Raw genomic sequence first — 72,089 nt, forward strand, 5'->3', positions numbered from 1 at the left:
GGTTTGCATATTTTTTCTTCGAGTGAAATTAGGATTTCTTAGGCCTTTGGCCAATGTTAGGTTTATTTTTATGCATTTTTAGAGTTCATTTTAGTGTGTTTTTAGTTTTTTTATTACTTTATTATGCAAATTTATGCTTGGTTTTTGCTATTGTATATTAGGAGAAATTTTTGGAGATCTTCAATTTTGGTGTTCTGCAAGCCTCTATAAGCAAAAATGAGAAATTATAATAAAGAAAGGAAGCTTCTTTTAGCTTGGACTGATTCACTATTGCCTAAAATTGGTCAAAGATTGTATTTTTAAGCTCCAAAATTTGTGGTCCAGAGTCAAGAGTGATCACTTTCCAAAAATAAATTAAAAAATTCTAAGTTTTGAATGCTGATGCTGAACGAGCTCCGTTTGTGATTGAAAATAAAATCTAGAGCCTCAAGCTAAATTTTAACTATGATCCATTCAATTTTAGAAAAACATTTCTGAATGAAAGTTCTATATCGTTCTTTTGTCTTTTCAAAACATATTGAATCATCCAATTATGAGTTATATTGAGAGAGTTATGGCCAAAATATTATCGGTCATTGCAGTAGGAAACTGAAAACGGGAAACTACAAAAATCAACGAAGAAAAGAGGAAATCACTTGTAGTACCGCGACCTTGGTTTTTTTTTTTTTTTTGGAAACTTGGATTTTTGCATTATAAGAGGAGGGTTGATGACAAAGCTTGGACACTATTCGAACTTGGAGGTAAATTTGGAGCATAGGAGGACGACTAGGAGCAGAAGACACCATTGCAGGACTCCAAATAGTGTTCTTTCTCATCTATCATTATCTTTTATATTTTTAATTGAATTTTTATTGTTTTAGAATGACTCTTATGAGCTGATTTTCTTTTAAGGATTATTATGTGAACTGCTTGAGTTTATTTTATGAATTATATAATTATACAATTTTTTCTTCTTCTCTTTATGCAATTCCAAACAATCTATTTTAATTTTGTAATTATTAACTGATCATCCTTAATTGTTATTTATGAATTTAAATCAAAATTCTAAAAAAGTGATATTTAAATATGTTATGATTGTTATATATGTAAATTGATTTAGAACGAAAGTACCTAGGTTGTTTGTATGATTTTACTAGTTGCTATGTGTAATGCTAATACCTAGGCTATTTGTATGATTTTACTAGTTGTTATGTTTAATGCTATCTTTGTGATTAAACTTACTATAGAAATATAAGAAGTTTTCATATAGATTGGATTTATAAGTCTTAACCAGATTATAAACTTCTTAACTCAATTTATCAATTGAATAGGAAGAAGAGACGTTGGGTAATTACATTATGAAGTAAAATAAAGAATAGTTGGAGATCATAATAATCTTTGTCTTTAATTATGATCACCGACCTAGAGGGTGAAAGCTCCACTTTAAAGGGACGTCTTCAAGAGTAGGAGGCTTGACATGTAAAGGCTTTGGTGCAAGCCTTTGTCCATTCAATATATACCCTCTAGTAGCATAAGGAAGCCATGATAGATCTCCTGGATGCTGAAGATAGGGAGGAGCTTTTGCCCCAGCTACTGGCACTGGAAGGCGGACAAGTCAAGGAGCGCACCTCAGGGATCGAGAGTAGTCAATCCTGGAACCACCATCCCTGCATGTGAGCACATGGACAACTCTGCTCCTCCGACCTCTGAGGTTCCTATTTCAACTGAGTTTGCGATCCCGGAGGGCCAAACTCAAGATGCTCTATGTTGTGAAAATTATGTACGCAAGTATACGTAGTCACAATAGTAATAAAATGATAAGTAAGATCGTCTCCACAGGGATTGCAAACAAAAATATGATGTAAAACCAACTAATTACAACTTAAAGCAAAAAGAAAAATATGAGAATGGTTGAACAATGATTCAAAATTAAAATGACTGTAATTAAACTTGCTAAAATTAATGCTATTGTTACTAGAAAATTGCTTGCAAGAAATGTAATATGGTAATAAAAATGGCTTGAATAACTAATCCCCCCTAGTCAGGTTTTTCCCAGTTGCTATAGCATTACTTCAGCATTCCTGCACAGTGATAACATAATTTTTTATGCGTTTATGAGAATTTTCCAAAACTCACAATTTAAGTTCTACCATCTAGATTCACATATTCCTATATCAAACCGGATTGCAAAACACTAATTAAGCATCAATTCTTAAGTTATGCAAGGTAAATGAAATATTCCTATTCCACTTACAAAGAAAAACCTAAATCTAGGATTTCTCTTGCTTCATTCAAGTTTAACTACTAGATCTAGCCCTTCCAGAACAAGATCTAGCTTAACAAATTGTTACTCATGGCCAAGAAATAACAATCAAATAAAATGACAAGCTCACTTGAATGAACAAAGGAAAGATGCTAAAATATGCTTAAAAATTAATCATACCCAACATAGGAGTTCATAGCCACTCAAGCCTTAAGAAAATTAGCTCACGTTCAAATCAAAAAATACAATCCAAACTCGAAATTGTTCATCCATGGCTGCTGCCTTTTTTTTTTTTACAACTATCAAGTTTCTAGTATTTAAAGACAAGAAAGAAAAGAAAAAGAATATAGAAGAAAAAGGCAAAGAAATGCAAACACAAAAGCTTGTATCCTTCTTTTTTTCTTGCACTTGGGTCCCCCTCTCTTTCCTTTCTCTCTGTACTTTCTGCAATTAAATTCCCTTTAAAAATGGCAGATGCCATCATCCTCATGAAGAAGGTGTGTTTAGATGTGTTTTTGTTGTTGGGTAAATAGGGTTCAAAAATGGCACCCTAAAAATAGAAACCTAATCCTTTCTAATTTTAGCCCACTAGGTTTAGTCTTCTTCCTTCCACAGCAGCCAGCTGGCATACTTTGAGTGGTTGGTACATAATTGCTGATGTAAATAAGTGGAATTTGTTTTTAAGACTTTTTCCACGTCACTGCCCAGAATGCTATAGCATTGCTTTAGCATTTCCTTCCAGTTTTCAGCTTTTGTTCCAACTTTTCTTTTGCATCATTTCTTTCTTCCTAACAAGTTAATTCTTCTTTCCCACAACAAACAAGCAACATTTAATTAAAAAAATACAATTAAAATAATAATTTTTACAAGACTCAAAAGTTAGCTTATTAAATAGAAATTAAACTAAAACTACTTAAAATTAAGTAACCAAACACATTTTCACTACTCTCCTCACAATAATTTCAGTTTAAAAGCATAAGAAATAACTCTATACCATAAAGTTATCACTCCAACACTAGACGACTCTGCTCAGCCTTAACTGCTCTAAACTTGTCCTTACTTTATTTTTGTTTTATTTGGAGAACAAGGGTTCCCCTTTTTGAATGTACAGAGACAATTTATACCCTTGTCGCGGGGCTTTCTTAGTACTTGGTACCACTTGCTAACTCATTAGATATTGCATTTTATATCGTAGAAATTACTAAGTCTTCTGTGCTTCCAGCCTCATGAGGTTCTGGTTCCAAAGGCCTGAACCTTTAATTTTTTCGACTAGATACTTAGACTTAAATATATATGTTTTGTGAAAAAATGCTTTTGTAGAAGGGTTTATTTGAAATTCTGAATAATTAATTAATCTGAACTAATTAATTTTCTGAGAATTTATCCTTTCTTGACATTCATAACTTATCTCCAGGGTTTCTTCAAATTCAGCTCTTTAATTGACCTAAATCAATCTATTTAAGTAACCTGAATGTTGTGGTATCGTTAACGTGAATTAACCATTAGGCCTGAACTTTTATTTTAAGTTAACCTAGGTTAGCCATTTTAATTCCAAATAAGCTAAAGCGATAACTTACTTTTGGTTCCCTGAGGCTCTAATTTTTAAGTCATATTCCCTTTTCTCACATTTGATTAAGTTTTAAATAATCTTCAAATATAATAAGGCAGTGGCTTACTTTCAGTTTCTTGAGGCTCTGATTTCAAGTAGAGCTTCATACTCTTATATTTGAGCATTTAACTTAGCTATTTTCTAGTAGAAAGAGAATATAAATATTTTGCATGGAGTGATTAATAGTCGAGAATTTTGATCACTTGTTATATGATAGAGCTTTTAAAGACCAAATATAAAACGAAAATCTTCTTTTTATTTAAATGGTTATTGTCCTAAGGTGTACATAGAAATTAATAAAAAGGCAAAGCAAAAATTAAAAAGGAACTTGACCACCCCCAGTTTACTGATAGTATTGCTATAGGTGGTCAACGTTCCAGGCTCTTGGAATTCTTGTTCCATCTAGTCTCTTCATGTGATAAGTTCCATCTTCAATTTTGTTAGTTACTTCATACGGGCCTTCCCAATTTGGACCTAAGACCCCCACTCTGGCCTCCTGCGAAGCAGGGAAAACTCTTCTCAAAACAAGGTCACCAATTTAAATTTTCTACTCTTGATCTTTGAGTTAAAATTCCTGGCAATTTTGTTTTGGTACATCTGGAGTTGCACCTGTGATTGTTTTCAGAGTTCCTCAATTAAATATAAGGATTCTTAGAGTAGATCATGATTTCGAGTTGGGTCACATGTATCCCTCCTATGTGTAGACACAATGGATTCGATTGGTATTACGACCTCACATCCATAGGTCATGGAATATGGAGTGTGGTCTGTTTCTCTCGGTTGTTCTGTAGGCTCGAAAAACCCTGGAAAGTTCTTTCGGCTAGTGTGCTTTACAAGCCTGAAGCATCTTTTTTAAAGTAGTCTTCTGGATTTTATTGATGGCTTCAACCTATCTGTGTGCTTGAGGTCTAGCCACAGCAGAAAAGCTTTTGATTATTCCGTGCTTGACACAAAAATTGATGAACTGGTCACTATCAAACTGTTTTCTGTTGTTAGACACTATTTGAGTGAAAGTCCATATCTGCACACTATATTTTTGATATCGAAGTCCAGGGCCTTCTTGGAAGTTACTATATTCATGAGCTCGGCTTCCACCCACTTAGTAAAGTACTCAACAACGACAATAGAAAATTTGACTCCTCCCTTGCCGGTTGGAAGTGATCCCACTAAATCTATTCCCCAAACTCCAATAGGCCAAGGACTACTCATGAGGGTTATTTCTATTGGCAGAGCCCTAGGAACTTTTGAATAACGTTGGCACTGTTCACATATGCGGACATATTCAATGTAATCCTTTTTCATGGTAGGCTAAAAGTAACCTTGACGAATGATCTTTTTAGAAAGGTTGGGTCCGGATGTGTGATCTCCACAAAATCCTTCGTGGAATTTATGCATGACAATGCTTATTTCTTTCCTAGCTATGCATCGAAGGTACGACATCAGTAACCCTCTTTGGTATAACCTTCCATCCATGATTACATATCTAGGGGCCTGGTACCAGACTTTCCTTGAGGCAACTTTGTTTTCTAGGAGTGTACCTATTTCTGGGTACTGGACTATTGGTACTATCCAGGAGGTTGAATGGTCAATGGCAAAGACCCCCAGTCCTTCCGTGCTTGGAGTTATCAAATGTGCAATGAGGACGAGTCTGTATTTTTCTATTTCTGGGTATGTTGTTAACTTTTCCAGCATATCAACAAAAGCATTCTTGTCCCTAGAGATTTGCTTTATAGAGTAATGTTTTGAAGTGTTGCAACAGTTCTCAAGTTTTGGCTACGTAACTGGCCATCTTCTCTCCTTTTGTCTAGTACTCTCCAGCCACCTGATTGACCATAAGCTGTGAGTCACTGTAGAGTTCGATGTACTTAGCACCAACTTCATTTGCTAATAGTAAACCAGCAATCATGGCTTCGTGCTCATCTTTGTTGTTGGAGGCCTCGAATTCAAAATGAAGTGCACTCTGATGCTGGAGGTGTTGTGGGGATATTAGTATGATCCTGGCACCAACACCTTTCTCATTTGATGATCCATCAACATATATCCTCCAAACTTCTCTTTCCGGGGTCGAAGTTTTAGGGTCATCATTTATCCCAGTGCATTCTACTATGAAGTTAGCTAGAGCCTGACCTTTAATTGAAATTCTGAGTTGGTATTGTATGTCGAACTGACTCAATTCTATTACCCATTTTAGGAGTCTCCCTGATGACTCCAATTTTTGTAACACTTGACAAAGGGGGTGGTTGGTTAGTATCTTAATAGCGTGGGCCTAAAAGTATAGTCTTAACTTCTAGGAAGCAATTAGTAGGCAGTAGGAAAGCTTTTGAAGCATTGGATATTTAGACTCTATGCCCAACAGTCTCTTGCTTACATAATATACTGGAAGTGGTACTTTTTTTTTCTTCTCGCACGAGTGTGGCGCTTAGGGCATGAATAGACACTGCTAGGTACCAAAACAACGGTTCTCCGTCAACTGGTTTGGATAGTATAAGGGCCTTCACTAAATATCTTTTAGTTACTGGAAGGCTGTCTCGCATTCTAGTGTCCACTTAAACTTGTTATTTCCTCGAAGTACATTGAAGAAGGGTATGCACTTGTCTATGGATTTGGAAATGAATCCACTAAGTGCTGCTATTCTTCTTGTCAATTTTTGAACATCCTTATGTTTCCTGGGTGAAGGCATATCTATAAAGGCTTTGATTTTCTCCGGGTTCGCTTTGATTCTTTAAGAGTTGACTATAAAACCTAGAAATTTCCCTAAAGAAACTCCGAAGGTGCACTTCTTTAAGTTTAATTTCATTTCGTACTCCCGGATGATGGCAAAGGCCTCTTTTAGATCTTGATAATAACTTTCAAATGTCTTAGACTTTACCAACATGTCATCGACATAAACCTCCATGTTTTCACCCAGGACATTTTAGAACATCTTGTTCACCATTTGTTGATATGTGGCTCCGACATTCTTCAAACCAAATGCATGACCTTATAGCAATAGTTTCTTTTGTCAGTCTAGAAACTAGTATGCTCCTTGTTAGCCACATGCATTTTTATTTGATTGTAGCCGAAGTATGCATCCATAAAGGTCAACAACATAAATCCCGAAGTAGCTCTAATATTGAAAAAAATGGAATTCTTAGTCTTAATTAGTCCTCTCTAGAAATGAAAATTGAGTTCAAATAACACGCAAATGCAAATGGAATACAATTCATTTTGGATCTCTAAATATTAAAAAATAGTAAATATTATATGTATAATAGAAAATTTACTTACAAAGTTGAAACTTACAAATATTAAAGTTGAAACTTTGTAAGTAAATTTTGAATTGGGACATCTACACTTTGGGACAATAATACCATCATGCATTTATTTTAAAAATATTATAAAACAAAAAATCGAAACTTACATGTAGTTCTTTGCATGTCTCGCTAATCCAAGTGTCTTTCGTTCCTTTTCTAAGGTGGCCTTTTTTCCAAGTATGAATTGCATAGTCTTTAGGGACGTCCTGTTCAAAAATAGGGTTAGTTTGTGTTATTAGTAAAAGAAATTGCTAACAGAAAGTTAATAATTTTACTTACAAATTCATCACGAGACGCTGGCATCGACTTTGTGCCTTGCGTGGACAAATACTTCATTTCCCCTCTATTTTTCTTGTTTAGATTTGATCGCGCAATAAACTTTGGGCTCAAAAATAAGTCAATGATTTGCTTCCAGCTCTCTGTAGTGTAGTGATCAGGTACAACTTCGATAACACTTGCCAAACCATTTGGATCCCCAGAATAATGTTCCTTAAATCACGAGTGCATGATATTCTTTCTCTTAGAATATCTTCTCTTCATCTCATGATAAAGAGTTCGCATCACTCTTTCAGGCTCAGGATGACTATCAATATTGTACAAATACTACAAACAAATAGAATTTGTTAATGAATTATGTATTAATTGAAATTAAATATTTACAACATTAAACTTGTTAATGTGTTTTACCTTCATTTTTTGTACAATTTGGTCTTTAAAGTGTTGAGGTACATCATTAAAATTCAAGTTTCAATTTTGTGTGCTCCTCTTCTCATCTCTACTATTTTGGTGCTCCTCTTCTCATCTCGTTTTGTATCCATAAATCGAACTCCATTCACAATACAACCTTCATAGTAAGTACCTAAGTGATCAGACCCGGATGCTAAAACTTGCAACTCTTCGCCATTCTCTAATGATCCAAACTTGTGCAAGTCATATATCTATAAAAATAAATACCTCATTAGAGAATGACAAACACCACTTAAGATAATAAACATTTACAACACATGTATATTCATCTTCTTGTGAAACCACAGACGAAAATGTTTTTTGTGTAGAACATTATGATCTCCATTCGGGTAATTTTGTCGGATCACTTCCAAGTGTTTACTATAAAATCAAATAGATTTGAATTGATTGATTAAAATTTTAGGTGCAAAAGAAAAAAAAGAAAAAATTAAAAAAAAAAAAAGAAATCACTCTAAGTAAGCTTAAATTTCAGGTGAATTGTTGAATATATACCACTCTACTTGTTCACGAGTAGCACGATCAAGAGGCCGGAGATTGGCTTTTGTAATGGGTCGACATTGAGATTGAAACACAAAAAGCTTTCGTGGGACAACCTCATCTTCATTGCGATCAAGACGGTTAAACCTTGTTTCAACCCCCTTAAAATACATTGAACAAAATGTCAAAGCCTCATCTACAACGTACCTTTCCGCTATCGACCCTTCAGTTAGTGCTTTATTTCCTACGTAGTTCTTCAATTTTTTCATGTACCTTTCAAATGGATGCATCCACCTCATAAAAAGAAGTCCACCCAAAATTGCTTCTTCAGGCAAATGAAGGACCAAATGAATCATTATGTCAAAAAATACTGGAGGAAATATCGACTCCATTTTACACAAGATTAAAATAAGGTCTTGTTGAGAAACCTCCATGTCTTTAACATTTATAGTCCTTGAACAAATTTGCCTGAAAAAGTTGCACAGTTCAGAAATGGTGGTCGATATAGCGTTCGGGAGAAACTTGCGAACACTAACAGAAAGTAATTGCATTATTACATGGCAGTCGTGTGACTTCAATCCGATGACATTTGTTAAATTTTCGTTTACTTTCTTTTTCAAATTCGAACAAAGCCATAGGGAAATTTCACATCTTTAATAAATTTACAAAATTGGAGCCTATCATCAGGTTTAAGAACGTAAGGTGCATGCGGTTTCAACAGCTTCCCCCTCTCATCTTCATAAATCCACAACCATTCTCTGACTCCTAACTTCTTCAAATCGTGTCTTGCATTGGTAGTGTCATTAGATTTATCATTGTCTAAGATTGTGCCCAATAAACTATCTCAAATATTCTTCTCAACATGCATGACATCAATATTGTGTTTTAGAATGTTTGAACACCAATAGTCAAGCTCGTAGAAGATGCTTTTTTTTCCTCCAATTTTGATTTTCTGCAACTCGCCTACGCTTCACACCACTAAATAGCTCATGATTTCCCAAGAGATGGGGTGGGAGTTTGTTTACTTGTTCTAATACTTCCTCACAAGTGAAACGTCTAGGAGGAGGTCTTCTCTCAATGTGTCCGTCGAATTGAGTATCCTTCTCATTCGATGGTTATTTGGTAAAAATCTTCTATGACCTGCGTAAGATGTCTTGCCAATTACCCGATTGGAAGAGGTATCTTCATTACAAGTGGGAAAAGCTTTGTATCCCTGACCACTCCAACTAGACAAATAACTACGAGCTGGAAAATCATTAACTGTCCACAGAAGAGCTGCGCGCAACTTGAACATACTGTTGGTTCGATTATCTCTCGTATCAACTCCGTTAACCCACAACTCCTTCAACTCATCCACCAAGGGTCTTAAAAAGACATCTATGTCCATTCTCGGTGATTTTTCTCCAGGAATAAGAATGGTCAACATATTATCTTTCATACATAACCAAGGTGGAAGATTATAGTTCGCCAAAACTACAGGCCACATACTGTAAGCTTGGCTCATGTTGCCAAATGGATTAAAGCCATCGACAGCTAAACCGAGACAAACATTTCGAGGTTCACTAGCAAGATTAAGATGTTTGGCATCAAAGTCCCTCCACGCTGCACCATCCACAGGGTGTCGCATCACACCGTCATCTTTTGATTTATCAGTGTGGTGCCATACCATGTATTTTGCCGTATGCCTTGAAGTATACAGTCTCTTCAGTCGCGGAGTTAACGAAAAGTAACGCATCACCTTATGAGGCACCTTTTTTGCTCCTGAATTTTCTGAAGTTATCCATCTACTAGTGCCACAAACTGGACATCAATTTTTATTTGCATATTCATTGTAAAATAAACAGCAATTATGCTTGGACACATGAATTGACTCATACCCCAGTCCCAATTTCTTCAATCTTTTCTTGGCATCATAGTAGTTTGATGGAATTTTATTTTTCTTTGGAAAAACTAATTTTAATAACTTCAGTAATTCATCAAATATGTTGTTAGGAATCTTTCCCCTAACTTTCAAATGCAATAACTTTGCGGAAAAGTTAAGAGAAGATATCCAATCAAAACTAGGATACAACTCAGCCTCTATCTCTTCAAATAATTCGTTGTGCCATTGATTTGCACTAGGATTATCATCCACTTCAAATGACGGCTGAAGGAAGTCATCCACTATGGGAATCATCTCGTCAATTTCAAGGTCATCATCAGCGCCATCATGGTCACTCATTACATTAGTGGCGCTAGATTCTGCTTTCTCGTGGTAAGTCCACTTCTCGTAACCAGTAAAAAAATCCCAATCAAATATGTGGGCTTTTACAATAGGTAAAGTTTGAAGCCTATTGTTCACACATCTTACACAATGGCACCTAATTCTACCACCCAATATTTACGTTTCGAGGTCATCTCTAAAAATGCATTTAGACCATTCCAATATTGTGGACATCTACGATGTCGCAATGTGGTCCAAGACTTGTCGATTATCATCTAAAATTTATAAAGGCATATAAGATTTCATGTTAATGACACAATTTTATAATATCTTAAGTTAAAATATTTTATATCATTTTATGAAATTAAAAAAAAATCATGTACTATTGTTTATTTTTAAAAATAAATGTTCATCATTTAAAAGTTATCATATTATTTATTAATTATATTTAATTTTTAAGTTATTATTACTTTACTTTTTTTATATTTATTAAATTTTATTATTCAAAAAACGAATTACTTAATTATTTATAAATTTTTATTTTATTAATAAATTAAGTTTATTTTTTTTATTATTATTAATTATTACTTCAAATTTATGATATATTAAATTTTTCTTATTTTAAAAAAACTAAATTATTATTTATAAATTATTATATTATTACTTAATTAAGTTTTTTTTTTAATATATTTTTAAGTAATTATTACTTTTTTTATATATATATTAAATTTTTAATATTCTAAAAATTAATAGCTAATTTAGTTTATTTTTTATTTTATTTTTAAAAGTTTATTACTTCAAATTTGTTATATATATTAATTTTTTTATTTTTTAAAAAATATATTATTATTTTTAATATTAATTAATTAATTATTTATGATTTTTTATATTACTAATTAATTATATTTTTTCATATTTACTTTTCAAACACTTTGGATTTATAATTTTTAAAGTTAAAATTTCTATTATTTAAATACTGCAATATTACATAATTATTTTAAAATATTATTTTTATTATAATTAACTTTTTGAGCAATTAATATATTCTTATTCTAATATTTTCAGAGAAATTTTAAAAAATATTACATAATTAATTATTTAACAGACTTATAATGTTGTAACTATTCAAAAGTTGTAAAAAATTTAAAAGCTTAATATTTTTAACAAATTAGAAAAATTATAATCCTATAAAATACATTTATTACTACATAAATTTAAAATCTAAACTTTTACAAATTTATACATTTTAAAATTTTAAGCATTATATTATAGCAATATATTATACAAAAAATACATAACTATACAAAAAAAAAATAGAAATAATAGGGAGAAATGAAAAAAAAAATAGTGAAAAAACATTACATGTGAAAGAAAATGGTGGTGTAATGGCGGTTGACGGTGGTGCAATGGGCGGAGGTGGAGGAGGAGAAGAGAAATGGGTGGAGAAGAGGAGGGTCGGAGAAGATGGTCGGGGGTGAATTTTGTGGCGGAAAAAATGGAAAAGGTTTTTTGAGTTAGGGGTTGGTATTATATAGTGTTTTATTACCAACGGGACCCGCCGGTATTAATAGGGGTTCCGCCGGTAATACAAAAATGGTCAGAATTCTTGACTAATACCGGCGGAACCCGCCTCTAATAATCTACCAGTATTAGCCATTTCAAATTTTGGGTGGTCAAAATCCCGCCCAAAGTATTAGAGGCGGATTTTCTGCTAGTAATACTCTAAAACTACTGGTATTAATATTATTTATTAAATATTTTTTTAATTATTAAAAAGTAATACCGGCGGATTACCATTTTCACCGGTAATAACCCCAATAATATCGACAGTTTGTCTCCGCCGGTATTGAAGCAAATTCTTGTAGTGATATTATTTAGTTTGAGAAAATACAAAAGAACAAACTATAAGAAAATCTCACCTAAGCGATGCGTAATAATTAAAAAAAATAAAACTTACAAAGTTACGTATAATTAAAAAAAATTGAAAATGATAATTAAAGTGAATATTAAGAACATCTTTAATGTAGAGTATTTTTTTTTTTTTGAATGAAATATCAACTTCATTAAATCAAGAGCATTCAGAAAACAAGATATCCCTCAAATCGGACCGGATATCTTACTCTGGAATGCAACCACCAGAGATAAATCGAGACTGCCTTGCAATAACATGGGCAACTCGATTAGCTGATCGTTTTACAAAACGTAACTTAACATCCTTTAAAAGAGATAATAACAAACGACAATCATCTATAACAATACCAAAAGTAGAAGACATTTTTTGGTTGCTTCTTATTACTTGCACAGATAAAAGACTATCGGTCTCAAGCTCAACATTCTTCCAAGACTTGTTCTTTATCCAACTTAGAGCTTCCTTGATCCCCAAAGCTTCAATCACTTCGGCAGGGTAGGTGCCATTACAATGGCATGTTTTGGCCTCTAAGAACCTACCTAGGTGATCCCTCGCCACTACTCCATAGCCATAAGAGTTGTCTTGTTGATAAAGGGCCGCATCTACATTTATCTTGAGGTTGTTTGTTGCAGGTGGTGTCCATAGCTCAGCCCCTTCATCACTATTACTAAACGGTAGTGTTAAAAGAGCGCTTTTATCTTGAGCTTTCCTCCAATGTTCAAGAGTAATTGAAGAATTGACCATAACTTCTTTAACATTAGGCTTGTGTTTTTTCCAGACAACTTGATTTCGGGCTTTCCACAAGGCCCAACAAAGAGTTGTTGCACGACAGATAAAATCAGTATCGCAAGTGTGCAGCAGCTGCTCAAACGAGTAGCCAAACGAGGAAGATAAGTCAATCAGCACAGGCCGTCCAAAACTATTCCAACAAGCTTCAGCAAAATCGCAAGACAGCAGTGCATGGGCTATTGTTTGACAGACGGGACAATTTGAAGAAATTGGGACATGTTTAGTGACAAGATTCGCACAGGTTGGGAGAGAACCTGCTATAGCTCGCCACAAAAATTCAGAACTTTGGGAGGTATCTTCAAATGCCAAAATTTACGCCAAAAACCAGAGTTGTTTGGCCTTGGACTGACTGGTTTTTGACTCTGCAGAAGATTATAAGCACTTCTCACAGTAAACTTTCCATTATGTTCTGCTGTCCAAGACCAGCAGTCAGGTCTAGCAGTAGAGCTTAGTGGAATGTTGAGAATTAGATCAGCTTCTTGGGAAGAAAACAAGTCACAGACTACTTCAGCATCCCAACATAACATGTTTGTTGCAAATAGTGAACTAACAGTATGTGTGCTAAGCCCAGGATGGGTAGAAGATACATATCTGTTACTTGTTGATGGTAGCCAAGGAGAACCGAGGATTTTAGTACTTGTACCATCACCAATAACACGGGCAGCCCCAAGCCGAACCAAGTTCTTAGCACCCCAAATACTACGCCACACAAAGCTTGGGTTATGTCCGAGATCAGATGAAATGAAATCAGAATTTGGAAAGTACTTTGCTTTGTAGACTCTACCAACAAGAGCGTCGGGCTTGCACAATAATCGCCAACCTTGTTTGGCAAGCATGGCGAGATTAAAATCATGGAGATGCCTAAACCCCATTCCACCTTCTTCTTTAGGAGTTGCTAAGCGATCCCACGACATCTAGATAATGCCTCACCCTTTACTAGAGTTAGTCTTCCACCAGAAACTAGCCATCAATTTTTCTATCTCATTACAAGTACCAATCGGAATAAGAAAAACATTCATAGCATATGTTGGCAAAGATTGGATGACTGTTTTGAGTAAGATTTCTTTTCCAGCACGAGAAAGAAACTTTCCATCCTAGCTGTCAATTCGAGCAATGACTTTATTTTTAATAAAGCCAAGCACAACATTCTTGTTGCGGCCTATAATATTTGGAAGACCTAGATAGAGACTGCCTTCAAGAGCTTCAGGCATATGGAGTGTATCACAAACCATATTACGAATGGTAGTCTCAGTATTGGGACTGAAGAAGATCGAAGACTTTGTGTAATTGAATTTCTGGCCGGGGGCTTAACAAAACAAGTAGCTGTCATCCGCGAAAAACATGTGTGTTATAGAAGGTGCCCGTTGAGCAACACGACATCCTTGAATAAGTCTATTAGCTTCAAATTTCTGAATGAGAGCGAAGAGGCCTTCAGCACATATGATGAAAAGATAAGTAGAAAGCAGATCTCCCTGACGGATACCTCTGGATGGGGAGATAGAGTCAATCACATGGCCGTTATGAACGACTGTGTAGTGAACCGTAGATACACAACCCATAATGAGTTAAACCCATTTGCTAGCAAAGCCTATACGAGTCATAAAAGTGATGTATATGTATATTTTAGTCCAAATTCATAAAAGTGAATTCTAATGTTGAGTATAAAAATTTAGTACATATTAAAAATTGTGCTAAATTTGGCACAAAATATAGCATCAGCCAATTTTACACATAATAAATATTATATTTTTATTTACTCGTTTGCCACTTATTAATATAATTAATTATTTTTTACATTTTATTTATATATTTAATAAATTTTATATATACTTTTAATAAAAATTTAATACTTTTATTGATTTTTTTACACTTATCTATAAAAAAATAATTAATTTTACCCTAAAATGATTAATATAAATGTATTGGAGCAATATTATAAAATTTTAGCCAAATATAATATTGACTCACTTTTTTAGCTCAAATATTATACATCATCTATTAGAAATGATAAGAAAAATACCAAGGGAGGTACTTAATTAACACCATAAATAGTGGCATACCATTATTGGCGGCATACTATTATTGGTGCATTTCAATATTGAGTCTCACAAATTTTGATTTAATGAATAATATAAGATCACTGCTAAGCAATTATTAGGTGTCATATTTATATAGTGTTGGACATCTTAAGATGACAAATAATATTGTTCAATTAATAATAATAAAATAATTCATCAAAAAAATTATGATACATAAAAAAACACACAAGAGTTGTTGTAAAAAAAATATACAAAAAAAAAAAATTGTAAAAAAAATAACAATAATTCATAATAAAAGAAAAACAAAAAAAATTACATCAAGTTTTTTAATATGTGCATTGGAGCATAATACTAAAAATTAATATAAATATATATCACAAAGTTTTCTTTCACCAAATATAATACAATTTTTTATATCACATTGGAGATGTTCTTACAAATTTATTTATAATAATATAAAAAAAAATTAAAATTTTAATCGAAGTTAATAAACATATGTGCATATTAATTATAAAAATGTTAAAGGACACATTAAATTGTCAAGCACCACAAAAAGTATCATACTGTTATTAGTTCATTTCAATATCAACTCCTATAAATTTTAATTTAATAAATGATTTAGAAAACTGCTAACTAATTAGTTTGGTATATGAATTATAAAAAAAAAAAACAAATAAAAAAAAACACAAAAGATAAAAAAAAATTATTAATCATTTATTGTGGATATGAATTAGTTTGGCATTGAATATTTTAGGATGCCATATAACAAGAATAGTACAAAAAATTATATAAAAAATATTACAAAGATCATTTATAAGAAAAAAAAAACACAAAAGATAAAAAAAATATTACTAATCAATTATTGGATACCATATCATATCAGGTATAATATTGAGCACCATAAAATGTTAATAGTTGTAAAAAAAAAAAAAACTGAAAAAAATAATATATAAAAATAATAAAAACAAAAAAAAAAATTAAGAAATTTTTACACCAAAAATCTATTTTGCACATTTTATTACATTTTTACCCCTACACGCCTACATCAACTTTTTTACTTACCATCTTTGTTTTATTACAAAAATACCACTTACTCATCATTCCATGCACAGACACGTGTGCCATCCCCATCACACATCAATCAAATCCCACTCTCTTCCCTCTCTTTTTTCCTTTTCTTTCAATTTCATTTTCGATTTTCCTTCATTTTTTTTGTTGTTTAGAAGATCAATAACCTCCATTGATAAGCTTAACCACCCATTATTCATCACGTTTTTTCCCTCTCGTTTTTTGTTGATCCAAAAAATTTCAACTCCCACTCAACCCATGATTTCTCAACTGTTTTTCCCTCTCAGTTTCATCTTGTTTCAAATTTATTTATAAAATAGCCATCACTCGTTCATCATTATCACCTTCTCCAGTTCAGAAACAAAAATAAAAAATGGGCAAGAAAACTTTGGCTAACAAATCAAAGGGTAAACGCCCGATCGTTGAAGAGTATGATTTTGATTTTGATGCTCCTCTGACCAAGTGTGGGAGACCACATACTTCGAAGAAAACGAAGCTCAATGTGGAAGAGCAAACGGTTCAAGAAATTTCTGGGAAAAAAACTAGTGCCTCTGCCGAAGTTCGAACAGAGGTTGGTTTTCAGTTTCATTCTCGTTTCCCCCTTTTTCAACATTTAGAGTTTTCCCAGATTTTTGCATTTTTTTGTTCATTCTGCTTTGTGTAATTTTAGGGTTTCATTTTGAACATTTCGTTTTATGTTGTTTAATTTTTTAGGTCTTTATTGTTGGTTTTGAGCAATTTATTTTGTTCTTTTCTGGGTTTGGTTTTTAAATTTGATTTTGTTTTCTTTATTTTCAGTGTTTGTTTGTGCTTTAGGTTCTGTAATTTGTTTTCGTTTTTAGTGTGTACAATCAGTCGTATGTAGTTTCTTATTAGTTTTTTTTTATAGTTTAATGTTGTTATGTTTGATGTGTTTTTCGATTTTCATTAGGTCTAGTTGTTTGCTGTTAGTTTTTAGGTTTCAAAACGATTTCAGATCTTTGCTGTTTATTTTTGTATAGTTGTGTCTGTTTGGTAGTTTGTTTTTGGTTTGTTTATAGTTTTATTGTAGTTGTCATACTGTAGTATTCACGATTAATAATTTATTGTGGCCATTTTGGTTATTTTGCAGGTTTGGGACTACAAATTTAGTCCTTCTGATTACTATAGATCTAAGTGTGTTTGCACTAGTCTTTTTTCTGTCATAGATAATATTAAGAAAACTTTGTCTGTTAATATGCTGTCTATGTTTCGTGAAACTCAGTTTGGCCATTTTCTAGATATGCCTGAGTTTGTTTTTCATACGCAAGTTGTCCATAGTTTATTACTGAGGGAAGTTTTCCAGCCCAATCCTAAAGAGTTTTGGGCTAAGGTTGCTGGCCGTTGCATACGGTTTAGTGCTGATGAATTTTATTTGATTTCTGGAATTGATTGTTTCGGTGATTGCAACAAGTTGTTGTTTTCACAGGAAACAAATCAGTTGGTAGAAATCTGTTTTCGTGGTGTAAAAACCATTGACCACAAAGCCATTGAGAATGCTTTCTTGGGTAGTAGGTGGGGTTTGGATGAATCCCTTGGTTTGAAAATGGTTGTTTTGTATTTTATTCAGTGTTTTCTTCTTAGTAATACTCCTGATAAAGAAGTATCTAGGTTTGATCTAGATGTTGTGGATAGCGGTCGGTGGGACGAGTATTGTTGGGGCAGGGAATCCTTTGAATTGACAATTGATTCATTCAAAGGTAGAATTCAGCATGGGATTTTAATGAAAAATAAGAAGGCAGAGAAGGGAGGCCAGTATGATGGTTGGTATAGGGCTTTGGGATGTCTATGGGTTTTTACGGTTTGGTTTTATGAATGCTATCCTGCTATGGTGAACTCTTTCTGTAAAAGAGTTTCATCTTCTATTCCAAGGATTCTGAACTGGAGCAACACCGTTGTCACCAAAAATCCAACTCTTCGAGACTTGAAGGGCAAGATTTTTGATTTGCCGTTGAACAAGGTAAATTACAGTTTCTTTACTGTTTCTTTTCAGTTTTATTTATGTTGTTAATTTTTAGTTTTTTAAATTGTTTTTACATTTTCATATTCTGTTTGATTATGCTGTTTAGTTGAAGATCAAAAACATGTGTTCTACTGATGAAGAGAGGCAGAAGCTTCAACTTGACGGTTTATTTCTTGATGAGTCTATTGATGACCGTGGTGTAGCGAAGCAATCATTTGAGAGTGGGTCATCTTCAAAGAAATTTGATTCAGCGGATATTGATTTGATGAAATCTAAGTTGGAGATGGTCATTTCGAATCAAGCATCATTGGCCGAAGACTTCATATACTTGAGGTGTTTTGTTGATCTTAATTTCAAGTCCGTAATGACTGTAATTAAGGATATTCAGGAGAAGGTTAATACCATTCATCGTCGTCCTTCTGATGAGGTATTTAATCATAGTTTATTGTTTATGTTTTTTCATATTTTTTTTTAGTTTCTTTACTGTTTCATTTAAGTTGCATTTATGTTGTTTGATTCAGGGAAAGTCATCTGATGAATTAGTAACTCAAGATTCTGATGATGATGGTGATGATGATGATGATGATGATGATGATGATGATGCTGAGGATGATGAGAAGGAACTGCCTGATCCAGAAAATATTGATTCCGACTCCGACGATGGTGGTGAGTTGGTTAAAGTTGGTGGTGATGCTGATGATGCTGACAAGGTTGTTACTAATGTTGCCCCTGCTGATGTGAATCCATCTGAGGCTGTTGGAGGGAGTGATGAAAATGCTAAGGATGTTGAGAAGTCAAAGGGCGATGAGTCTCGATTAAAGGGGGACGATTTCTTTGATGGTTAAGCCAGCTTGAAATAGATGATGATCAAGTTGTGTTGGCTGGCTTGGAGGCTGTTGGTAAAATCCATGTAAGTGTATTTTTAATTGGTTGCAAGAAAATTAGGTTTCTTTTTGGTTGCTCAATAGTTTTTAGTTTGTTTTGCAACTTTTTAAATTCAGTCTTTCTTTTTTAGGTCCGCGCACCCAATACAGATGTTGTTGGTCAAAAGTCAGCTGCCCTTCATACTGATGAAGAAACTGAGGACACTGTCTCTGATACACCTCTTTTGGATAAGAGGAAGCGTGCTCCGGCCTTGAAATCTCCTTTTGTTGATTTCGGGTCTGCTGATGTGGGGAGCACTCCAATGGAGCTAATGTCCTCAGGTTCTCAATCACCTGGGGATGATAGGGATTTTAAAATAGTGACTTATGTGAAGGGCCTTTATGCTCTTAATGATGCATTTGCTGATCCCGTATCTCCTGAGATTGAGGCAAAATTTGACGCGTGGATTGGTCAAGGCTTGCTTAAACATCCTAGGTGACTGTTTTTATTAAATCTGTATTTGTATTCTGTTTTATTTTTCAGTTTTATTTTGGTTTTAATGCTATTTTTTTTGTTGTTTCTTTGTTGTTTTAGGCATTACAATTGTTATGCTGATGGCGCAAAGAAATTTACCCGGGGTTTTAGGCTAGGTGTTGATTATGTGGAGGATAAAACTTGGTTTTATCATTTGGCTACATGCGACATGTTTATAAATGACTCGGTAAATTTTCCATTTTTCATTGTAGTTATGATAGTTTGTTTTCAGTTGCTTTTTAAATGTTTTTAAGTTTTGATACTTTATTACAGTTTTTTAACAGTTGTTCAAACTTTTCATTTGTGTTTCTGTGTTGTTTTTGTTTTAGCATATGAACACCATATTCTATTACCTTAGAAAAAGGGTAAATATTCTTCCGCTGTGACGTTGAATTTTGCGACAACTGATTGTCTCTTTGATGATTCCATCCAAGCTTTGTACCACAAATATAACAAAGCCAAGTCAATGAAGACTAAGATGTCACACATTCACGCTGCCCACCCAATAGCGCATTACATTCGAGGTTTGCGCATTCCGTGTTCTAAGCCTTGGTATGAAGCCGATCATGTGTTATTCATCATCAATCTAAGGAGGGAAAGTCATTGGGTGTTTGGTCGTCTTGACTTGAATGAAGGGATTCTGTTTCTGTATAATTCTCCGAGGACTGCGAAAATGAATGCTGCAGCTAGGAATGCCATGAAGGCTTATTCTGTGTTGCTGCCTTTGTTTTTTGATCTACTTGGTTTCTGGAAGAATAGGTCACATGCTCCTGCTTTAGGTTCTGACCCTACAGCTCCTTTAAGAATCGTGGAGATTAGTGGTCTGCCGTCTCAGCAGAAAAAGTGAGTGTTTCTTTTAAGTTTATTTTATGTTGTTTTTTAGTTGCTAAACTGTTTATATTTTTTCTATTTTTATAGTGATTGCGGAGCATATGTTGCTGCATTTGCCGAGTTGTTTATCCACGGAAAGGATGTTCCTGCGGACTTTGATATCGAAGTTTATCGTACTCGGCTTGCTGCACTTTTCTTCTCATATGGCCAAAGGAAAATTGATGAAAGCATTGATAGCGAGGATGAGAAGCAAAGCAAGTCTTCTAAGGCTTCTAAATTGAAAAAATAGGATCTTTTATTTTGGTGACTATTTTGTGTTATTGGTTGAATCTATTATCAGACAACAGTTAGTGTTATTGGTTGAATATAGGTATTATATTTGGTTTTATACTCTGGATCTGGTTTAAAACTTTTAGGATATTTGACATTTAGTCCTTATAATATGTTTATTGTATAGGTTTGTATCAGCAAAAGTTGTATGTTTTTCTAATTGTTCAAGTTTTTATATACAATCGCACAACTATAGAGAAACTATTATCCAACTGAATACAAACAATGTACTTATATTTCTAAATTGTGCTATGTTTTATCAATTCTTACCTGACTGCTTTTAAAATTGTAAAGAAGAAGTGATTCATGTACTTAATATTTACGAAGTGTCGCAACTGCAACAAAACGATGTTGCAACTATTAAAAAACTGTTTCAAATTTCATAAAAATGAAATCCCATGTATTTAGAACATAACATATCAACCTGTTTGAATTTGCACACAGAATTAAACAATTCAAATATTTCATATGTATCTATTTTATTGCTTGATTGTTGTATGTCTTTCGATTGTGTCCGTGTTGACCACATTTGCTGCACCTGTTATGTTTTTTTGTATCCCATTCAGATAAAAATCTTCGTTTCCTTGGTCTTCCAGATCTTATTTTCTGGTTTGGTGGCAGAACAATGATATCTTTTATGTTTTGTGGCACATCCCATGTTGTGTGATTGTGTACCGGATATGTTGAGCCGTTGTATGTTTCAAGCCATGTTCTTGTGGTGTAATAACCTGAACAGTAGTTGTAAACATTCAAGTTCATCTCTTTTATAACAAGTGCATGAGCACACGGTAACTCGTCAAGTTGGAATCGGTTGCAACTGCATGTTTTCTCCTTGAGGTTGATGACCCATGATCTGGTTAGTTCTACGACTTCGAACATGGTCTCGTTTATTGGTTTTACCTGCGGATTAAGTAAATTTATAAAATTGTTATTATGTATAACAACGGAAAACAAACTATTAAGAAACTATAATGCAACTAAAATATTAAACAGATTATTACATTTTCTGTCAATGAGTCCACAAAGTTGTTGACTAATTTCTTCTCTGCTGTAGGTGTTAAAAATGTTGTTGTTTTCTGTGCTTTTTTCCTGTTTGTGTATGTCCATTGTTTTATCAAAGCTCTCAATGACTCCATTAGTGTTGTGATTGGTAGCTCTCTAGCTGCTAAGTTTGCTGCATTTAGAGATTCAGTAATGTTTGAAGTCATGGTTGAATACCTGTTATTTTTGCAGTGGTATCTTGACCATTTGTGGTATCCAACTTGTTGTAAATATGGTCTGACACGGATGTCCAAGCTGTCCAACTCGCTCATATGGTATTCAAATTTCCTCTCTGTGCATGCTCTGGCTGCAGCGAAGAATGGTTTATCCAGCTTGCTTGCATTCTTCTTGAAGGTTTCTTTTAGGTTGCTTAACAGGTGGTATACACAATAGCAATGCGTGATTTCTGGAAATACTTGAGCAACTGCCTTAATTATGCTCTCATGTCTATCTGAGATCAAGCACTGTTCCTCTCTAATCCCATATGTTTCTCTTACTTTTGTGAAAAACCATTTCCATGAGTTGTTGTTTTCTGAATCCACAACAGAAAAAGCTAGTAGAAAAATGTGCCCATTTGCGTCTTGTGTACAAGCAGAGAGCAATGTACCTCCATATGTTGATTTAAGGAAAGTTCCGTCAACAACTATTATAGGTTTGCATTTCTTCCATCCTTTTATTGAAGCATCCAGTGCGACAAACAAGTACTTGAAGCTGTTGTCATCCTCTGTTTGCATGTGCACTATTGTTCCGGGATTAGTTTTTTGCAACATGTGCAAAAAACTGGGCAGTAGCTTGTATGATTCGTTGGCTTTTCCTCGTAATTCTTCTTGCGCGTGCTCTTTGCTTCTCCATGCTTTCATGTAGTTCATTCTCACCCCATACTTGTGTTTCATTTCTCCTCTGATGTCTTGTGGCATTTGAGTTGTTTTTATGTTGGTAAACCGTGGCTTGATGTAGCTTCCAATCAATTTCGTTGTAGCTTGTCTTTTGTCGGCAAATCTTATGTTTAGATTACAAGTGTGTATCACCTTTCTGCCGTACTTTCGAGTGATGAATGACTTTGTTAGCCCGTTTCTGGATGCCGTTAGTGCCCACTTGCATTTTGGATCCAAACAACAAATCTTGTATGTTCTTGCACATGATTTTTTCACTCTGAATCGGAAGTTGTTCCTAATTGCATAGAAACCAAGCACACTCTGCAGTGTTTCTTTGTCTTTGTATATTTGTGCTTCTTCTATTTCAGGATGTTGCGGATCTATGATTAGTAGTTCGTCATAATCTGTGATTTCTGGTTCCTTGTTTTTGTTGTTTTCCAGTTGCTCAACCATCTCCTCTGCCACAAGTTTTGCATAGTCCATGAAGTCAAAATTTTCTCCCCCAAATTCCGGTACTGTAGCCTCAATTGTATGTTGTTGATTTGTTGAGTCTTCTGTTGTTGCTGCATTGTATTCGATCGGTTCGAAGGCGCTTGTATGTGTAATTAATGAATTGTCATTTCCCAAGAATGATGCATTGATGGTTGTTGTTGGGTTGTGGATGACATTCACACACAATGGGTATGTTGTGAAGTCGGGGTCCTTCAGTTTGAGTTGTATATAGAAATGCAGGCTTTGATCATCCTTTATCCTCAATGGTTGGTATCATTCCTTCACTTGATATTTCAGTTGCAAAACAGTGTTTTCTTGGTTGCACTCCAGGACATCTTTGAGTTTCTGTTGCAAATCTTCATAGTTACAATTGGCTGAGATGTAATGTCCACTGGCTTCATAATTTTCATAATTCATTCGATCATCGAATTGTCCATTGTAGAAGACTAGGAATGGAATGCCTTTCCTTTCCTGTGTTTTTGCAATGGTTATTAGTGCAAGGCAACGAATTTTAAAACTGGTTTGATTCTGTTATGAAATAGAGTACAAACTTACTTCTATCTCTGTCCCTTTGTTCAAGCATTGTATTTGCTGTTCTGATTCCTGCTTTTGCCATTTTTTTGTTGTTGTTAATAAACTACAAAGAAACGAGAATAAAACTATTAAGAAACTTCAACAAATATTTCAGAAACTCACCATTTCTCAAACTGTTTTATCCTCTATCTTTTCCAAAATAAATTCCTGCAAAAAATGTAATTAAACTATTATTAAATGATTATGCAACTGTAAATCAACTTAAAAACCACAACTCTTTTCTCAAAATTTCATAGTTCTTACTCATTGTCATTTTTCATCATGTTTATTTGAATCATATCAATTTCCAACTATTATAAAACTAATTTTCCACCATTTACATAAATCGTACCTTGTATATCTACTAGCTTTTGGTACTCGTCAAGTGACACTTCTTCATGATTTGTAAACCATTTTAAAACGATAATGCAACTGTAAGGCAACGCAAAAAATTAAAAAAAGCCTTATTAGTATCATGTGGTTCCTTAATTAGAATCAGTTCTTGTTTTTTGTTTTTAGAATCTGAATTGCCTGTTGTACACAAGTGAATCAACCAGAATGCAACTGTGTATGACGTATATCATTGTTGAAAAAAATTTCATTTCATACCTTTTTTTGGATTTGAGGGGGAGCTCCAGATCTGTTCAATACAGATTTACATTGCTCCAATCTGGATTTTCGACGCTTGTTTGAGTGATATTGCACGATAAAAAACCGAAATCAAATGTTTAATTTCAGTTTCTCCACGATTTTCTGGTTTTTTTTTTTTTAATTTTCTGTTTAGATCCTTGGATTTGTTCGTTTCCTATCGAAATTCGCCAGAATTTATGGTTGTTCTACGCTCGATCTGGTTTCATTCTGGTTGCGTAGCCGACTGCATCGATGGAGGTTCCTTCATCGTCTCCGTTCGTGACGTGCGGCTGAAGGTATAGGTCAGGTGGTATTTCTGTAATATATTCAATGTGGGCTGTACAAATGTTGATTGGGCCGGCCCACAGTATTTTTGTAATATCTTATCCTTTTTGGAATTTTCCTGTTTTTTTCCCAAAAAAATAAAGATAAAAAATATATTTAAAAAACAAAGAAAAATATAAAAGATAAAAAAAAAAAAAAAAAAAAAAAAAAGGGGACAAAAACAAGTCGTTTGTTTTTGTATTTTATAAAGATGCATTCTTCTAAGTATTTAGATAGATATATAGAGAGAGTATACCTAGTACAAAATTAAATGTAAGAACTCAACTTTTGATTTTTTTCTTTTTTTGTTTACAAAAATGTGGAAACATATTTAATTATAGGATTCAAACGGAGTGACAGCCAATTAATTCCCTATTGTTATATATTTATGGAAATTACAATAACTTAGTGAACCTCTCCAATGGCACTGTCCAAATTCATGATCACTAAGGAAAATTAAAATCTATAAAAATCTATTTATCATTCTCTGTTTTTTTTCTTCTATAATCACTCTACCAAATTATTTCTTCCCTTCCTACAGTGAGATAAGGTAATATTGTTTGTTCTTCAATCTTTTTTTTTTATTATTATTATTATAGACAATTTTAGCAGATTTGATGAATATTATTTTTATCTTCTTCTTCTTTTAATACAGATTTTAGTTCCAAACATTTTCATATATATACATGCATGCAGTTTTTGTATTTTGCTTTGCTCTGATTTCTACTTTTTCAAAAACCAACCCAGCATTTGTTTCAATATATATATTTGAGTTTCATCATCTTATAAAAAAATTATATTTTTAATTGACTCAATAACAGAGCTGATAGACACAAAAATCACTTCTAAATATTAAGACATGGCGTTCACTGCAACTCAAATGTCTCTTGTTGTGAGTTCCTTTGGTTTAGTATCCTTCATTCTTGGTATTGTGGCTGAAAACAAAAAGGTATATATCTAATCTTTTTTTTTTATTTATTTATTTATTGTTCATAATTATAACTTGTATATATATATATATGTTGATTTTTTACAGGCTCAATCAGGAACCCCAGTTCACAAGAAAGGTTCAGTGATATGCATCTACCCTTCTGATCCCTCAATAGCTTTGGGTTACCTGTCCTTTATATTTCTTCTGGCAACAACAGCAGCTGGCTATTACTCAATCTTTTATCCATACAAAGGAAAATTTCTTTCACAATCAATCTTCTTTAGGAGCAAAACATTTATTGCCTTTTTCAACATTGCTTTGTAAGTATTCTTTTTTTTTTCCTGAATTAATACTTATTTTTTGAATTAAAATAAGGACCTTTAATCTTTTATCTATTGCTATAGCTAATTGAAAATTATGGATGTGAAATGATTTTTTTTTTTTAATTAGGTTAACAGGCGGTTTAGGTGCAGCCTTTACATTGTGGCCCACAATTGAAGAACAAAATTTCCATAAACACAAAGCTTATCCCATTACTACTGAAAAGTGCCCTACACCTAAGATTGGTCTTCTAGGTGGTGGAGCTCTTCTTTCCCTTGATTCAACCCTCTTGTGGTTGGTTGCTCTAATGCTTGCAATCAATGTTAGAGAAGATTTCATTGAATATGGAGATGAAGGTGAAAACCACTTGGCTAGAGCTGAAATTAGTACAAGTATTTGATTGTTGTGATCATCTATCTATCTATCTATCTATATGTTTGAGAGTTTTTAATTTTATTATCTATGTCTATTTTGTCCACAAGAAGATGAACTCCAATTGAGATGAATCATATATTGTTTGTTTTAGATGGTACTGGTGTGAGTGTCTTGTATAGGTTTGGATTGATAAATTGTGAAATTAGATTGGTTTTGTCATCATTGTGCTTTGCTTAAAACATTACATTTTTCTCTCTTGTTATTTCTATGTTCATCTGGATATCTTTTAGTTATTTTGAATTGTTGTTCATACTTTAGGTAACCGCGCTTTTCTTGTCAACTAAAATTTCTTGCAAAATAACACAATAAAACAAACAGTAGCTAACTTGTTATTGGATAATCTAAGAAAAGAATATGAATAACATTATGTAAATAATGAAATAAGAATAGACAAAAGAATGAATATAAAGAATCAAAATATTATATTTCTTTATTCACACATATATAATTAGTCGTAGATGAATATAATATATAACATGGTGTGTGTGTATATATATATATATGTTGTAACAAAGCAAAATAGCAGCAAATGTTGTCTAACTTTGCAGTTTCCCGAATATAGACATTTCTATAACTACAACGGTAAATACCAGGCTATCGTTCTATGAAAACTATTGGGAAAATTGGGTGTCGTATAATCTAACTTTTCTTTTCTTTTTTCCACTGAACTGATATCATGGTAGGCTCTCTTTTTTTCCTTTTCTTTCTTTTTTCCTGAAGCTTCTCAAGAACTATCTATCGGACAAAACGGATTCACTCCAAGAAAGCATGAGATCTCGAACGACGGTCGGGAAGTCTGCAAAGTTAAAATCAAAATAAGAAGTACAAAACTTCCACAATGTTTATACTAAATCTACTATAGCTTTCATTGTTTTACCTCTTACAACTTCCAAAGCTACAGTTTGTACGTCTATCTCATCTTGAATTAGCCTGTATACGTCCACAAGCTATATAGAACACAGATTTAACAAAAATTATTAATCCCAATTCTCTCCTCTATGTAATAATATTTAATATTAGAGTGACCAAGAGCAAACGAATTTTAGTTAGTTATGCAGCAAACCTCCTGTATGTGAAGCTTTGAGTCTTCAGTCAAGGCAAGAAGAAGTTGTCGACGAATTCCTTCATCAATAATGAATAAACGAGCTCCATCTTTCATGGTGTCTGTGAGATCCAACTTTTTTTCAAATGTTTGCCTGCCCCGGAAATGGACAAAGAACATAGAGATTGTTAATTAGTCCAGAAAGGTAGATAATAATTAATTACACTAAATTGAAGTTGAGATGAGTTACACATACATTCCCTTCACTTGCAAGGCAGGGTTGCTACTCATCTTGGCCACGTTCTCTTTTGCAAGAGTGATGAGGTTCTCGAGCCGCTTCCACTGGAAAAGGCCATCTTTAAAAAGGACCTGAAATAATAAGTAACTTATTGACCATACATGATGAAATAACAAAAGCATATAGATAATGGCCATTAGCTTGTGTAGCTTTTACAAGATTAATACAAAGATGTTGCAGTTGGTTGGCTATGAACAGACCTGTATGAGGCGTTCTCGTAGAGCTGGATTTGGATCTGTTAGAAGCCGCTTTGCCACGTATGGATAGGCTACCTATTTGACTAATTATGTTAATTCTTCATCATAAAGAAACCATATGATATAGCACACATTTCATCACAGGACAGCTAACAGATTTATTTTTGAGAAATTCAGAATAAACATTTTTTTCTTTATCAACATACAGAATTACAGATCAGTGAATTCTAAAATAAAAAACAATGTATTGTGAAAATTTTGCAGAAGTAATTATAAATATTACTCAAGATCGAGCTAAATGAAGAATAAGCACACAATATATGTCCCTACCTCAAGAAACTTGAAATTCGGTTCCAGAGTGAAGCAGATGCCTTCTTGAGTTAATAAAGAACGGATAACAAGAGAAAACCTCTCTGGGATGCGGATGGGATAATTATAAACTAATTGATTAAATTTCCCTGCAGCACAGATGACTAATTTTAACAAGCTGCTCCTCTTAATTAACATAATATAGAAAATGCTATTAGCAATCCACATCAAAACAAAAACAAAAACAGAATGAAGTGTACCAGTTAAGAAGAATATGGCTTCATAGTTAGAGTATGAAAAATAGAAATGCATTAATACTGTGAAACATCAATTACCAGTAACACTTCGAAAATTAAAGTCAGAGAGTCCTTTTCCAGAAGAGTTCTGCCAGATTGCTTCTAAAGCTGGAATAATGGGAGCAACATCAGTTCCAGGAGCCAAAAAGCCTAGCCTGGTGAAATCATTTGCCATCTCAGCATAGTCCTCGTTTACAGCATGAACAACAGCATCAATCAGAATCTGTTTATTTTGCTGAAAGAAATAAGACACCAAATATGAAGTGTCAGAAAGGAGAAAGCAAAAAAAGAATGTAATTCCATTTAAAAGCATGATTAACTGGAAGAAAAAATAATAATAATAATTATATTATTGTTGTGAATCAAAGAGATGAGGTGTACCTGACTAAGCACGGCAACATTCCCAAAGTCCACATATGCAATACGCCCATCTTGCATCGCAAAAATATTTCCAGGATGTGGATCTCCATGAAATAGTCCAAACTCTAATAGTTGTCGCAAAGCAGCACTTACACCAACAGTTAAAAACCCATCTAAATCAATGCCAGCTTCTTTAATGGCCTGAAACACAGATAATTTTCATTGAAAAATATGAAAGCTTTGCAGATATATAGAAAACTGGATGGCCTTGTCTTAATTGTCTATCTTGGAAACAATTACCTGTGGATCAGTGCAACGAATACCATCAATCCATTCCATCACTAAAACTCGACGACCAGATAACTCTTTGTAAACCAGAGGAATTTTGACAGTAGGATCATTTTTGAAGTTCTCAAGAAAGTCTTCTATATTACGAGCTTCCTGAGATTAAAAAATAATAGTAATAATAAGGTGAATACCAGAAAGCAATGTTATGAATTCAATAGCATACAATTGCTAATAATAATGACATACACATCTAATTAGAAGAACCCAATTGCTCATATTTTGCAATTAAAAATTACAATATAGCCATGAAAGCATCACGAATTGCCTTTATCAACATGATAAAACATTATTGTCTTTTTTGATCAATGATAGATCATTACTATTCAATTCAGGCTATGAAGTAAGTCAGCTTTAAAACAAAAGAGAAGATCTGAAAAGTACCAAAGTATAATCAAGTTCCTCCAGAAGCTTCTCACCAAATTCATCAACTATCAGCTCAGCATTGCAGCCCAGTTTTTGTAGACTAAAGCCATTCAAGAATGAAGCCAGAGTACGGAAAAGAAAAAGATCTCGATATATGATAGGCTCTATCCCTGGCCTTTGCACCTGTAATATAGCAGCAATGGTTGTAAATATCCTTTCGAGAGGAGTAGTATTTGAATTGGACAGTGTACATCCTTTGACTGCCAACAGATTAGCTTTCTTACCTTAATAGCAACATCCTGACCAGTGCTACGTAATGTAGCTCGATAAACTTGACCCAAACTTGCTGCTGCTATTGTCTGAGATGAGATTTTACTGAATATAGCTTCAAGAGGCTGACCCAATTCCTCTTCTATTATGTTGAAAGCAACCTAGATAATAGCCAAGCCATATTTTAGTTTGGTCCATTTTAAGTTCATCACAATTAAAAGTTGAATCACAAAATAATAATAAGAAGAACAAGAACAAGTTAGAGTTAGAGTTAGAATTACTATTACCTGATTAGGGAAAGGAGGAACATCGTCTTGAAGAATGCAAAGCTCATTCATGTAATCTTCTCTAATAATATCTGGTCTATTTGCAAGAACCTATCAAATTTGGTGAAAACCCAAACATAAGGCAAACACAAAAACCAAAAAAAAAATAGCACTTCAAGGTATGAAATGATTCAAATAACAAAAAAAGTTACAATTGAGTTTAGTGAAACACACACCTGACCAGCTTTGATAAAAGAAGGACCCAAATCACATAGGAGATTCCTAAGCTGCCTAGCGCGAAATGGGACAACCTCTTCATCCCTTCCAACCAAGAAATCATACATCAAAGTAGACCAATAAAAACCCAAACTCCACACTATCTCCACACCTCGAAGAATTAAAGATACAACAGCTCCTCTAGATTCCAACACCTTATTCCTCACCTGATCAGACACCACCAACATTATTATAACAAAATCCAATAAAAGAAATCAACACTACACTACTGTCTTCCTCCTATTATATTATATATGTTCTAATACATAGACACAAACCTAATAATCACTTACAATTTCAAACCAAATCAAATGAAAACACTCAGCAAAGGCGAACAACATATGATTGGGTTATTAATTCTGTCCTAAGCTTAAGGCGAAGCCAAATTCAGAAGAACATAAATAAATCAAAGAATGAATAAGTGAAAATTTTAACAGGGCAACTAAACTAAATTCAAAAGAGAGAGAGAGAGAGAGAGAGAGAGAGAGAGAGAGAGAGAGAGAGAGAGAGAGAGAGAGAGAGAGAGAGAGAGAGAGAGAGAGAGAGAGAGAGAGAAATTAAAGTTTTTTTTTTCTTTTCATACTGTCTCGGGAGTGTACTTGCGAAAGGGTATACAAACGCCGCGCTCGAAATCAAGCTGCTCCATGGCGGAGCTAGACTTTCCGGGCGTGGAAATCCTCGTTATAGCTCCATTTGTAGAAGCCGCAAAATTTGAAATCCGCAGGGAACATTTAGTTCTTTTCCTTCTTCTACTATAAATTATACTTGGGGAGGAATTGAGGGAAGATAGAGCTGTTAATGTCGCTTGATGATGATGACTTGAAATTGGCCGACCTCTGTATTTGAATTGATTATGATTAATGGGGTATCTGCAATTTACACAGACCAAGTCCATGGATTTCGAACCCTAGACGATGATAATGATGATGATGATGATGATGATGATGGGTTAATGAATCAGAAGGAGGAAGGGAGAGTGTTGTGTGTGCCGTACAGGTCTGGAAGAGGAGGAAGAAGAGTCGTTGGAAGAAGGAGCAAGAAGGACCAATTTTTAAAAATTAGTTTCATAAAATAAAATAAGATAAATATATTATATATTTTTTTATATATTACAAAACAGAAATTAGAGAGCCACACACATAGGATTATTATTTATTTATAATAATAATAATAATAATAATATTGTTATTCGAAAATGTAAATTAAAGTGAAATGGTTGGCCAATAGTTGTCCACAACCTCAGTACTCAGCATTATGTGCCATAACTGGATAACTTGTACGTGCATCGTTTGCAAACGTAGATTTTTCGTTTTCTTTTCCCTTTTGGTTTTAATTTATATTTAGCTAAATGAAATTTTAACTTTTAATTTGAAAAAATTTCAGCTAAAATACAAGACTAGTTCCATTTTTTTATTTTCTAATACATATGGTATGGAACTTGTCTACTACAACTCAAACAGACCTCTCCAATACATATATGAGCCTAACCTTATATAGTTGATAGAAGTTTCATGTACTTATCCTTGAAATTAAATTATTTTTTTCTTCTTCTTTTTTTTTGACAAAAATAGCTCAATTAGAGTTGCATTTACTTTTAAGTTGGTTATGGGATTCTAAAAGCAATTTATGTGTGAAACTCTATACATCGACCACTACGAAATTTACTATTCACGCCAGTTAACGCGACTGTTCATTGTTAAAAAAAAGTGATTCGATTATATTTAAGATTGTGCGTCGTGCTACAATTGTAATTGCGTGGCTTGTGACACTCTATGGTGATTGTAACGTTTATGGTTATAAATTTGAGTTATGACGACATAGAAGGTGACTAAAGTTGCTTAATCTCCCAATATGATTTGCGGGTTAACGTTGCAAGTTGCATTTGAAAGGAACGAGGATGATTTAGTTGATTTATGTTATTATGATACGACGAGTGAGTCGTAACTTGTTAAACTTTCTTATAAGCGTCAACTCAACTTATAGTTAGTTTTTTTTTTTTGTGTTGCAAGTAAGTGTAAGACTAAGGCGACATGAACTTTAGTGTGTCGATGAGTTAAAGTTTCCGAAGCTTAAAAAAGTGTGAATAGTGAGGAGCTGAAGCTCAATTTTGCGTTATAAAAGTTTTATATTGCATTTGTAGTTTTACGTTGAACTTGCGACCTTTTTCTTAAAAAAAAAAAAAAACAAAAGTTAGTTGTGGTTTTGTAATCAACTTATAAATGGTCCAAGTATGCTTTGGCACAATTTTTTAGATTTTAAAAATAGATATTACTGATTCAATCATTTGAAAATTGATCTCATCGTTAATTTAATACCTATTAATATATAATCTTGATTGTTTTTTTTTTTTTTTTACTTTAGTAAGGCGAACTTGTAATTTTAGAAAAAATGTAAAACTACTAAATTATGCCTATAACTACTATAATTTTAAATGTTTGGAAACATACTCTTAGGATGTCTTGTAATTTTTTTTTTTTTTTTAATTTTTCAAATTACAAAAATAAAAGTAAAATTTTGTTTTATTAAAAGAAAGATTGTAGTATAAGTCTCCAAAAAGTATACTTGGATGCAGTTAAGTACTTAATCTCAAAAATTGACGTTAATAATTCTCAAAGCTCACCATCTCTGTAAGTTTGTTAATCATCTTCTTTAACAAATTCGTTTACTGATTCAAAATGTTACGTGTTGACACATTATTGGTCTAAATTATATTTTTGATTTAAAATAATTTAATATTAAAAAAACTAAATAAACTATTTTAATTTTTTTTCTCCACTGGCTGCCCAGAAACCACACCCCAAATTCTTGTGTTTTTAATCAAATGATTATATAGGAATATTTTGTGATTATCAAATACATATGTAATCAAAAAACGTGAATTAAAAAATAGACAAAAAATTAAACAACCAAATATAATGAGAAACAATTGTGTAAACCGAGACACGAAGGCAAAGCAGTATAGTTCTTTTTCCTTGATGGCGAAGAAGAAAATATCGTCTTCAAAGTTGACGTCCGTTTCTCGGACGACTGAAGGGGATTTTGGCAGACTAAAGCAGACTGAACTAGAGCTCCATTCAAACCAGGAAGGCTTTGATCGACAACGGGAAAAAGAGATTGATGTAGATATTGAGGATGATCAGGATACGTTGGAAACTGATTTTTTGGCTCTAGTTCGCTCCTCCAGACCTAGGGAGAGTTCTCTTTCTGTGGAGATTGTGGTGATTCTGACCACCATTTTGCACGCCTAATTGCAGGCCCTATAGTCTCAATTGAAGCCTCAAGCCAGCAACAAAGGTAATGGAGTTCATTTTACGACACCTATAGTCAAGAAAGGTTTGTCAATTGCTAAACTTGATTTATCTGAAGTTGAATTTGAATATGACTTCTGGAAGTCTGCGATTGTTTGTATGGTATTAGGAGTTAACTCTCCTTTTGCTGTTTTTGAGGATTTATTAAACGTATTTGGGGAAATTTTAGTATTGACTGAATTTTGAGAATGAATTCTGGTTATACTATTGTCAATTTTAATGACACGGCTACTAGAGATGTGATTCTTGAAGCTGGTGTTATTCACTTTGATTGAAAGTCTTTTATTATGCGACCATGGGCTCTAAATTTGGATGTTATACAATTGGTTCGATTGGTTTTGGTTTGGGTTCGATCGCAAGATTTTGTGACTGTAGTATTGGGGCCTCAATTATTTTAGTGCTCTTGTTAGCACGATAGGCAAGCCTATTCTCATTGATAAAGTTACTAAAGAACAGACTTTAATTAAGTTCGCTCGGGTTTTAGTAGAGATGGAGATCAAGGATAAAGTTTCTAATGTTATATCTTTTGAGAATGAATGAGATCAGATCTTTGAGGTTCCTATTAAATTTGAATGGCTTCCTACTAAATATACCATGTGTGGAAAATATAGCCATAATGTTCCTGATTGTCTATAAGTGATAAAACAAATCTAGAAACTAAAAGTTCAAGCTATAGATGAGATTGTTTATATTGTGCCACCTTGCGAGAATACTGAGAATTATGTTGAGGTTGAGGTTGTAGGGGAGAAAATAGAGATGGTTTTTGTTACTATCGTTGATAGTGTTGTGAGTAATTCTGATCAGATTATTCGTGAGTCTATTAATATTGATGTTACTGAGATTACAAAGAATATCTCCCTACCAAGTACGGAGGGAGTTGTTACTTAGTAGGCAACAAGGTGTGATGATCCTGGTGGTATCTGGGAGACACGTAAAGGAAATCGATGGAAGTTACCATCACGTTTTGGGAGTCCTCCTAGAATTAACAAGGAGGGCAGGGATAATGCAGTTCATCATTCTTAATGGATTGTTGCAATCTACTTTGTTGGAATGTTAGGGGTCTTATTACAAGGAATAATCAGAAGGATGTTAGTACTCTCTGCAAGTTGAATAAAGTGGGAATATGGGCTTTGTTGAAAACTAAGGTTCTTGGTAATAAAGTTGATGTTATGATGACTGCCGATTTTTTTGGTTAGAATTTTCTGGTTACATACATATGTAAATATTACTGTATTAGTTGAAAATAAACAATACTTGCACTATTTTGTTAAACACTCTGGGATCAAAAATGAGTTTTGTCTTACTGTGGTCTATGGTTTGAACTCTATCATTGAGAGAAAGAAGTTATGGCAACATCTTGCTTCTCTTCCTTTTCCTGTTAATCCTTAGCTCATAATGGGTGTTTTCAATGTTATTTTTGATGTTGAGGATCGAGTTGGTGGTCGACCTGTAGTGCCCATTAAGCTTGAGGATTCTTGCAATTGGTTTAGTTGATGAATTTAAGAGTTCTAGTTTTATTTTTACTTAGATAATGGAAGAATCTATTCTATAATTGATTGGGTTTTCAAGAATGAAATTGGGTTGTTCTACATCCATCTACTAAAGCTTTTTATCAATAGAATCTTATTTCAGACCACTGCTTGTGTATTCTTAGAAGTTTGCATGTTGGGAATTTAGAATTTCAGCCTTTTAAATTCTTCAATATATGGACAGAACACCAAGATTTTAGATAGATAGTGTTGGAAAATTGGTTGTACTGGGCTATTTCAAACTATGGTCAAGTTAAAGAGAGTGAGGAAGGTACTTGGGGAGTTTAATAAAATATTGATAGGGGATGTCCAACAAGCTTATATTTCAGCTAAGGTTCATTTTGATCAGCTCCAGCTTCGAATTCAATGTAACATTCATTCCATGGAGCTTTTTGACGAAGAGACAAAGATTAAGGCAACCATGAGTTCTTGTTCTAAAATGATGGAAAGCTACTTGAGACAAAAAAATAAGATTAATTGGTTGTAGTTTGGGGATGAAAACACAACTTATTTTCATGATAGTATTAAATAGCTCAAGGAAACCAATCGTACAGCCTCTTTTGTTGACCATCATGGTAATTTGGTGGATAATAATGATAAGGTGGTCTCACACTACTTAAACCACTTTAAAAGTTTTATGGGAAGTCCTAGTCTAATGACCAAACAAAAAAAGGAGTATCAAGAAGGATTGTTTCATCATGGGTACTACTCTAAATGTTGATCAACAAATTCATTTGATTAAGCCTTTTACTAGTTTTGATGTCAAGAAAGCTCTGTTTAGTATTCTTGATTTAAAAAGTACATGCCCTGATGGTTTTGGCTCAAAAATTTTCAAGGCTTTTTGGGCTGATATTGGTGATGACATCTCGAAAGTTGTTCTTTGAAATAGGGGAAATCCCCTCTCAGCTGAATAACATACTCCTTTCTTTAATCCCTAAGACTAAGAAGCCTTCTAAAGTTGTTGATTATAGATCGATTGCTTGTTGCAGTACTTTTGTACAAATGCATCTCCAAGATGATGTGCAGCAGAATGGCTAATGTGTTACCTTCTCTCGTAAACAGGTATCAAGGTGTCTTTATCAAGAATAGGTCAATTACCCACAATATGCTCATTCTTCAAGACCTACTTCATGGGTATAATAGGAAAGTAATTTCTCCTCGATGTCTCATGAAGATTGATTTGAGCAACGCTTATGACACTATAGACTGAGATTTTTTAGAAGAACTTCTGAAAAGTTACCTCTTCCCACCAGATTCATCAATTGGATCATGACACGCTTAAGGGGTTCTACCTACTCCTTAGTTCTTAATGGTCGTGTGCATAGGAGATTTCAGGGGAAAAGTGGGTTAAGGCAAAGAGATCCCCTCTCTCCTTTACCTTTTGTGTTAGTAATGGAATATCTTACTCGATTATTACTCTTTGATGCTCGTGGTTTAGATTTCAAGTATCATCCTATGTGCAAATCCTTAAAGATAGTCAGTCCTTGCATTGCTGATGATTTGATCTTGTTTTGTAAGGGGACGGTTAAGTCAATTCAGGTAATCCAATAAACTTTTTCTATTTTTAGTAGCTATTTGGGCCTCCATGCTAACCCAAACAAGTCTCATATTTACTTTGGCGTGGTTGATGAAGCAAGTAAACTGGCTATCTGGGATTCGGTTCCTTATGATGAGGGTCAATTCCCTCTCAAGTATCTCAGTGTGACAATGAGGCCAACAAAATAGAAAATAGTAGATTGTAATCATTTTCTTTTGAAGATTCAACCAAAACCTCATAGCTGGGCAAGCATGCATCTCTCATTTACAAGTAGAGTGTGATTCATTCAATCAGTGTTATTGGACATTCGTTGTTATTGGATGAGTATCTTTATGCTTCCACAGAAGTAGTTAATGAGGTTAATAAACTCTGCTGAGACTTTTTGTGGGATGTGAAAGGTAATTCTAGTAAGATGCATCTAACTTCTTGGGATCTTGTCTGCAAACCTAAGAATTATGGAGGTTTGCATTTTCAGGAAGGAATCAAGTGGAACAATGCTTCGATTGCTAGATATATTTAGGCTATTTCAATAAAACAAGATGTTCTGTGGGTTAAATGGATCAATGCTATCTATTTAAAAAACCAATATTTTTGGGTGGTTGATAAGAAAGGTGATGTGAGTTGTTACTGATGCAAACTTCTTAAGCTTGGGAGTGTTTTCACTCGTGACACAATTGTGGATGCTGGAAGAGAGGGAAGATTTTGGGTTATTAAGCTTTACAATTCTTTTCTTACTCCTCATGCTAAAGTAGATAATTGTAAAATAAATTGGTGTAGATTATCCATACCAAAATATAAATTTATTCTCTGGAAAGTCCCTCATAATAACTTATTAACAAAAGATCACCCGTTGGCAAGAGAAATTGCCATGAATTCTACTAGCTGCCCAATTTGTGAGGTTGGTGTTGACTGTCATAATCATCTTTTTTTTTTTTTTTTTTTTTCTTTTTCCAAGCATCTCATCCACGCTATCCATTCTTGGCCAGGTAATGCCATTTGGCCAAACTCTTATCTGAATTTACTTTTGTGGTTAAATGCTAACCGAGATCGCAATCTGCTTCATAAAAGTGTTGAAGCTGTTTGTGCGGCAGTAGTTTATTTTATTTGGTAGAATGAGAATGTTTGTATTTTTTGAGCAAAAATATTTTTTTGATTTCTTATGTGAATAGTTTGATTAGAGTTACACATAAAGCGAGATTAAGACTTGTTAATAGGAGGAATCTCTCTAAGAGGGACCAATAAATCTTTAATTTTGTTTGTAACATGTAAGTAAGTCTGTCTTTTGTTGTTTTGTGGATGCTAATTCATGTAGAATTTGCTATGTTTTGATTAATAAATTTTTCTCCTTTAATAAAAAAAGGATAATAAAAAATAGATGAAAATCTTCCCATATGAATTAAAAAATAGATCCCTCCCATCAATCCAAGAACCTACTCCGCCCAGTTTACCCAAAGCTTAGCCACATTACTGCCCAAAGATCTAGGTTCAAATTTTAGGGCGCACACCCCAAATCTGAAATTTTATATTTGAAAAATCACAACCCTAGTGGTGGAGATCGGCGATGGCATGGGAGAAGGCTATAGAAAGTGGTTTATGTTGGTGATGAAGAGCTTGTCATTGTCGTTAGCCTCGCTGCTCGTCGTCGACGAAATCTGAATAGATCTGCCACTTGTCTCTCTCCCTATAAGTTTGGCCCTTGTTTGTAGACAGGCTCGTTGGTCGAAGCCTCACTCCACAATGGTTGTGATCTGTGCGTGTTGGAAGTCTGACAAGCCAACCTCCAGTTTTAGATTTTGGATCAATGGTGGTGGAAGACGGAGAAGGAGAGAAGACAATAAACAAAGAGCTTGAAAAAGAAAGGTGGTATATTGAGCAGCTAGGGATGGGCTTCTCTATTAGTGTTGTTTTCATGGCCATGGATCTGTGCTCCACGAAGAAGAAGAAGAATAAGGAGAGAGCGACGTGAACAATCAAGGGAGAAAACAAATAAAAAAGAAAAACAAAATAAAAAAATTGAATTTTTTATTTTATTTTTTTAATAATTTTTATTATTTAAATTATTTTTAATTAAAGTTATTATTTGAACCAATTAACCTTCAACATGTGGCATTCTTGTCAGCACTTAACATATCTGTTAAATTAGGTATCGATAGACTTACAAAAATGGTGAACTTGGGAACTATTACTGTCAATTTTCAAGGTTGAGCACTTATCTGCATTAAAGTAAACTTTTTGGGGACTTATACCACAATTTTTCCTTTTAAAAAGATAAAGTGTGTTTCATAATTTTTGTTATTTTTTATTTTAAAAACTAAAAATAGAAATGTGTCACAATTTTTTTTCTTATTTAAGTGAGGAATGAGAAAGGGATGTTAGAGAAAGTGGGTTAGGGTCTAGGGTTCAGGTTTGGGGTCGGGGTTCGGAGGCTGGGCTTGGTGTATAGGTTCGAACTGGGGTCTTACTCGAGGAGCTAGGGGTCATGGTCTAGGTTCGGAACGGTTGCCGGTGGTCGCGGTCCTAGTCGGAGACGGGGGATGGGGTTCGAGGTCCGGACAAGGAGTTGGGGTCTGGGCTCATGGTCGTAATCGGGGTCTAATTGCAAGGTTGAGGTCCAAAATATTGATGAAAAAAAAATACAAATAAACTATAACGGAACAAAAAAAAAAGAGTTTAAATAAATTTGAAAATAACTTATTTTTATTTACAAAATTTTAATTCTCATTTTAAACAATAAAAAATGAAAACATTTTCTAAAACATTACTTTTTTTTAAAAATATTTTTACTTTTTTAATTAAATTTATATAAAATAGATACTTGCTCATCCAATCAATAAAAATAGATATATTATGAATCAATTGTTGTTGAATAAAATATGATTTACCAATCATACTCCCAAATTTGAATTTATAAAAATATTTTTTTTTTCTTCTCAAAAATATGTGCTTAGTAAAGCATTTTGCAATTTAAATTTGAGTATAAATTTAGATGATAACTAATCATTCAATTTGATATAGTTAAAAATTAGTGTATATAATTAGTAATTACACCTTATAATTATTAGAAATTTTCAATTTTAAAATTAATTATTAAATGATATTATTTTTTAGTTGGATTACAAACTATGTAATTATCGCAACAGACCCAAGCACACTACCTAATAAATTTGATTAATTAAATTTTCACTTTGAAAATTGACCATCATCATTTCAACTATTATATCACTAATGGTCAAATCAGTCTAAAGTGATTTTTTTTTTTATATATTTTATTAAAAAATATTTTAATAAACCTGCTTGAAAGGTGAGCATTATGAATTATTTTTCACATACATTTCTCTAGTTTTTATCTCTAAGAATCTGAGTTATAAATTGTGTGTTTATTTATACTTAAACTCATAACTTATTTTGTCATTTAAAAAAAGTGGTATTATTGTGTGTTTACTAACACTTTTTTAATCAGTTTTTTATTTTTAAAAGTAAAAAAGTGAAAAAAAATTTCAAAGACATGTTCTATAAAATTATTTTTACTTTTCAATTTTTTAATTAAGAATCAAAATTTCAAAAACAAAAAAAAATCATTTTCAATATTTTTTTAAACAGTTTTTTTTCTTAATCAATATTTTGGAATTCGATCAGACCCAGACCTAAATCTCCTCACGGCCCTGGAGCTAAATTCGACCTCTGACCTGAACCCGAATCCGACCCCAAACCTAAACCCGACGTAAATAAAATCAATAAATGAATATAAAAATAAACGTTACAGAACACACTTTTATTTTCTGTTTTTAAAATTGAAGTAGTTACAGAACTTATTATTATTTTTTAAAAACAAAAATTTTTAAAACAAAAATTTTACTTTTATTTTGTGATTAAAAAATTAAAAAATAAAAATGTTACCAAAAGACACGATTCAAAAGAACCAAACACACTACCAAATAAATTTATTAACTAAATCAAAAACCCCCCCAAAACCTAACTTGGCGGGAAAATTTGTACGCATTTCTCCATAGCTGAGCTGAGGCGATTTCTCCCAAAATTTATATCCTAGGGTTTTGGAAAATGTTCTCCGCCAGCCAGCCTTCTCCAGCGGTGGTTTCATGTCCTCTCAGTTGGCAGACGCTGGTTCCGCTCCGGCCAAGGTACGTAACCCCATATTACATTTTAATATACGCAAATTGCAAAAAAATTACATAATTCTTGTCAGCTATTTTAATCAATCTCATACCGTACCGTACCGTAATTAATATCACATCTTTTCTTGTCATTTTCTTAAGACCGTGCTTATCACATTTTTTTTCCTTCTCTTTCTTTATTGCATTTGCAGCATTTTGTTTGTTTGTTTGTTTTTCTTAATTTTCTTTATTATTTATTATTTTTGTCTACCTCTATGTGTAACTTTCTCTCTTATAATTTTAATTGAAGAATTTTAGCTTTATCATTAACTGTTTTGACTCAAAATTAGTACTTACTTAACCTACTCTTTAAAGTGATTATTTTAATAAGTGTAATAAGTGGTAAATATATATATATATATATATAAATATATATATATATTTTCGCTTTTACAATATAAAATACTTAGACTTAAAGGTATTTTTTTAAAATCTTTTACATAATTTAAATTAGTTTTTTAAGAAAACAATTAACCCAATTTTAAACTCCAACAAAATTCAATATTTTATAAAAATATTTTATTTATTTTATATTTAAAAGTTACTGTAATTAAAAAGTAAGATGGGAAGATACTAATTAGTTTTACTTTAATAAGTGTTACTTTACAATAATATTATCTTATATACATTTTATTACCTAAAGAAACTAAATAGTATCTTAAACATCTTAAAATTAATTACATTATTAAAACTTTGTTTTAAGTAAATTTTTGTCTTATTTAAAATAAGTTTATGTTGCTTTTTATATTTGTATTGTAGCAACATTTTCAAACATTTTCATTACCTTTCAAACATATTTCATAATTTAATGAGATACAATAAAGTATAAAGTATAAGTGTTTACCACATAATTTATGAGTACAACTATAAAAATAATAATTTTCATAGTATAACTAATTGTACAATGTTTAAAATGCTATTTGGTTACTTTGTTATTTTTTAAAAAATATATTAAAACAACTCTATTAAATAAACTTGTTCTATATATATCATTTAGTAACTCATGAAGTTGGTTACTTATTTAACATATATCTAGATTATTTTGTCTTAAACAACTTTGCAAGTTAATTGTAAGTATATTTAAGAAATTAATAATTATAATTACATATAAAAGTTACTATAGAGCAATAATCATGTATATATAGATACTATTTGGTACCTTTTTAGAAATTACTTTAGAAACCTATTGAAATTGCTCTATAACAGGAGCATAAGAAGAATATAATTTGTTAATTTTTAGTAACTCATAAAATTGGATAGTTTATTAAGTTTCAATCAAATTTAAACTTTGACCATTTTTTTAGTTTTTTTTATTAAAATATATGGTTAATTATTTGAAAAAATAATGCAAAAAATATATACTTCTTACATATCAAAATAACCATCTTAAAAAATAAGTCACAATAATATAATTTGAACCTAAATAATTATATAATAATTATTAATATGGCCAAAAAAAAAGTTTTTTTAATCTTTAAAAAAAACAGAAAGTTTTTTGATAATATTGTAAAATTGAAAAAAAAAAAAAAATAGCTGTCAAAATTCAAATAATTGAATCCGTACCTTTAGTATTCAAGAAAAACTAAGCAAAATAATAAAAGAAAATGAAAAAGAAAAGGAAATTGTTTGTCAGAGGACCAGCGGTATTTTATTATGCAAATAGGCGGTATTACTATTAAAATCGGCAGTAATTTGAATAATAAAATTCCCGGGCAGAATTTTATAATTAAAATGAAATTTGTGTCACCTGATGTAAATTTCTCTACATTTTACTACCTTCTCCCAGTATTGCCTAATCTTCTTTTTCCATTTTGAGCGAGCAAAGGAGGAAGGAACTCCATATTCCATTAGATAATTCGATTTTTAATGGGTTGTTTCTCTAAGTTGTTCAAGTTTGATATATATATATATATATATATATATATGCATATATAAAATTTTTCATGATTTTATAGTCATCTTTCCGTTGCTTTTGCAGGGTCGTAATAGTGACTGGTTATTCCAGTGACTGTGAAGCAGATTAATTAGTTAGGCTCATCATTCTGGTGATGAAAATCGAATTTTGTGATCAATGGTGTTGAAACTTCCAACACTTGCATCAAAATCATCATGTCATTCCAACGTACTTTTATTTTGTGATCAATGTTACTTTTATTTTGTATTATTTATATATAATTTTCTAATTTTGGGAAACCTTGTCCTTGCATTGGACTTTAGAACAGTTTGTGTGTCCAATTTTTCAAGTATGGTGTATCATTGATAACTCATAGGAAACAATTTTTATAACTTTAGATGTTTTAGCCTTTAATTAAAAATCTAGTGAAAAATATAAGTACAACAACAACAATTTTTTGAGCTAGAATAGTGTCATTGTCTATTGTGAGAAATGTTCAGTTCTGTAAATACCATTTTCAAATATCTTGAAGAAAGTTTAAAATGACTTTTGTATGTTGTTAGTGCGTGCAAAATGTCAAATATTTACTTAAATAAGTATTTTTTTTTTTTTTTTTGCATGGAGTGATGGATTTATGAATTTTGACAGTCTTCAAACTCTGCTTTTTAGCACTCTTGTGGAAAGTATCAAATGGATTTTAGATAGCCCGATCCAGTCAGATATAGTTAACCTTGCTTATTTTCAGAAGGTAGTTTTTGATGGGTATGTTTGAGTTTGAGATTTTACTTAATGCATTTATTTCCTTGTAGTTATCTGGGCAAATCAGTTTTGATGCAAGTGTTGCGCTTATTTTACATACTATGTTTTGGTGTACTTTAAATGAGTTGTGAGTTGAGATTAGCATTTCATCAATATTTAGTTTGACTCGGGTAAAAGAATAGACAATTTTAATTTTTATGGTAGGAGCATGTCTTTCGGCACCATGAGAAAGTAACAAATAATTATTTAAATTATTTTATATGACATTGTAAAGTGTAATTATTTAAAACCTGTCACAAATTTACTTAAAATTATTAGAGTTAGTCTCACGTTATTAATGTGTAAAAATAAATTATTAAATATAAGATGAACGAGTTATTTTTTTCCATTGTCAATTGGTTTTGAGATAGAATCTCATTCATCTTATTCCACATTCTAACACGGGAGCTAAACTACAAATTTTTTAACGTACACACCCGATAAAATAAAATCTTTATGTATGTATTGGAAAATTTTTGTCCTACACTCCTGATGGAGTATTTTGGTAGAACCTTTTATTTGTTTCGGCATATAGACAAAATTTTAGTTTAATATTTTTCATGATTGTTTGTGTATGTTGTAGTTATTTAAAATTGCATGTAAGTTTTTAGAGAATTTTGAATAGTTTATAGTGACGATAATAAGGTTCAAATAGTTATTTATTACGTATATAAGAAAAATTAATTGCAGGTACAATATAATATTTAAATCTTATTTTCGGCATTATAAACTATTCAAAAAATTTTAAAAGTTTATAGGTGGTCTTAAATAATTATAACATGGTTATTAAAAAAAAAATCAACTAATTTTCTTTTCTTAAATACATAAATAAACGGATGAACATCTCTTTAGAAGGTGTACTATAAGCTTACTCTTTATATTGTATAACAAGGTACATTTAATTATAGTTATTTAGAATATTCAACAATTTTGAATTAATTTTGAGAAATTTAATTTGCGTACACTACACTAATATCAAAAATGATAGTTTGAATTGAAATAAAATTTTTTTGTAATAATTGATAAACAGTTCATAAAAAAAATATAAATGGTAAAAATGTAAAAGGAAACAATTTTTTTTTCAATAAAAATATAAAAAAGTGCAATGTAAGGTAATTTGTACAGAGGCTATTACAAAAATATGAGAAATAAAATGCAAGTTTTTATATATATGGCATAAAAATTTAAGTATACAAAATATGATATTTTTCTAAAAACTTAAGAATATGGAATTATAGTAAATGGCCTTAAATCATAGGACTATATTAATTTATGTCCTCATTTCAAAAAAATATAGCAAATGACCATAAATCATAACACTATGTTAGTAAATGTCCTCATTTCAAAATCATTATTTTTTTTTATTTCTTTAGAATTAGAAGCAAATTATTTAAACATTATAGTATATCTATATTAGTTTTGTTAAAATCTTTTTTATTTAAAAGTTATGTCAATTTTTTAAATTTTTTATGAGTTGTTTTGGGTTGTCGGTATATAGATTTTGTTGTACGGTATATTTCTATTTTGTTGTATGGTATATTATTATTCTTAGATGATATTTATTTTTTATTATGATATGTATAATAGTGATAGATAATTTTATTAGCATAATAAAAATATTTTAATGTATGTATATAATTTTATTGCCATGCTACATATATTTAATTATTATTTTTATATTTTTTGATTGTATGATTATTTATTTTAAATAATATTTAATTAGTTTTTATTTTATTATATACAATGGTCTGGTATATATACTTTAATTGTGGTATATAATTTGGTTAGTATAGTATACATATATATATATATTAGTAATCTATATTTTTTTTTATTATTATTTTTTGTATATATGTTTTGGTGAATGGTATATGTATTTTTTGTTATACAATATATAATTTTTTTAAATAATATTTAAGTTCTATTTTCTATTATACTTTTGTTGACATGATATATAATTTTATTAGCATCCTATATATTTTTATTTTTATTTGTTATTATTATATATATTTCTATTGTAAGGTATTTATTTTATGTTATATGATATATAAATTTTATTGTATAGTATATCATTTTATTTTAGATAATGCATGTTTACTTTTTATTTTTGTATACATAAAGGTGATATATAATTTTGTTAATATGATATGTATAATTTTTTTTAATAATATTATAAATTATTTTGTTTTACTTTTTATTGTAGGTATATACGTTTTCTTGTATGGTATATAGTTTTTGTTGTCTATAATATACCATTTATTTAATATGATATTTAGTTTCTACTTTATTATACATACATTTTTTGGTTTGTATTCATATTTTAATGGTAGTATATATAATTTTGTTAGTATAATATATATATATTTTGAGTATTAATTTAGTATTATTATAATTTCTTTGTGGTATATAATTTTATTAATACGATATATTAATTTTCAGTACTACAATATATCTAATACTGCTGTATATATTTAAATGATCTAATATATTTATTTATTTTTGTTACAATATAATAATATGCAATACTAAAAAAATTATATAAGCTAATTTTATTATTATATACTTTTTTTAAAAAATATGTGATAAATGTATTTTTATAATTTTTATTAGCTAATTTATTAGATTTAGTCATTTTCTTAATTTTTTTAAAAAATGGACATTTACTAACTTAGTTTTCAAATTTAGGGCCATTTTGCATCTCAACCCAAAAAATTATTATATATAAGGAGAAATGTCATAAAAAATTTTAAAATTGTGTTTTTTTTTTCTTTTTTTTTTTTTTAAAATTAAAATACTAGAATAAAAAAAATGACGTAAGTGTTTTTTTTTTTTACAAAAATTGAAGGAATACTAAAATAATTTTATTAAGACGATAAATTAATAAATCAATTTATTCTATATAATCAAAAACTGGTTTCTTAACGAAAAAAATTAGTTACAAATACCCAAACTCATATAAATTTTACATGCTTCTTAGAAGCTCTAAGACTTGACCTCCAACCTAGTATCAAAATTAAAACCAACACAAGACTAAAATTAAAGCTAGTTACAAATTTTTGAGAAGCTCCAAGACTCAATTATTAACTCACTATACAAAACAGTCACTGTCCACTAAAACAAAATATTAGCTTCAATAAAAATAGAAAATAGAATGAGAATATTCAACATAATTGCCATCATCGTTGGAAAATTTATCGCTACCAAAAAGTCAATGTAATTAGACATTGAAGTTGTCACCGATGTTGGACGTTGGAGTTGTCGCCAGAGTTGGACCTTAGAATTTGACAAAGAGAAATTCATAATATCTAGTTTAAAATATGACACCGTTAATCAAATTAAAACCAAATCTTAGAACCAGATACGTATAATAACAAAAACAATAATTTAATACAAAAACCAGTTTCATTTACAATCAACTAAACAGTGAACAAACATATGACCCCTAAAGTATTGAAAAGATATATCAATTACAAAAATCAGTTACTTAAAAAAGAAAAACAACACATACCATAAAATATTTTTTAACAATGACTTTAAACTAAATAACAAAAACTCGTTACACCAAAAAACTTAACAAAAATTTGATACAGAGAAACGTTAAACAATTAAATTAAAAATTAACTCACATAAACCAATTAGCTAAATAACTAAAACAAAAATTAAATATAAAAACCAATTACTAAATTCAATTAATTAAAATAAAAATATAAGAAACCTAAAACAATAAAATGATATATTGAAACAAAAAAACTAGTTAATTAAAAAAAATATACCATCATAAGAGAATTCTTAACATATAAATAAACTTAAATCTTTGAAACATGTTGCATTAACTAACCAAATAAAATTTTTGATACAGAGGAATTAATTACATTAAACAACCAATTGAATATCATATGAAAAGAAACCAATTACATCGAACAAACACGAAAACCAATTAAAATCTTAAAGAGAAAAGCTAATTACATAAAAAATTGAACAAACATAAAACAACTAAACAATAAAAAAAATTGAAACACAAAAACGAGTTAGTTAAAAAAATATATAGCACATTATTTTTTATTTTAACAAATAATTTAGAAAATTAAATTATCAGATGCCAATTTTACTTATCATCTAGTTAAAAATTTCACACAACGAAACCAGATTCCCAAAATAACAAAAGAAAAAACAAAACTTAAAGCTTAATTACGTACAATAACAAACCAGTTTCAAACATGTGAATCCTCGTAACAAAAATCATAACAAAACATAAAATAATAAATAAAGAAGATAATTGAAACCAGTTCATCAACTAACCATATGGACAAAAAATACCCACACAGATAGGGGTGGGCCTGAGTTGAAATAGGCTATAGGCAAACAAAAATTTTTAGGCCCTTACTATAAAGATAAATAGTATTTCTAAAAATTATTAAAAAATATATATATTTTTTAAAAGATATTTTTTTTATTTGGGCCCCTAAAATGAGTGGGCCCTAGGCGCGGGCCTAGCCTGCCTATACCTAGGGCCGACCTTGCACATAGAGATAAAATAAATGTTGGAGTAAACCTCCACTTACACTGATAAACAAACTTAATACAAGGACAGAAAAGTAAATACATGCAAATCCCTATTTTGGCCTTCGACCTCTAGAATCCCTAACACAAATTAGTTAGAATGGATTAGGTTAATCCACACCTAACTAATTTCTGTAACTAAATTAACTAACAAATTACAGAGACAAAAGGCTGAACCCTAGATCTATATATACCTGCATCAGACACACAACCAGATACGGTTGAGGGCTCTGCTTCAAGATCCAGAGGTGATTCACTTGAAGGAGGAGGAGTTGATGATCTCACATGCACAAGAAAAACAAACAGAGAGTTAGAGATTGTGAGAGAGAGGGATTAAACACTAAATACATGTATTAAAATAAGAGATTACCAGTCAGAAATTACCTGTGACTTGGAATCTCCATTGTTGTACTTCTGATCAGCAAGAAATAGTGGAATCGAGCTCTCAAACTTGAGGAGTAGCTCAAACGGAGACGTAGCCAATTTATTGGTGAACTTCGGGAAAAATTCTGGTGTTTTCTAAACCTAATTTCTTTCTATTTGTGTGTGTGTTTGAGGATAGATCAGATCTTGTTAGATCTGATCTTGGCTTTGTATTGAGATTTCTGGGTTATCGAGGGCTAGGGTTCGAGTTTCTCAGAGAGAAACTCTCTGCTAGGGTTTCGAGGAAAAAACCTAAAAAAGGAAGTGATTGAGAAGCTTCTGGAGTATTGGGTTTTGTTCAAAGGCAAAACGGAGTCGGTTTGACTCAGCTGACTTTGAAAAGTCAGGAACAGGGAAAGGTCAAAATTGACCTTGGTAAAACTGATTTGTTTATTTGTTGGTGTAGGGTAAAGTTGGAAAAGACTTAAAATTTCCTACAATGGTATCAGAGCTTGGTTAAAGTTTGAAAATTCAACATTCAAACTAATCAGGAAGGAAGAAAACTCAAGCAAGAAATCAAGAAACACAAACAAGAACTTCAAGAACTCAATCTGATCAAACTGAAATCTTTAACAAAGGATTTCTGTGACATTTCCTTAATTAATCTTTATAACTAAATTGCTTATTATTTATCTTTATCTGATTTTATCTGATTTCATTAATCATGAGCAATTTAAAGGTAGACATTGACAAATTCGATGGTTATGGTGATTATAGGATTTAGAGGAGAAAGATTAAGTCACTCTTGGCTCAACAGAAGCTGTTGAGAGTGCTTAATGACCCTATAGAATGGCCAGAAGGGACTACTAAGATTCAACAAGAAGAATACTTGGAAACAACAACTGGTATCATGATATTCAACTTATCAGATGCCATTATCAGACTGATAGACAAGGAAAAAACCCCTGCCCAGATTTGGAAGAAACTGGAAGAATAGTTTCAACAAAAATCCTTAACCAACAAGATTTTCTTGAAGGAAAGGATCTTTGGATTTAAGATGAGTTCATCCAAAACTCTTGATCAAAATTTGGATGAATTCTTAAGGATGCATATTGAACTTGAAAATTCTGGGGAAAATGAGGCTCTAAGTGATGAAAACCAGGCTATAATTATCCTAAACTCTTTACCTGAATCCTATAGGGAAGTTAAGACTGCTATTAAGTATGGAAGGACATCAATAACCCTAAAGGAGGTGATCTCTGCCCTAAAATCTAAAGACTTAGAGATGAGAACAGAGAAAGGTGGAAACTCAAATGGTGAAGTCAATTTGAGTAGGGGCAGACCAGGTCCAAGAAAACCTTGGAATAACAGAGGCAGAAGTCAAGGCAGAAATTCAAGCAAACCAGGAGGACAACAAAGAGGTAGATCTAATTCTAACACTAGAAATGCTGATGAAACTAATGGTTGTTACAATCGTGGCAAACCTGGGCATTTTAAAAGAGATTGTTATTTCTTAAAAAGAAATAACATACAAAAACCACATGGACAGGGAGATTCTAAACACTCAAACTCTAAGAACAAACCTGATATGCATGATGCTAATTTGACTGATGGATATGAAAGTGGTGAAGTGTACCAAGTTGGACCATCCATCAAAGATGAATGGATCCTTGACTCTGGTTGCACTTTCCACATGACTAATAATAAGAATTTTATGTTTGATTTCAGGAAATCTAATGGTGGTAGAGTTATACTTGGAAACAACCAAACCTGTGACATACAAGGATCTGGTTCTATTAGTTTCAAGATGTATGATGGCATGGTCAGTGTGACAGTCAGTAGTCCCGTGATCCGTAAGGGGAAATACCGGGTAAGCTGTGCAATCCCACATCGCCTGGGGAAGGTCAAGTGGGATGATTCTGAGACTGTGTAGGTATGAGACTATACAGTTGAAGATGGCTTAAATGGATTGATTGGTACTACCTATGTCAACAAGGTACATCTTGTTTTTCGGTAGCCCATCACGAAAGAACTCCAAGGTTAAGCGTGCTTGGCCTGGGACAATTTCAGGATGGGTGACCTTCTGGGAAGTTTTCCCAGGAAGCGTGCGAGTGAGGACAAAGCACGCTGGAAACACTCGTGTTGGTTTGTAGGATCAGTCATCAATCCAGGAAGTAGCCAGAGTGGCGTACTCGTGTATAAGAGCCATTCATTCCGTGGGTGTAAGGGCCCAATGGAGGCTTGAAGCGGGGACGTTACAAATGGTATCAGAGCCTTGACCCAGCCGGAAGTGTGGTCGACGAGGACGTCGGACCCCGTAAGGGGGGGTGATTGTGACAGTCAGTAGTCCCGTGATCCGTAAGGGGAAATACCGGGTAAGCTGTGCAATCCCACATCGCCTGGGGAAGGTCAAGTGGGATGATTCTGAGACTGTGTAGGTATGGGACTACACAGTTGAAGAGGGCTTAAATGGATTGATTGGTACTACCTATGTCAACAAGGTGCATCTTGTTTTTCGGTAGCCCATCACGAAAGAACTCCAAAGTTAAGCGTGCTTGGCTTGGGGTAATTTAAGGATGGGTGACCTCCTGGGAAGTTTTCCCAGGAAGCGTGCGAGTGAGGACAAAGCATGCTGGAAACACTCGTGTTGGTCTGTAGGGTCAGTCATCAATCCAGGAAGCAGCCAGAGTGGCGTACTCGTGTATAAGAGCCATTCATTCCGTGGGTGTAAGGGCCCAATGGAGGCTTGAAGCGGGGACGTTACAGTCAGGACCCTAAGTGAAGTTAGATATGTTCCTAACCTAGCCAGGAACCTAATTTCACTAAGTGTTCTAGATGACCAAGGAATTGTAAGAAAAATTGAAGCCGGACAAATGAAAATTAGTAGGGGAGCCCTAACTATCATGAAAGGACACAAAGATGGAGGCTTATACTACCTAAAAGGCACACCAGTAGTACCCTGTAACTATACTGCTCACAATAGCAGTGATGACTCTAATGCTATGACTTGGCACAGAAGGCTAGGGCATATTAGTGAGAAGGGCTTGCAACTAATGAGTGAACAGAAACTCCTAGGTAAGGACAAGGTTAGTAAACTTGATTTTTGTGAGTGTTGTGTTCTTGGAAAATATCATAGACTGAAATTTTCCACTGGCACACACAACACTAAGAAAATCCTAGAGTATGTTCACAGTGGAGAACATAAAAATAAGGCTTTTTCTAAATTTACACAGTGGAGAACACTTGTTGAAAATTTAACCAATGAAAAATTAAAAACTCTAAGGACTGACAATGGATTAGAATTTTGTAATGAGGAGTTTAACCATTATTGTAAACAAAATGGCATACAGAGACACAGGACAGTTAGGATAACACCCCAACAGAATGGAGTTGCAGAAAGAATGAACAGAACAATACTCAACAAAGTGAGATGCTTGCTGTTACAATCAGGGTTATCCCAAGGATTCTGGGGAGAAGCAGCTTTAACAGCTGTTTATTTGATCAACAGAAGTCCATCCAGTGCAAATGGATTCAAAACTCCTAAAGAAAAATGGTCTGGTAAACCTCCTAACTTATCTAATCTTAGAGTATTTGGTTGTGCAACATATGCACACCAAAGTGTTATGAAATGTGTTTTTCTAGGGTATCCTGAGGGAGTTAAAGGTTATAGGCTTTGGGTTTGGGAACAAAGAGGTTTTAAAACCATTAATAGCAGGGATGTAATATTTAAGGAAGATGTTTTTCCATGTTTGCCTATTACATCTAACCCTACTGCAGGTACAAAAAAGACTAACAATGCAGGTAGCAATACTGAGGATAGAACTGGATCTATTCAGGTGGAACAAACAGGGAACACACCTGAATAAAATCAGGAAGAACAGGTTCAGGTGGAACCTGGGGACCAGGTTCAGGTGGAACCTGATGTTGACAACACTGGCCTTATTGATGAAGGGACTCAAGAAGACGGGAGATTATCAATTGGTCAGGGACAGAGGCAGAAGGGTACCAAGACCTTGTTGGGTTTTGTGCCCTAAATAAAACCCATTTCAATATAATCAGATTTACTTATTAATAAAGATCAGAAATAACATTTTATGCTGCATGGTTCACATGATTTATTTCATGATTATATATATATATATATAATGTATGAATTCTATTTAAGTCCAGAACATATGAATTTGTTAATGATTATAGTGTTGTCTGCACAGTGGAATATAATCTTAATTGTATGTTTGAAAGTTTATTCCCTGATTTGTTAGAACACTGGATTTAGACTGACATGGTATAATCAGCGATAAGTATTCTTACACCTTGGAAAAGTGTTATGTCCTTTCTAGGACATTGGTAAAGTTTACCAGTATCGGATGTATGGAGTATACATCGGAAGGGACCGATATTGAACTTTGATTAGATATATTAGAATTTACCGTAATATCTATTCAATTCAATATCACATGTTGATCCTAGATCAAATGATCTTAATCCTAATATGATTAGGTTCAATCTCAAGAATGTTATTCGTGTTCTTTGATTTGTTAGTTAAGCCTACTTTTGGGTCAGGGTGATACGTACATTTTAGGAACACGATAGAGCAATTGAGTGGGAGCGCTAACATAAATATGGAATCTATAGCTTCTATTTAGCGAATAGAAAGTAAAGGATGATTTCCTTCGAGCTTAACCAAACGAAAATAAATGGTGGAGTACTCATTTCACTTAGCTAAAATATCATTTAGGGTTAAGTGTTTTAAGGATAAAATACATTGTAGGGTGTTACGGTAATTTAATCCCTTTACAAGTGTAAATCATCTATATAGAGGATCATTGATCAAATTAGGATTATAACAATGGATAACTAATGACGTATCTATATCGTGGAACATATAGAGCGTTCTATATGACTGAGAGTGCAATTCCGAGTTCTAAGAGTGGATTCAATAAGGAATTAATAAGTTAGGGAATTTACTTGGTAAATTCGGTTTGACTTATCGGAAGCTCGGTTATATAGACCCATGGTCCCCATACTAGTTGAGACCATACTGCTTGTAAGACTCAGTTAATTGATTTTAATTAATCAATTGTAATTCTAAAAGTTAGACTATGTCTACTTTATGAATTTTCACTAAGCAAGGGCGAAATTGTAAAGAAAAGAGATTCTAGGTTTATTTATTAATTAAGATACTTTATATGTCTAAATTGATAAATATATTAAATGGCAATATTATTTAATAATAACTTTTAAGTTATTAAATAATTAGAATTGGCATTTGAATGGTTAAATTGAAAAATTGGCATTTTTGAGAAAATGGGAATGGAAAATAACAAAATGGGAAAGTTACAAAGTGAGGCCCAATTTCCTTATATGGGCCGCCCACTATGCATAGGCTTTTACCATTTTATTTTTCCATTATTTTAATGCCACACAATTCTAACCTAAACCTAGAGGGCATTCTATAAATAGAAAGTAATGGCTTCAGGAAACAACACACAATTGCATCTCATTCGTTTCAGAGAGAAATCCTGAGCCACCACTTTCCTCTCTCTTTTCTTCTCTTCTAAATTTCGAAATCCCTTGAGTGATAGAGTAGTGCCCACACACATCAAGTGGTACCTCAATCATAGTATGTAAGACTATGGAAGATCAGCATCAAAGAAGGAGAGAAAGAGATCCAGATTCAGATCTTGATTATGCTCTGCTACAGAAAGGAATCAAGGGCTAGAGATCTGAATGGAAGGAGTCATTATATTCCGCTGCACCCAATGTAAGGTTTTCTTAAACTCTTATGTGTTTATTTCATTATTTTAGAATTTATATTAGGGTGTTAATCAAACATACTTGGTAGTAAATCTGGATCCTCGTAAAATAATTTCCAACAACTGGCACCAGAGCCATGGTAATGATTTACTTTCATGAAATATGAATTAAAACGATGTTTTGTGTTGATTTGGATGATTTCATGTTGGTTTATGTGCTTATGTGATGAATGTATGTGTTGTACGAAATTTTTCCATGAAATATATTTTTTCTATTTTTTATAATATTTTATTTGGATTCCTTGTGAAAAATTAAGCAATTTTTCTTTTTACGGAACTCGATTCCGATAAAAATTGCAAAAGTTATGAATTTTGGAAAATCGCGATTCAAGGCTGTCGAGTGGGTGCATCAATTGCGAAGTTTGTGGTTTTTTCCCCAAAAATCCAATTTATGTATGCGATTGTTTCCCAAAATCCGATATTTCCAATTTTAGATTTTTCCAATTTGAAATATTTCCTTTTTTTTTAAATATTTCCATTTTGGAATATTTCTAATTTTAAATATTTCCTATTATCGTAAGATTTAAAAATTTGTTAACTTCTTTAATATTTATATATTATTTAATTATAAGATTAGATATTTTGATATTTAACATATTTTAAATTAAAAGATAACTATGTATTTTTTATTTAAAATATTATATTTAAATTATCTTATATGACAAATTAAATAATTAATAAATTTGAAATTAACATAGATATTTTTATAGATACACTTACCATAATATTTTTAAATTCAAAATTTGTTATTTTGTTAAATATTTAATTATTTATTGTTGCCCCTGATTTGCCCAATATACGTGGACCAACCGGACAAGGACACGTTGACCAAAAGATCTTAACATTTAAATTAATTGCTAAGTCTTACTGAAGAAAGGCGTCTTCTGAGACCTACCTCCCGGAGAAGGCATCCGGAGCCCCCTATGCTCCCGGAGGCCTAATTAACATCAAAGCATCTCCGCGAGGTGTTAGGCTTCCCCTGAGCAGTCATCTCACATTTAATGCCGCATGGGAGGAAACGTGTTGGGACTACCACACGCAATAAAGTCTGACGACACGACCCCCAATCTGCACCTACGAAGCTATGATCACTTAAGTCTATTGACGGCTACACTGTGAAGAGTCACGTCAGTCAAAAGGCAATAAGGACATTCCACATAAAAACCCTACAACACCTAGGAATTTCACCATGCATTACCCATGGTATATTCATTGGGAATACCCAACTTTATGGATAGTTACTGAAATACATGTACTATAATCCTATGAATCACCCCACCAAAAACACTATAAATACCCCCTCAAAGTTCATTAAATGGGGTCGAGAATTTTGGGTTGCATAAGTGCAAGAAGAGTAAATACTCACTAAGAACATTCTCTGTATTTAATACACTCATAAATACACAGACTCGTGGATTAAGGCTCATTAACGCCCCAACCACGTAAAAATCCTTCTCTTAATTTCTTACAGCTCTTTAATCTTCTATCATTTTATTGGTTGCCGAAAACCTCGGTCAACATTTTGGTGCTTTCATTGAGAGCTGAAGAAAGCTTCTATAAACACACTTTACATTATGGCAATGGTGGAAACTAGAAGCACCCGTCAACCTCGCCCTCTAGAAGATGCTCAAGACCTGAATGAGGAAGATGTAGCCTCAAGAGCAGCTGAGGGCTCTGAGGAAGAAGAAGGAATTCCTGATGATGATTACGAGGGAAACCTCGATGAGTACGCCTACGATGAAGGAAGTTACTCAGAGCTGGTGCTTCTAAGATAGAAGGCTGTCGATCATGAAGCTGAGATCGCAGCCCAAAAAGCACAAAACCAAAAAATGCAAGAGGCAATGCTGGCCATGCAAAAAGCCATGGAGGCGGCTGGCATCCACGTGCATCCCAAGGCAATGACTGCTGGGCGTCGCAAGGAACCAGAGGAATCCTCGCCTAGTACCCAACAGCAGAAGTCTAGGGAACCTAGCCCTATAAGGTATCCCGCTGAAGGGAACCAAAAGAAAAACCCTACCTCTACCCCTGGGAGAAAGAAAAAGGTGCAGGATCCGCGAAAGGTCCGCTCTGATTTCCCAAAAGGGAAAGGTCCGCAGAGGGGCAAACTCCAAAAAGGGAGTATTGGCCCTCAGGATCGAGAGGACCGAAAAAGCGTTTCCATGCACCAGGAGCCCGGAGGTAGAGGGAGAAGAGGACAGAGATGTCCTCCCGTCGATTTGAGAAATCAAATCAATGGGAATCAAGGTGACCACCGTGATCACCTTGAACAAAAGAAGTACGGACCCGCGGTCTCCACGGGAACGCTGAATGAAGGAATCATGGCGGAACTCGCCATACTCCGAAAAGATATCGCCCAAGTCTCCCGGAGACAGAAAGGGGACGACTCTGACTCAGACTATGAGGACCGGGAGCCGTGTGCTAAGCACATCCTGGAAGTAGAGCTCCCCAAGAACTTTAAGATGCCCGAAATGGCAGCTTACACCGGGAACTCCGATCCAAGCGACCACTTGTCGCGGTTTAACTGTGTCATGACGGTCATGAGAGTCAGCAATGACGCAAAATGTCTGTGCTTCCCGCTTACTCTAAGCGAGTCCGTGGAGGAATGGTTCAAGAAGCTGGAACCAGGATCCGTGGGCTGTTGGAATAAGTTACAGACCAACTTTCGGAGACAGTTTGTCGCCGCAAGAAAGGTCAACCTGGAGGTCAGTGCCTTGACTAACATCAAGCAGCTGCTTACAGAGACCTTGAAAAATTATATAAAGAGGTTCTGAGAGGAAGCCTCAAAAACCAAGAAAGTTGATGACGGACAACAGCTTGCCCTTCTCCAGGCAGGCATCCGTACAGGGACTTCATTCTGGAACGAACTACAACAGGAAGGAGCCGCAAACCTTCAGGACTTCTTGAAAAGAGTCCAAAAATACATCAACCTCGAAGAGGCCCAAATAGTGGCCTATGGAGGATACTATCCCACCGGAATAGCAGGATATATGCCTGGAGCCCCGCCGTCGGATACTGTCCCGACTGCGACTCCACCAATGAGCGGCATACAATTCTCTGCTACTCCCGGATACAGTCAGGGCCAGGCCTTGGCCCCCGCATCGTCCCATTTTGGAAATCCCTCATGGATAAATGGACAAGCTCCCTTGCACTTTGCTCCAACCGCCAGCCTGGCAGGTCCTTCCCAGGGCTCAAGGAGTTCACGATCCTCCAAAGGTAGCACCCGGACGGAGGAGGAACGCCAAAAGAGGGAGTACACTCCACAGTACACCCAGTACACGGAGTTGACAGACTCCCAAAAGCGTGTGTACTTTGCTACTAGGCAAAATACGCACTACCGGAGACCACCTCCCTTGTACAAGGATAGCTCCCGGAGGGATCCTAACAAAAGATGCGAGTACCACAACGACATTGGGCATAACACCAATGAATGTAAAAATCTCAAGGATGAGATTGAAAACCTAATCCGACTGGGGCACCTCTATGAGTGGATCAAGAATCGGCTGCCTCACCTTAATTCGGGTCAGGCGGCAGGGGTTGTGCCGCAGGGAGCGCCAAGGGGTGCAGCAGGAGTATTGGCTCTAGTTGTCCCTATCGGAGATGCCCAGCATATCCCCGGCCTGCCACCCAGACCCAATGGGAGAGTGGCCATGATCTCAGGGGGACCCCATATTGGAGGAACTACCCGCAAAGAATTGAAGCGGTATGCGGGGGCCGTGAAGCACAATGAGGTTTGGGAGGTTACTCAACTCCCAGCTCAAAGGCCCCGGCTGATGGATTAACCCATCACGTTCACGGAAGAAGACGCCAAAACTGTGCGTTTTCCCACCATGATCCGCTGGTCATAGAGACCCCCATCGCCAATAAAGTGGTGGCCAGAGTCTTGATTGACAACGGAAGTTCCGTGAATCTACTTTTTAAGGAGGCCTTCACTACAATAGGCCTGACGGACCGAGACCTCTCACCCAGTGGTTCCCAACTCACAGGGTTTAACGGAACGACGCTCATCCCAATGGGGAAAGTAAGACTTCCTGTCACCTTATGCCCAGACACCCCCCTAAGCACATTCAAATACTGTACTTTCGTGGTGGTGGACTGCCCGACCGCTTACAACGCGATCCTCGGCCGACCGGCCCTGGTAGATTTCGGTGCAGTCACGTCCATACGACACTTGTGCTTAAAGTTCCCTACCCAGGAAGCTGGAATAGGGACGGTGAGAGGAAATTAGGGGGAGGCAAGGCAATGTTACAACGTTGCAACCCACCTGCCCGTACTGATGGTCCGGGAAACCATTGAGCCAGAAATGGCTGCAGAAGATGAGTTGGATCCCCGAGTGGGGTCTGAAAAAATTGTAGAACCAATGGAGGATGTCGAGGAGATATCAGTGTGCGACCTCGACTCCTCTAAAGTACTCTGGCTGGGAAAGAGCCTAGATCCGGAGGAAAAAGAAAAAATAATAGAAACACTGAAGGGCGCCATCGAAATTTTTGCATGGCGCCAAGAGGACATGACCGGCATAAGTTCCCATGTCATCACCCACGTCCTCAACGTCAACCCGGACATGCCGCCAGTAACAAAAGCGACGTCCCCTCGATTCAGTAAAGGTCGAAGCCTTAGAGAAAGAGGTGGACAAGCTCCTGACAAACAGCATGATCCGCGATGTGTACCCGGAATGGCTAGCCAATCCGGTCCTGGTGCCAAAGCCGAACGGGACTTGGCGAGTTTGTATAGATTTCACTGATCTAAACAAAGCTTGTTCGAAGGACTGCTTCCCGCTACCCAGGATCGACCAGATGGTAGATGCCACTTTCGGATTCAAACTACTGTCCTTCATGGACGCCTACGCCGGGTACAACCAAATAAAGATGCACACGGCGGACCAAGAGTGCACTAGCTTCAGGACCGATAAGGGGGTATACTGCTACCTGGTCATGCCTTTCGGACTGAAGAACGCTGGTGCGACCTACCAAAGAATGGTCAACTGGATGTTCAAAGGCCTCTTGGGGCGAAACATGGAGGTGTACGTGGACGATATGCTCGTCAAGTCTAAAGCATGCAATAGCCATGCAGACGACTTAGAAGAGTATTTTGAAGTAGTCCGGAGATACGGCATGAAGCTCAACCCAAAGAAATGCACCTTTGGGGTCAAGTCAGGAAAGTTCCTGGGCTTCATCGTCAGCCAAAGGGGGATTGAGGCTAACCCAGAAAAAATCCAAGCTCTCCTGAGCATGCCATCCCCCAAGAAGCATAAAGACGTGCAGAGCCTAACCGGAAAGGTCGCTGCCCTGAGCCGTTTTATCTCTTGGTCTACAGACAAGTGCATCCCCTTCTTCAACATATTGAAGAAGTGCCAAAAATTTGAATGGTCGGACGAGTGCGAGGAGGCATTCAAAAAGTTGAAAGAGCACATGGCCAAGCCTCCGATCCTGTCAAAACCCGTTCTCGGAGAGGACCTATTCCTATATCTGGCCGTCTCCGAACACGCGGTCAGCGCTGCCCTAGTCCGGGAAGAAGAGAAAACTCAGCATCCCGTGTACTACGTCAGCAAGCGCATGATAGGAGCGGAGACGCGGTACCCCATTATTGAAAAACTAGTTTTTTGCCTCCTAATGGCCTCAAGGAAGTTAAGGCCGTATTTCCAAGCACACCCGATTAAGGTACTGACCAATCACCCGCTCCAGCAAGTCCTGCAAAAGCCAGAAGCATCCGGAAGGCTCCTCAAATGTGTAATGGAGTTAAGTCAATTCGACTTACACTACATCCCCTGCATCTCCATAAAAGGCCAAGCCTTGGCGGACTTCATCACCTAATGCAATGAAGCCGAGGCAACTGCGAGTGCGTCGGTACCATTGGTCCCCATATGGAGGGTGTTTGTGGACGGGGCCTCCAATGAAAATGGATCCGGAGCGGGGGTTGCGATGATATCCCCGACCAGACTTTGACACCAGGCAGCCTTACGGTTCGACTTCTCAGCTTCAAACAACGAGGCCGAATATGAAGCCTTGATAGCAGGGCTGAGATTAGCAAAGGCCGTAGGGGCCAAAAGAGTAGAGGTCTACAGCGACTCCCAGTTGGTCGTAAATCAGATATCGGGAGAGTACCAAACACGCGGCGAGCGAGTGGCCGCATATGTAACAATAGTCCGGGAGCTGCTCCACGAGTTCACGGACTACAAAGTAGAAAGAATCCCCCGAGAAAAGAACGCTCACGCGGACTGTCTGGCTAAGTTAGCTTTAGATAGTAAAATCGAAGGGCTGGGGGTGGTACCCGTGGAACGCTTGGTAGAGCCAAGCATCAAAGTAAAAGAGGCCATAATAACGGATGGGCAAGAACCCAACTGGATGGTCCCCATCATAGAATACATAACGAAATGTGAGTTGCCCCAAGAAAGGGCACTGTCTAGAAAAATTCAGTATCAGGCTCATCATTATGTAATGATGGATCAAATTCTCTACCGAAGAGGACTCAGCATGCCTTATTTAAGGTGTGTATCGGACCCTGAAGCTAGACAAATTATGCTAGAGGTCCACGAAGGGTTCTGTGGAGATCATACAGGAGGACCCAGTCTCTCAAAGAAAATATTGAGACAGGGATACTTCTGGCCAACAATGAAAAAAGATTGCATAGACTACGTCCAAAAGTGTGATTCGTGCCAAAGGTTCGCGAACATACCGAGAGCTCCTCCCAATGAAATTACCCTGATGACTAGTCCCTGGCCCTTCGCGGTTTGGGGAATAGATCTTATTGGGTCCCTGCCAACAGGAAAGGGAGGAGTAAAGTATGCAATAGTAGCAGTAGACTACTTCACCAAATGGATGGAGGCTGAGCCAATGAAGACTATAACTGCTAAAAAAGAATTAGACTTTGTTATAAAAAACATAGTGTGTCGATATGACTTGCCTCACAAAATAGTCTCTGACAATGGAAAGCAATTTTATTGCGAAGAGTTTACTGACTTCTGCAACCAACACAAAGTAGTAAAAAGCTTCTCCGCAGTGGCAAGGCCGCAAACGAACGGACAAGCAGAAGCAGTCAATAAAATCCTAAAGGTCACCCTAAAGAAAAAGCTGCTGGCCTGCAAAAACAACTAGCCCGAAGAGTTGCCAAGAGTGTTATGGGCCTACCGAACAACCCCTAAAACCACGACCGGCCACTCGCCTTTCTCAATGGCGTACGATTGTGAAGCGATGGTCCCGGTAGAAACGTTATTCCCGTCCCACAGGAGAACGACTTTTGATCCAGCCACAAATCAAGCTTTACTACAAGAAGCGCTGGATCAAGTTGAAGAGCTCCGGGACGAGTCACAAATACGGATGGCAGCTTATCAAAAGAAGGTGACCAAATATTTTAACTCCAAAGTTAAAAACAGAAAATTCGCTATTGGGGATATAGTCTTAACAAGAGTCTTCCCAGCCACCCAGAACCCGGAGTGGGGTTACTTGGGCCAAATTGGGAAGGACCATATGAAATCGAGGACGAAATCGCCTCAGGCACTTATAAGCTAAAAAGGATGGATGGAACCATTGTGCCAAGGGCCTGGAACGCCGATCACGTCAGAAAATATTACCAATAGTCCAAAGTATAACTTAGGCTTTGTTTAAAGGGTTTGTACCGTCTAAGTGTATGCAGCCTCTGTATTTAAAAAAAAACTGAGTGCCTTAAAAGCAAAGTTTCTATGCCACTCAGGGGGGGTACTAGGGCATACCACACAGACAGACAAAAAACAGGCCAAGTAAAACATCCTGACCCAAAGGGCAGGTCCAAAAAGAAAAAAAGTATGCACAAAAAAAAAAGAGCATATATATAAACATCCTGACCCAAAGGGCAGGTCCAAAAAAGGAAAATATGTGCATCAAATATGATCATATATATATATAAAAATCCTAGCCCTAAAGGCAGGTCAAAAAATAATTATAAATATATACAAAGGGCCCGGGGACAGGCCTTAACCATTGTTTCCCCTTAGAAAATAAAACAGCTATGTAAATAAAGATTGTCTTAAATAAAAGAGAATTAGCTGTAAGTAAAAAAAAAAAGATAAGAAAAATCTGGGTTGTATTCAAAACGGCCTAGTCAATTTGAGGAGGAAGGCGAGGACCAATGCGAGCCTCCAGCATGGCGTCAAGCTTCTTCTTCTTCTCCCAGAATTTAACAATCATCTCTGCGGGTTTTGGGTAGAAGTCGAGCTTGATGTTCTGGCCATTTGTTGACCAGGCCATATAAATGCCATCGTCGAAGCGCTTAATGCACCGACTGCAGGAGACGGGAGAAAGGAGCTCATCTCTCTTAGCCTTCTTCAAGGCTTGGTCTTTAAAATCCTTAAGCTCCTTCAACTCGACGGCCAGGTTAGCCCTGGACTCCAAGTCCGCCTGGTGCAATTCCTCTAAGGACTTCACCTTGGCGGACATTTCGTTTAAGGCCTCCCTAGCCTCTCGGAGCTCGCGTTTGGCCTTGGCAACAGCCTCGCCCTCCGCCCTCAATGCCTCCCGGTGCTTGGCCTCCAGCCTTTCCCTCCGAAGGACCTCCTCTCGGATCATCGCCTCCGCTTGGGCTTCCCTTTGCTTAACCTCTTCCTCGAACTTGGCCTTGGCAAGGGCCTCCTGCTGCGCAGCCTCCTCTTGGAAAGTCTGCCTTTCAGCAGACAAGTCCTGCAGGGTCTTCATGACTTCGTCTATGCCCCCAAATTCGCACAAGACGAAGCCGTGGTTGATTAGGTTCTTGGAAAGGCGGCCGACCTATGCAACAAGCTGGAAAAGGATGCAAGAGTGAGTAAAGTCAAGAAAAATAATGAGGGAAAAAGTAAACTACAGAATACTTACCACAGTCAAGGAGTGGCTAAGATCCTGAACTTGAAAGACGGAGTTCAAGGATGCACAAGCAACGAACCGTTTAGGCGCGCACTGGGTTAGCTTGGAGACAAACTCGCCGGTCATCTCCGCGGCAAAAGGAGCCAAGGTAGGCCCGAGAAAACGATTAAACCAGTCCGACAGGGGGTCCAGGTTTAGATCCCACGGGTTCTGGTAGTACTGATCATTAAGGGTATTTTGCATTTCATCTCGCAAAACCCTCCTCAAGGCTTCCACCTCAGCATGCCCCCGGGAGTACTCGTCCATGGCATAATTGTACTTGGCTATCCGAAGCTCCTGCCTCGCCTCATCTTCGGGAACTGGAGTCAACACTATGTTGGGAGGCACTGTAAATTCCTCCGCCTCGGGAGGGATCCCAGAATCATGGCTCGAGGCCGGAGTGTCCGCTCTCCGCGGCCGCTTAGATGTCTCCTCAGCTACCATCTTGCCTTTGCGTTTGCGGATCAGAGCAACCTCTTGCTCTTCTTCACTTTCTTCAACTTCCTCAGGAAGAGCCCATTGCTCTTCTTGACCTTCTTTAGCTTCCTCAGGAAGTACCTTGTAAAGCCCGCTTAGTTAATTTGGAAATTAGCAGTTGTTTATGTTTAATTATGAAATTATTTATAGCTATTTAAATAATTTATTACTGTTATTTATGGAATTCAGAAATGCATGATTATGTCATCAGTAGCTTTTATATTTCGCATTTCCGGTGTCCGGTATTTTGGAACTCGGCGTTTGGCTCAGTAGAAATCACAACTTAGTATGTTAGTATTTTGGGGACGGGTTTTAGACATTGGGAATGTCGGGAATGGCCGGGAATTTAGAATTTCCCAAAAATACCCCTTTAGTATGATTTTCATGAGTTTATGGTGGAGGGGCAAAATGGTCTTTTTGCCCCATTAGTGTTTTGTCTTCTAGTGAGTTTATTAATTGAAAATTAAATGTTTAATTATTTATTAATTGGCTGAAATGAATGTTATATGTGTATTTGATTTCATTTCTTTATTTTACAAAAAATATCAAAGTTAGAAAAAAATAGAAAACTCTCTCTTTTTCCTCTCTCTTTTCGGCTGGGTGCTTGGGGTTCAAGGGCTGGGATTTTCTTTGATTTTCAAGCTAGATTCAACCTAATTTGGGAGCTCTTGATTGTGGTAAGTGATTTCTAACTTCTCTTTGTGTTTTCTTGTGTTTTAAGAAAGTATATTGTTGATGCATGCATGTTTTTGTGGCTGTTGTTATGCATTTGTGTTTAGTTGGTTTTTTCTGAAGTTCAAAGCATGATTATTTGATGTTAATTGAGTTGTTTGAAGCATGATTAGCTAGGTTGTTCAAGCTTTGAGTTTTCTATGTAAAAATGTGGTTTTTGGAAGGAAAATGTTGTGAATATGTTACGTGATGTTCTTGTTCTTTCTATTAGTTTGCAGAGGTGTTTTTATGCTTAGTTAAGTAGAATTAAGCTAGTGGAATGCATGTTTAGGTGGTTTTGCTCAAGCTTGAGTTTGGAACTCAAAGCTTGAGCTCCAATGGCAAATTTTGTATCTGTGGTTTCTGGGTAGGTTTGATGCCTTGGATATGTTATTTGGGACATATAGAACAGGTCTGGAAAGTTTGGGACCAATTGGGGTTGAATTGGTCGAGTTATGAATTTTTATGGTTGCTGCCTGCGAGGAACCGGAATTCCGGTTGTGCATCCGGAATTCCGGATGGGGGTCCTGAATTTCCCAGAACCGGAATTCCGGTTGGGCAACCGGATCTACGGTTGGGGGATTTTTCAGAACCCTAGTTTTCCTCGTTTTTAGGTTTTTAGGGGTATTGCCATGCTTTTTATCGATAGGGAAACTTTTAGTTCCAAGTTTTAGTCCCCGGGAAGTGATTTAGCGTGTCACTTATAGCGTTGTGATTTTTATGGTTTAGGAGCCGATGTCCGCCGTTCGGCTTCGGTTCAAGTCGGGTTGACGGCACACACGAAATCGGAATCCGGGTAAGATTAGTATAACGGTATGCATATGTAGATTACATGTTTAGCGTGCATGTAGGAAGCCCGCTAGATTACATTAGTTATGTATTTAGGCTTCGAACCATCCAACCCCGTCACGTCGGTACGAGTGGAGTATGACCAAGCCGGAGTATGGCCGGTTCGACCGATCAGTGACACTTGGTTGGTGGTTCGGTCTTATTGACCTATCCCGTCGGTACAGGCTGGAGTATGACCAGCAGCCGGAGTATGACCGGTTCGACCGATCAGGAGGATACTTGTCAATAGTACCGTCCCCTGAACGTTCAAAACTCAGTACCATGTTGGACATGGCTGTAGTAGCTCAGTACCATGTTGGACATGGCAGTAGCGGGACTCAGTATCGTGTTGGACACGGCAGTTAGTTATGTATGATATTATTATGCTTTTCTTACTGAGTCTGTCGACTCACAGTTTATGTTCATGTGTAGGTAAAGGCAAGGCTGTAGCTGATGGACCGTGAGCGAGCTTATGAGGTTGTACATGTCGGGGCGGTTAGGCCTGGAGCGTACGATCCTCGGGACAGCAGGGCTGAGATTTTTGTAACTGTCGTTAGACGACTTTTATTTTGATGTAATAGTTAAACAGTGAAACTTTTGTAAATATTTTTATAAATCGGGATCCCGAGACTTTTGTAAAATGGTTTATAAGTTTAATGAAAAAAAGCAAAATTTTAATTAATCACGTTTTTCCATAAACCTCGTTGATTAGCAACGAGCTGCACAGTACGTTTAAAAATCACGTAATACGCCTAAGATAGTTAGGGTGTTACAATTTGGTATCAGAGCCGCCAGGTTGTCTTCCGAAGATCGTCACGACATGTACAATCATCATCAGCAGTTAGCTCGGTTCACGGTTCAGTAAGCCTTTATTGCTTTAGTAGTTTATTTTATTCAGTTATGAAAAAGAAAAGCCTGTTAGGAAGCATGTTAGTAGCCTGATAGTAGAATAGGCGCATGTTTCATTTCTAATTTCCAAATTAAGCGGCATTAGTAAGCTCGCCTTGAATACGACCTGATATGCCAACTCTTGGTTTCGCAGGCGGTTCTAGCTAGATGGACGCCAGGCGGAGTACCAGGAGTCAGGGAAACTCCGTAGGGTCGAATCAGGGACAGGGAGCTCAGTTCCCCACCGCTAGGGGCCGCGAGAGGTCCCCGAGGCGGGGCTCGTGGCCGGGTGATGAGAACCCGCCACGGGCTGCCCGGGCTCCCCGGCCGATCGGGGAGCCCCGAATCGGGAGTTACGGTTTGCGGAGATGCAAGCCCGAATCGAAGAGCAAGACCTCGAGATTCAGAGGTTGAGACAGCGGGGTGCTCCTGCCGGTTCACATTGCCCATAGTTCCGGCGGCACACCCTGCGCCCCGGCCGAGATAGTAGTGGCGGCCCATAGATTGGAACCATTGTATGAGCGGTTCGAGAAGCAAGCACCTCCGGTATTCCTGGGAGGTCCGGACGTGATGAAAGCCGAGCAGTGGCTGACGGTGATTACCAGAATCCTGAATTTCATGGGTGTCACCGGTAATGACAGAGTGGTGTGCGCCACGTTTCAGTTCCAGAAGGACGCCCTGGTATGGTGGGACATGGTGTCTCAGATTCACGACGTCACCACCATGACTTGGGAAAGGTTCCAAGAACTCTTCAACGCGAAATACTACAATGAGGCGGTCAGAAGCGCCAAGAGGAAAGAGTTCGTTCACCTGACCCAGCGGGAGAACATGATCGTCACTGAGTATACTACTCGGTTGTGGGACAGCAAGGTTAGCCTCGGGAATTGTGCGGCCAGGCTTCGGCGAGGAAGGAGAAGTATCTGGACGGGATGAATCCCAAGATCAGGCATGACCTGATGATTACCACCGACGACAGCACCACCTATGCTCAGATGGTGGAGAAGGCACTGCGAGCTGAGGGCGCAGTGGGGTGCATGTCAGATCCACTCAGTACTCCGGTTGGTGGCGGGGCTCCTACCCCTCCTGCATCAGGCTATAGCAGGGGGAGTAGTGGTTCGGCCATTGATCAGAGGAAGAGGGCACCCACTGTTTCCGGCGGCTCGAGTCAGAACAAGAGGTTCCGGGGGAACCAGAACAGAGGGAGTCGTCCTGGTGGTAATGAGACCCGATTCTCCTATCCCGAGTGCCCTAGTTGCAAGAGGCACCATCGGGGTGAGTGCAAGGGTCAGGGATGCTTTCATTGTGGCATGCCCGGACACTTCAAGAGGGAATGTCCCCAGCTCCGACCAGAGGCACCGCGAGCTCCAGCGATACCCACTCCAGCCAGGGTGTTCGCTATCACGCAGGCTGATGCAGATGCCAGCCCATCGGTTGTTACGGGTCGGCTTTTTATTAACAACTCGCTTTATTCGGTCTTTGTTTGATTACGGGGCTACACATTCTTATGTGGCGGCCGGGGTACGTAGTAAGTTGGGTAGACCCTTTGATAGATATGAATCGGGGTTTGGAACCACGTTACAGCGGAGAATTGGTTATCTCCAATAGGTGGATTAGGTCTATGCCGATCAGGATAGATGGTAGAGAGTTAAGCGCTGATCTGATAGAGATGAGCTTAGTCGAATTTGATATTATTTTAGGAATGGATTTCCTATCTAAATATTCGGCGAGCATTGACTGCAAGAGGAAGATGGTGGTCTTCCAACCGTAAAGTGAAGAACCGTTTGTATTTGTGGGTTCGGTTCAGGGATCTCGGATCCCGGTGATCTCGGCTATGTCAGCGAGAGAATTATTGCACGGCGGGTGCTTAGGGTTTCTGGCCGTGGTGGTGGACACCACTCGGCCAGATACCATTCGGCCAGAGGACATCAGAGTAGTTCGGGAATTTATGGACGTTTTTCCCGAAGAACTTCCAGGGTTACCACCTCAGCGAGAGATCGATTTCGTGATTGACTTGGCACCAGGGGTGGATCCGGTTTCCAAAGCCCCGTATAGGATGGCTCCAGCTGAACTTAAGGAATTAAAGATTCAGCTCCAAGGGTTGCTTGACATAGGGTTCATTCGGCCCAGTGTGTCACCCTGGGGAGCCCCGGTTTTGTTTGTCAAGAAGAAGGATGGATCTATGAGGATGTGCATCGACTACAGAGAGTTGAACAAGCTGACGGTGAAGAATAAATATCCATTACCTAGGATCGATGACTTGTTCGATCAGCTTCAGGGGAAGACGGTCTTTTCTAAGATTGATCTCCGTTCGGGTTATCATCAGTTGAGAATCCGAGAGGAGGACATTCCAAAGACGGCTTTCCGCACTAGGTATGGACATTACGAGTTTCTGGTTATGTCATTCGGACTAACCAATGCTCCTGCAGCATTCATGGACCTGATGAATAGAGTATTCAAGGATTTCCTCGATATCTGTGTGATTGTGTTTATCGACGACATCCTCGTGTACTCTCAGTCAGAAGAGGAGCATGAGTTACATCTTCAGATGGTACTGCAACGACTTCGAGAACATAAGCTCTACGCCAAGTTCAAGAAATGTGAGTTCTGGTTGTCTCAGGTGTCCTTCCTAGGGCACATTGTGAGTAAAGACGGGATCAAGGTGGATCCCGGGAAGATTGAATCCGTCAGGGATTGGCCGAGACCGAAGACAGTGACAGAGATCAGAAGCTTCTTGGGTTTAGCTGGGTACTACCGTAGGTTCGTGGAGGGGTTCTCCAAAATTTCAATGCCCCTAACCGAGCTTACAAAGAAGAATCAGCGATTTATCTGGTCAGATAAATGCGAAGCTAGTTTTCAGGAGCTGAAACAAAGGTTGATTACTGCTCCGGTACTAGCTTTGCCTTCGGACAAGGAGAAGTTCGTAGTCTACTGTGACGCATCCAAACAGGGTTTGGGGTGTGTATTGATGCAAGCCGATCGGGTTATCGCTTATGCCTCCCGTCAGTTAAAGGATTATGAACAGCGATACCCGACTCATGATTTAGAATTGGCCGCAGTGGTTTTTGCATTGAAGATTTGGCGGCATTACCTTTATGGGGAGAAGTGCGAGATCTACACCGACCATAAAAGTCTCAAGTATTTCTTTACTCAGAAAGATTTGAACATGAGACAAAGGCGTTGGTTGGAATTAGTAAAGGACTATGATTGTGACATCCTTTATCATCCCGGAAAAGCCAATGTAGTGGCCGATGCCCTGAGCAGAAAGGGTCCCGGGCAAGTAGCTGGCATGGTTCAGATTTCACCATAGCTAGCAGAGGATATGGTTAGATCCAGCATTGAGTTTGTGGTAGGTCAGCTTCACAACTTGACGCTGCAATCTGATCTGTTGGAAAGAATAAAGGTCGCTCAGATGACAGATCCGGAGTTAGTGAAAATCCGAGATGAGGTATTGGCTGGTCAAGCCAAAGACTTTTCAGTGTCAGATAGTGGGATGCTTTTGTATAAAGCCAGGGTTTGTGTTCCGAACAGTGTGGAACTGAGAAATGAGATCTTTGAGGAGGCTCATTCTACCCCGTATTCTCTGCATCCCGGCACCACCAAGATGTACCAAGATTTGAAACCGTACTTCTGGTGGAACGGTATGAAGAAGAATTTGGTAGAATTCGTATCGAGATGCCTCACTTGTCGACGGATCAAGGCCGAACATCGAGACCCGGCAGGGTTGTTGCAGCCTCTAACCCTACCAGAATGGAAATGGGAGGATATTGCGATGGATTTTGTGGTCGGGTTACCTAGGACCACGGGTATGTATGATTCCATCTGGGTAGTGGTGGACCGATTTACGAAATCTGCTCATTTTCTGCCGGTCAGAACAACATTTTCAGTGGATCAGTTGGCAGAGTTATATGTCAGGGAGATAGTGAGACTTCACGGGGTACCGAAGTCTATAGTTTCGGACAGGGATCCGAAATTCACCTCCAAATTTTGGCAAAGTTTGCAACGGGCAATGGGTACAAAGCTAAAATTCAGTACAGCATTCCATTCTCAGACAGATGGTCAGTCCGAAAGGACAATTCAGATATTGGAGGATATGTTGAGAGCCTGTGTTATGGACTTTGAGGGTTCATGGAGCAAATATCTACCGTTGATAGAATTTTCATACAACAACAGTTATCAGAGTACGATAGGGATGGCACCCTATGAACTGTTGTACGGTAGGAAATGTAGATCCCCTATTCATTGGGATGAGACAGGGGAGCGGAAATACCTAGGTCCAGAGTCAGTTCAGCGGACCAATGAGGCAATAGAAAAGATAAAAGCTAGAATGCTTGCTTCTCAGAGCAGACAGAAGAGTTACGCCGATCCGAAACGTAGAAATGTTGAGTTCCAAGTAGGGGACCATGTGTTTTTGCGAGTATCTCCGATGAAGGGGATTAAACGTTTCGGGAAAAGAGGCAAGTTATGCCCTAGGTTTACAGGACCTTTCGAGATTCTCGAGAAGATAGGTCAAGTGGCATATCGGTTAGCATTGCCTCCAGCCTTATCAGCAGTGCACAACGTATTTCATGTCTCAATGTTGAGAAAATACGTTTCAGACCCCTCTCATATACTCAGTTATGAGAGTCTTCAGCTTCAGCCAGACATGTCATATGAGGAACAACCAGTGCAGATCCTAGATAGAAAGGATAAAGTCCTTCGGAATAAGACCATAGCATTGGTCAAGGTTCTCTGGAGAAACAGTAAGGTGGAAGAAGCCACCTGGGAGCTAGAGTCAGATATGAGAGCTCAATATCCAGAGTTATTCAGGTTAGATTTCGGGGACGAAATCCTTTTAAGGGGGGAATAGTTGTAAAGCCCGCTTAGTTAATTTGAAAATTAGCAGTTGTTTATGTTTAATTATGAAATTATTTATAGCTATTTAAATAATTTATTACTGTTATTTATGGAATTCAGAAATGCATGATTATGTCATCAGTAGCTTTTATATTTCGCATTTCCGGTGTCCGGTATTTTGGAACTCGGCGTTTGGCTCAGTAGAAATCACAACTTAGTATGTTAGTATTTTGGGGACGGGTTTTAGACATTGGGAATGTCGGGAATGGCCGGGAATTTAGAATTTCCCAAAAATACCCCTTTAGTATGATTTTCATGAGTTTATGGTGGAGGGGCAAAATGGTCTTTTTGCCCCATTAGTGTTTTGTCTTCTAGTGAGTTTATTAATTGAAAATTAAATGTTTAATTATTTATTAATTGGCTGAAATGAATGTTATATGTGTATTTGATTTCATTTCTTTATTTTACAAAAAATATCAAAGTTAGAAAAAAATAGAAAACTCTCTCTTTTTCCTCTCTCTTTTCGGCTGGGTGCTTGGGGTTCAAGGGCTGGGATTTTCTTTGATTTTCAAGCTAGATTCAACCTAATTTGGGAGCTCTTGATTGTGGTAAGTGATTTCTAACTTCTCTTTGTGTTTTCTTGTGTTTTAAGAAAGTATATTGTTGATGCATGCATGTTTTTGTGGCTGTTGTTATGGCTGTGTTTAGTTGGTTTTTTCTGAAGTTCAAAGCATGATTATTTGATGTTAATTGAGTTGTTTGAAGCATGATTAGCTAGGTTGTTCAAGCTTTGAGTTTTCTATGTAAAAATGTGGTTTTTGGAAGGAAAATGTTGTGAATATGTTCTGTGATGTTGCTGTTCTTTCTATTAGTTTGCAGAGGTGTTTTTATGCTTAGTTAAGTAGAATTAAGCTAGTGGAATGCATGTTTAGGTGGTTTTGCTCAAGCTTGAGTTTGGAACTCAAAGCT

At 35.7% G+C, this 72,089-nt stretch overlaps 3 protein-coding genes across 3 annotated transcripts; 2 read left to right on the plus strand and 1 right to left on the minus strand.

The window, feature by feature from the left end:
- Positions 1 to 25,224: 25,224 nt before the first annotated feature.
- LOC115697416 (uncharacterized) lies at positions 25,225 to 26,740 on the plus strand. Its single transcript, XM_030624414.2, has 4 exons — positions 25,225 to 25,401; positions 25,673 to 25,800; positions 25,888 to 26,102; positions 26,233 to 26,740. The coding sequence occupies exons 2-4, from the start codon at positions 25,711 to 25,713 to the stop codon at positions 26,501 to 26,503; spliced, it is 576 nt and encodes a 191-aa protein (XP_030480274.1). The 5' UTR covers positions 25,225 to 25,401; positions 25,673 to 25,710; the 3' UTR covers positions 26,504 to 26,740.
- Positions 26,741 to 26,937: 197 nt separating this feature from the next.
- Positions 26,938 to 31,807, minus strand: LOC115697431 (protein ACTIVITY OF BC1 COMPLEX KINASE 1, chloroplastic). Its single transcript, XM_030624433.2, has 14 exons — positions 31,147 to 31,807; positions 30,524 to 30,730; positions 30,309 to 30,398; positions 30,036 to 30,182; positions 29,770 to 29,934; positions 29,341 to 29,481; positions 29,062 to 29,241; positions 28,720 to 28,915; positions 28,406 to 28,533; positions 28,079 to 28,150; positions 27,837 to 27,949; positions 27,602 to 27,734; positions 27,416 to 27,485; positions 26,938 to 27,334 (listed from the first exon to the last, which is right to left on the minus strand). The coding sequence occupies exons 1-14, from the start codon at positions 31,456 to 31,458 to the stop codon at positions 27,270 to 27,272; spliced, it is 2,019 nt and encodes a 672-aa protein (XP_030480293.1). The 5' UTR covers positions 31,459 to 31,807; the 3' UTR covers positions 26,938 to 27,269.
- Positions 31,808 to 36,098: 4,291 nt separating this feature from the next.
- On the plus strand, positions 36,099 to 49,721 carry LOC115695027 (uncharacterized). Its single transcript, XM_030622126.1, has 4 exons — positions 36,099 to 36,255; positions 36,390 to 36,534; positions 36,654 to 36,939; positions 49,509 to 49,721. The coding sequence occupies exons 1-4, from the start codon at positions 36,099 to 36,101 to the stop codon at positions 49,719 to 49,721; spliced, it is 801 nt and encodes a 266-aa protein (XP_030477986.1).
- Positions 49,722 to 72,089: the final 22,368 nt, after the last annotated feature.

Source organism: Cannabis sativa, chromosome X, assembly GCF_029168945.1.
Source record: "Cannabis sativa cultivar Pink pepper isolate KNU-18-1 chromosome X, ASM2916894v1, whole genome shotgun sequence".
NCBI classification, from domain to species: domain Eukaryota; kingdom Viridiplantae; phylum Streptophyta; class Magnoliopsida; order Rosales; family Cannabaceae; genus Cannabis; species Cannabis sativa.

Bases quoted from the DNA above. Each gene is read 5' to 3' on its own strand.
- LOC115697416 (XM_030624414.2), top strand. From the start codon at position 25,711: ATGGCGTTCACTGCAACTCAAATGTCTCTTGTTGTGAGTTCCTTTGGT. The intron at 25,801-25,887 runs GTATATATCTAA...GATTTTTTACAG, and splicing joins TTGTGGCTGAAAACAAAAAG to GCTCAATCAGGAACCCCAGT. The intron at 26,103-26,232 runs GTAAGTATTCTT...TTTTTTAATTAG, and splicing joins GCCTTTTTCAACATTGCTTT to GTTAACAGGCGGTTTAGGTG.
- LOC115697431 (XM_030624433.2), bottom strand. From the start codon at position 31,458: ATGGACTTGGTCTGTGTAAATTGCAGATACCCCATTAATCATAATCAA. The intron at 28,151-28,405 runs GTAGGGACATAT...TTAGTCAAATAG, and splicing joins CGAATTTCAAGTTTCTTGAG to GTAGCCTATCCATACGTGGC. The intron at 27,486-27,601 runs GTTTGCTGCATA...TGTTCTATATAG, and splicing joins CAAAGCTTCACATACAGGAG to CTTGTGGACGTATACAGGCT.
- LOC115695027 (XM_030622126.1), top strand. From the start codon at position 36,099: ATGGGTACTACTCTAAATGTTGATCAACAAATTCATTTGATTAAGCCT. The intron at 36,256-36,389 runs GTGATGACATCT...TGCTTGTTGCAG, and splicing joins GGCTTTTTGGGCTGATATTG to TACTTTTGTACAAATGCATC. The intron at 36,535-36,653 runs GTATAATAGGAA...TCTTCCCACCAG, and splicing joins CTTCAAGACCTACTTCATGG to ATTCATCAATTGGATCATGA.